This window comes from Cygnus atratus, chromosome 2 (genome assembly GCF_013377495.2).
Source record: "Cygnus atratus isolate AKBS03 ecotype Queensland, Australia chromosome 2, CAtr_DNAZoo_HiC_assembly, whole genome shotgun sequence".
Taxonomy (NCBI): Eukaryota; Metazoa; Chordata; class Aves; order Anseriformes; family Anatidae; genus Cygnus; species Cygnus atratus.
The window spans coordinates 128,095,538-128,167,626 of record NC_066363.1 but is presented as its reverse complement, the minus strand read 5'-3'; the positions used below and the strand labels follow the sequence as shown (position 1 = coordinate 128,167,626).

General features: G+C 37.2%; 1 protein-coding gene across 1 annotated transcript; it reads right to left on the bottom strand.

The window, feature by feature from the left end:
* Positions 1 to 21,647: 21,647 nt before the first annotated feature.
* Positions 21,648 to 44,009, bottom strand: HNF4G (hepatocyte nuclear factor 4 gamma). The gene is made up of 10 exons (XM_035563079.1): positions 43,892 to 44,009; positions 40,708 to 40,876; positions 38,599 to 38,693; positions 34,823 to 34,929; positions 31,334 to 31,489; positions 28,968 to 29,055; positions 26,725 to 26,877; positions 26,364 to 26,600; positions 22,157 to 22,279; positions 21,648 to 21,766 (listed from the first exon to the last, which is right to left on the bottom strand). Exons 1-10 carry the CDS (start codon positions 44,007 to 44,009, stop codon positions 21,648 to 21,650), a joined length of 1,365 nt encoding a protein of 454 aa, XP_035418972.1.
* Between the last annotated feature and the right edge of the window lie 28,080 nt (positions 44,010 to 72,089).

The following is a 72,089-nucleotide window of genomic DNA, read 5'->3' as shown; positions in this document are numbered from 1 at the left end:
TTATGCTACTTTAAGAAGATAATACTTGGTTTTCATCACGGTAGTGAAACCATATAAAAGATTCTGGGAATGATAGACTCTACAGTATCTGTCAAGAGAATTACCATCCTGTAAGGGATGTTAGACCAGCTTTATATCAGCAGTAATTCTTTGACTATGCAAAACTATGCCATGCCTGTTAAAATAAATGCTGGCTTTTCATAAAACTGAGATTCATTTTCTAAGGTGTTAAGTTTATTACATTAATGTTGAAGCATCACCCATATTTCAGCATTTGAATGTGGTGAATGTGATATGGATTATATGGATTTGAAGGGTGGACCATTCAATAGACAAGGAATTGGCTTGAAGGCCACACCCAGAGAGTGGTGGTAAATTGCTCTATGTCCAGGTGGAGGCTGCTGATGAGTAGTGTTCCTCAGGCCTCTGTCTTGGGACCAGTAATGCTTAATATCTTTATCAACAACATAGTGGGATCGAGTGCACCCTCATCAAGTTTGCAGACCACACCAAGATGAGTGGTGCGTTTGACACAACAGAAGGAAGGGATGACATCCAAAGGAACCTGGACAAGCTAGATAAGTGGGCCCATGTGAACCTAATGAGGTTCAACAAGTCTCAGTGCAAGGTGCTGCACCTGGGTTAGGGTAATCTCAAACATGAGTACAGACTGGGAGAATTCATTGACAGCAGCCCTGCAGAGAAGGACTTGGGGGTTCTGGTAGACAAAAAGCTTGACATGAGCCAGCAGTGTGCACTTACAGCCCAGAAGGCCAACTGCATCCTGTGCTGCATCAACAGAGGAGTGGCCAGCAGGCCGAGGGAGGTTGTTGTCCACCTCTACTCTGCCCTTGTGAGGCCCCATTTGGAGTACTGCATCCAGGTCCGGGGCTCCCAGCACATGAAGGATGTGCGGTTGTTGCAATGGGTCCAAAGGATGGCTATGAAGTTGATAAGAGGGCTGGAACACCTATTCTGTGAAGAAAGGCTGAGAGAGCTGGGGATATTTAGCCTGGAGAAGGCTTTAGGGAGACGTAATTGCAGCTTTTCAACACTTAAAGAGCTATCATAAAAAAAAAAAAAAAAGAAAAGAACAACTTTTTGCTCAGGCAGATGATGATCGGAAAAAGGTGAAACTAAAAGAGGGGAGATTTAGATTAGAGGTTAGGAGGAAATTCTTCTCTCAGAGGGTGGTGAGGTACTGGCACGGGTTGCCCAGAGAAGCTGTGGGTGTCTCATCCCTGCAGGTGTTCAAGACCAGGTTGGATGATGCCCTGAGCAACCTGATCTAATGGCCATGGCAGGAGGGTTGGAACTATATGGTCTTTGAGGTCCCTTCAAACTCAAGCCATTCTATCATATAGTTGTATTACAATACTATTTTATTATAAAATCACCCAATTCTTCATATAGCACATTAGCTTACTTCAGTATGTCCTTTTTCCCTCTTGAAATGATATGGCTTTTGTTTTCCAGACCTTTTTAGCACCTGCTGCTTTCTTTGACATGGGCAGGACTGATACAAGAAGTACCAGTACCTCAGTATCTCAGAAGATACAGAGAAAATAAAACCACCCAAACAAAAAACAACACCAAGAACACCTCTGGGAAATCTGTTCTGACAGAAATGTATAGGAACTCATTTTGTATGGGTTTTTACAGTTTTATAATCTATATGTTTATTTAGTGGAACTTTCTATAAAGGCTGTTTATGAATTGTCATGTTTTTGACTGGGATAGAGTTAATCATCTTCATAGAGGCTCATATGATGCTGTGTTTTGGATTTTTTTTTTTTTTTTTTGATAACCCACTAATGTTTTTATTTGTTGCAGAGCAGTGCTTACACAGAGCCAAGGACTTTTCATCTTCTTGTGCTGTCCTGCCAGTGAGGAGGCTGGGGATATGCAGGAAACTGGGAGGGGACACAGCCAGGACAGCTGACCCAAACTGGTCAAAGAGATATTCCCTACCACATGACATCATTCTCAGCAATAAAAGCTGGGGTAAACATGGAAGAAGGGGTGGGGTGGGGGAGAATGGGATGGATGTTCAGAATGATGGCTTTTGTTTTCCCAGGAAACCATTACGCAGCTGATGAGCCCTGCTTTCCTGGAAGTGGCTGCACACCTGCCTGCCAATGGAAGTAGCAAATGAATTCCTGGTTTTGCTTTGCTTCAGTGTGGCTTTTGCTTTACCTAGTGAACTGTCTTTATCTCAAGCCCTGAGTTCTTACTTTTACCTTTCCCATTCTCTCCCCTGTCCCACCTGGGAAGAGAGAGTGAGCAGCTGTGTGGCGCTTACCTGCCTACCAAGCTTAAACCAAAACATAAATCTTGCTATATTTGTACTCTGTTCGGCTTCTTCTTCCTTGAAATGTCAGACCTTCCCCTCTCTCCCTCTTCTTTGATGTTCAGATTTCTCTACAAGCTCTAAGTTTTGGAAACTGTTTATGAACTTCAATGATACAGTAAAGGAATTCTCAGTGACCTATGTGTCTACCTTTTTAATATGCTTTATATCTATTTTTAAATGACGTGCTTGAGTTAAGTGTAATATGGTCACTTAGATGTTTGCAGATACTGTGACAATTCTATTTATAGTGTGGAAGATCCAATAAACAATAGAATATTTTGTTTGTTTGGTTGGTTGGTTGGTTGGTTGGTTGGTTGGTTTGTTGGTTTGGTTTGTTTTTTGCATTTTAGTATACCCTCCTTGTGGTGGTTTTACCTTGCTAGGCAGCTGAACTCCACCACAACCACTCTCTCACTCCCCCTCCTCAGAAGAGGAGGGAAAGAAGAAAAGGAAAGAACTCATGGGTTGAGATAAGGATAATTTAATTAAGGGAAAAATAATTATTAAGGGAAAAATAATTATTAAGGAGAAAATATTATTAATTAAATAATTTAACTAAAGGGAAAAAGGAAGGGGAAAAAGGAAAAAAAAAAAAAAAAAGCAAACCAACCAACCAAAAAAAAAAAAGTCCATGTGGAAATGCAGAAGAGAGAAATTACTCTCTAATTCCTACCAACAAGCGGTGCTTGATCCTGTCCTTGAAGAAGGGCCTCAACATGCATAGCTGTTGTTCAGGAGGGCAGACGTTTTCACAAGAGCCCACCCCTCTCCTCTCCTTCCCTTTTTCCACATTTTTCCACATGCTGAGTGTGACACCATATGGTATGGAATATCCCTTTGGTTGGTTTAGGTCAGCTTCCTGGTGATGTTCCTTCTTCACCTCTTGCCCACCCCCAGCCTGCTTTCTCGGGGGGGAGGGGGGGTGGGGGTTGGAGGGAGTCTTGATGCAGTGCCAGCACTGCTCAGCAGTAGACACAACACTGGTGTGATACCATTGCTGTTCTAGGTACAAGTGAAGAGCACAGCACTGTATGGGCTGCTGCAGGGAAAGTTAACTCCATCCTAGCCAGACCCAGTACGCTCCTGAATACAAGAATGTTGTTTTATATCTGTGTCTACAATGAACACTTAGAGAAATGGAACATGCCTTATTGCAAAATGATTAGGCTGGAAATAGCTTTCTGTGTGTTGGAAATAGCTTTCCATGTCTTAACTCCTGAGTTCTTTTAGGATCGTCTTCATAAGTTTGAGTATAGTTCAGTGTGTGAACTAGGGTGATATTCTATAGCAAGATAAAATTTTATAATTATGATGAAAAAATAAATAAAGTTGTGTCTTCAGTAAGCTGGAGTTTCCACGGAAAAAAAGAAGACATATGTTTTATCCTGGATTTCTAAGGTTGAGTGTACATAAAATAGGAAAGTATACTGGTCCAGGAGGGAAGGATCATTTTCATTAAAGTTGCTGACACAATTAAAATAGTTCAATGTTCATTGTATAATTGATAACAGACCAAGAAGTTGTATCTGGTAAGAGTTCCTAAAATATTGTGACAGTCTTTACATTAATATAACAGTTGATTCATGTAATATAAAAATACAAATATAATTCATGTGTATGTACTGCAATACATATACTTTATTTAAATAAACCGACAAACACACACATTTAAGATAAATAAATGTCTAAAAATGTTGCAACAGAACCTTTTCTATCAAAAAAATAATAATTCTGAAGGGTCTGAACATCAATATACATCAGAGTTCAATTCTTTCAAGTAATATGAACTTGTTTTTATTTCTATTTTAGATTGCTTTTGTCCCACTGAAATGAATTGGAGTTGTGGGTTATTTTGTGTGCTGATGCATATGAGAGTTATGTGTTAGAAATATGGCATATTGGTTCCTTATTCATCTCCTATATAAATCCGTGGCCTGTTGAGTTCTTATGAAACATTTGGGTTGTAACATAAAAAATTAGGTTATTGATATCCATCTAACACCCTGTTATTTATAAATCAAAGATCAAAGCAGCAAATTTTAAAATCTCTGTTTAATCTTGATAATGAGATATAATATCAAAAACAAGGATTGTCCAAGGTGACACAAAACTAATGAACAATGTCAGAGCAAAAATACTCTTTGCCTGGAAGCAGGGGCTTTATGTGTCCTGCAGGTCCTGGACTTTCCTAATTATTGTTATTGCAAGCAGGGAAGACTGTGCCTTGATTTAGGGCTACTCTGGATGCTGGGCTGTAGTGAGGTCTGACACTCCTTGGCCACTGCATTGCCACAGCTTCCCCAGTTGCTGGCCAGCAAGCCTGGTGGCCAAGGAGCATGCTGATTGCTAGAGATGAAAAGTAGCCATCACATGGAGGTGAGATGGAAGATAAAGATGTTTAAAGAAAAAATGTCTTGGGCAGCTTCCCTTTCCACTCAGGGAAAACATTTTTAGTTTTATTACCATAGATTCCAAAGATAATCATTGCAGTTTTCTTCCTCTCCTCTGCTCTTATTTTCAGATCACCAGGAAACATGAGCAGTGTTATATTTCAGAGTATATTTCTTGTCCTTCTAACTGTGCTGAGTCAGTTGTTCATTCCTATTTTTCTCCTTTTTTTTTTTTTTATCTCTTACTGAAAGACTGTTTGTTATCTTCAGCCTTGTAACTTTTGAGTTACTTCATAGACTAAAACTGGATTTTTGAAAGACAAAATATTTTTCTACTTTTTCAGTATTTTGTTAACATGCTCAGAAGAACACCAGTAGGTTAAGCTGTGATTTGTCAGATCACTTAATCCCAGCTTTAAATCTTTTTGAAACACACGATTAGGTGTATGTTCTACTGAGTCAGTTCTTTAAGATGTGATTTCACTTTATGAAAGTTATGTGTCTTGTAATAGTGTCTTGAACCATTCATTGAACTGGTTCACAATTGTGCATTTAATTTCTGGTTTTGTATGTTTGCTCTGGAGAGCTCAGAACTGGACACAGTACTCAGGTACAGCCTCAACAATGCTGAGCAGAGTGGAAGGATTACCTCTCTTAACCTGCGGATGATACTTTGACTAATGTAGACAAGAATACTGACAGAATTCTTAGTATCAAGGGCACATTACTGACTCATGTTCATCTTGGTGTCCGCTGGGACTCCCAGGTCCTTTTCTGCAGAGTTGCTTTCTAGTTGGGTGGACCCCAGCACATACTGGTGCCTGAAATTTTTCCTCTCCAGGTGCAGGACTTTGCACTTTCCCTTCTTTAGCTTCATGAGGTCCTGGTCAGCCCACTTCTCCAGCCTGTCAAGGTCTCCCTGGATGGCAACATGAACCTATGGTGAGTCAGCCACTTCCCTCAGCTTCATGTCACCTATGAATTTACTGAGGGTGCACTCTACCTTATTGCCCAGATTGTTAATTAAGATGTTAAACAGGAATGGACCCAGTATTGACCCCTGGGGGGTCAATGACCCCTGCTCATTACTGGCTTCCAACTAGACTTTTTGCCAAAGACCACTACCTGGGTTGGGCTGTTCCTCTAGTTTTCAATCCACCTCACTGTCTGCTCATCCAGCTCATACTTCAACTTCCATATGAGGATCTTTTGGGAGACAGTGTCAAAGATCTTACTGATGTCCAGGAAGACAATATCCACTGCTTCCCCTCATCCATCAGATTGATGGTTTCATTATAGAAGCTTCTGTTTATGAAGGAGAAATACACGTATCATCTCTGTCAGTTTTATCCTAAAAGAGTTATATAAGACTCATGGAAAGAAAAACAGATTTTCTTGGTTATAGTTAAAGTATCTTGCATGTCAGTACATTAAGCTGATCAACCTCAATATTTCTATCTTGCAGATTACATAATCCTTATTTAGATTGATCACCTCACTGAGCAACATATATAGACTAGGGTTGTGCAGTCTTTTAGGCGTGTATGGGCAGACAATCTTCTAGAGGAAATCTTAGAGACAATCTTTCTAGAGGAAAGGAGGGAAAGAGGCATGAGCTATATGTGACCTATGCTGATTCCCAAAGCACATCCAACTTCTGTGAAACCTGGAGCATCAGACTTTTTCTCCAGGTGAGAGAGGGGCCAAGATCTGGAGCACAGTCTCAAACTGAAGACCACAGGCTCACAGTGAAGCTCACATTGAAGCTGGCAGAATGCATGATGCCAAATAGAATATCATATACATCCAGCTCTATTGTAACAGCCCTTGAATATCTGGCTGGAAATAAAAATATTTTCCAGGCACAGAGAAGTTGACCAAGCCAACATGGGTTCATGAGGGGTAGGTCCTGTTTAACAAATTTGATGTCCTTTTATGTTAAGATTACCCATCTAGTCAATCAAGGGAAACCAGCTAATGTAATCTTTTTGGATTTCAATTAAGCTTTTGATACAGTTCCCTGTAGGATCCTACTGGACAAAATGTCCGGCATACAGCTGGACAAAAACATCATACGATGGGTGAGCAATTGGCTGACGGGTAGGGCTCAAAGGGCTGTGGTAAATGGGGCTGCATCAGGCTGGCAGCCAGTCACCAATGGGGTCCTCCAAGGCTCCATTTTAAGGCCAGTTCTCTTCAGTGTTTTTATAAATGATTTGGATGTAGGACTAGAAGGTGTTTTGAGTAAGTTTGCTGATGATACTAAACTGGGAGGAGTTGTGGACTCTCTTGAGGGTGGAAAGGCTTTGTAGAGAGATCTGGACAGATTGGAGGGCTGGGCAATCACCAACCACATGAAGTTTAACAAGAGCAAGTTCCAGGTCCTGCACCTGGGAAGCCGCAACCCTGGCTATACATACAGACTGGGGGATGAGACGCTGGAGAGCAGTCCCGCAAGAGAGGGATCTGGGGGTTTTGGTTGATAGCAAGCTGAACATGAGCCAGCAGTGTGCCCTGGCAGCCAGGAGGGCCAACCGTATCCTGGGATGCATCAAGCACAGCATTACTAGTCGGTCGAGGGAAGTGACTGTCCCACTCTACTCTGCACTGGTGTGGCCTCACCTCGAGTATTGTGTGTAGTTCTGGGCACCACAGTACAAAAAGGACATTAAACTGTTGGAGAGTGTCCAGAGGAGGGCTACAAAGATGGTGAAGGACCTAGAAGGGAAGACATATGAGGAGCAGCTGAGGTCACTTGGTTTGTTCAGCCTGGAAAAGAGGAGGCTGAGCGGAGACCTCATTGTGGCCTACAGCTTCCTCACGAGGGGTAGTGGAGGGGCAGGTGATGATCTATTCTCTTTAGTGATCAGTGATAGGACCCAAGGGAATGGAGTCAAGCTGCGACAGGGGAGGTTCAGGCTGGATATCAGGAAGAGGTTCTTCACTGAGAGGATTGTTGCGCACTGGAACGGGGTCCCCCAGGACGTAGTCATGGTACCAAGCCTGTCGCAGTTTAAGAAGCGTTTGGACTGTGCTCTTAGTTACATGGTCTGAATTTTTGGGTAGACCTGTGTGCTGCCAGGAGCTGGACTCGATCCTTATGGGTCCCTTCCAACTAGGGATATTCTATGATTCTATGATTCTAAGTTTGCAGGGTTGCAAGTGAGATACGAGTTCTGAGGCAGTACTGCTATGTACCTGCCCTAGAGACAAACTGGCTCCAGATAACTTCCTCTCCTGATGAGTTTCTATTACCATAACTGAGAAAATCACCACAGTACAGGTGATTTGGGGGCTGATTGAGCACTTACTCTTTTGTTTTTTTCATGGACAAATTTTGCTCAAATAAGTTATATCAGCTGCTCTGACTCCTCTTTACATGGTAAACAAAAGTACACAAAGATAATACACAAAATAAAAAAATAAATAAATGAAATACACCAACTCATCCAACTCAAATCTAAGTCCAGAATTGCTCAGTTTTCATGAAATTTCAAGTCAGATTTTGAATAAGTTTTTAGATGCAGAATGAGCCCTTTCATCAAAACTAAAAATTAACTTTTCTCTCTGAAAAAAGATCAGGGGAAGATGCCACGTAATTATGGAAATGCCTCCTGGGTTAGTCTCCTGAGGTCTTTTGTCTAGTTACGTGAACAAGTGTCTCCTTAACTCTTTTGGCCACTCGTTGGGTGCCACTACAGCTGTCTCCCTGAAAACTGAGGTTTTATAGACTAGTTTAATTGTACCACACTTTTTTACTGTTGCAGGCACCAATACAAACCTATCCTCTGGGAAAGATGAATAAGTACTGGAAAGGAAAGGATCTGTGCCAAATATATATATATATATATATATATATTATTTTTTGTGGCACAGATGAATACTTGTAAAGAAGCAGTGTCCAAATAAAAAGAAGTGTTTTAAGATGTATTAGCTACCACAGGAAATTAAAAAAAAAAAAAAAAAAGTAGTGAAAGAAGGGATTCTTTCAGTCAGAATATATATAGGCCAACCAGTCAACTGAATATTTGTCAGAGCAATTTTGGCAGGGAGCCTCTAAATTATCTTACTGTTCCTTTGCTAACTCATCTTTCAAGTACTCTGGGGTTAGCAAATACTTATGAAGATCATATACTATTGTTTGCTATTTTGCTATTGCTAACATGAGCTAGGGCATTTGAACAACTAGCTCACTGGGGAGTATTGTTCTCATTTTGTGCTAGGTTTTGGTTTCTGCCTATTTGCATTGGTGCCCTGAAGCATTTCTTAGTTTTGTTGCTTCTGAAAAATCAGCTGCAGCACTGCATTTACTTGATTACTCTCATACAACAAATTTGAATTTATTCTGCAGTCACTTGTTTATTTTTGGTAGTGGTATTCAATTATGCAATGACAATTATCAGGACACCAGAACAAGACTGTGTTCCCTGACAGGGAGGTCAAATGATATTTCAGCTGGTAAGTAGTAGAAGCTCAATTAGTACATGAATCATTTAAAACCAAATTGAACACAGCAGTCGATAACATTCTTTGGGGAGTAATCTTGCACTTGCAGAAGGATCTGTCTACTTAGCAAGGTAGCCTCAGGGCTGCTCAGTCTGAGGGCTGGCCCTGCAGCAGCAGCCCCAGAATGAAGGAAGGGCTTAGGCAAGAGTTCCTCTTCCTTTGTATTCCCTCCCTTCCTCTTTTCCTCCTTTCCTCTATCTCTCTCTACCCTCCTTCCTTCCCCCCCAAAAAATACACTTAACCATACCTGGACATCTGCTTCATCTATCAGCATTTTGTTCTTCAGCCGCTCCTTCTCCATCCAGCTGTTTAAATTGAATACCATGGGATTGTGGAAATGAAATTGTTCATTTTAATATCATTACAAAGGTTTCCTTCCTTGTTTGTTTGCTTCTTTGTTTTCTTTTTTTTTTTTTTCTCTCCCCACAACACCTGGAATAGCAGAACTACTGCAATTCAAATGTTAACAGCAAGCTGAGACAGACCACAGCCATCAGACTTTGAAATCAGTGTCACAGGCAACTACTTCCCACTTCTAAGAATTTAGGATGAAACCCTCTCCCCACTTAAGTCTCACTCACAGATTTTACCGCATCATTTCCAGATGAAGATATTGCTGTCATCATGTTTTGCATTCTTTATCAGCTTGACTATAAATTAGTATAACAGTTACAATATTCATTTATTGTCAATTTTAAAATTACTTGCTTCCTCTATCATATCTGCTTCTGTAATCATCTGGATCAGTTAAGAAGTCAGACTCAGGGAAGTAGCAAAGAATCCTCTGAAGAAACCACTGAAAAGTAGGCCTATAAAGGGATCCAACAGAAAGCCATGTCTACCCTATGCAATGACATATGTGAAGAATACAAAGTTAGTAGAGAAATGTCTGGAAATGCTATCTTAGGTCTGATGGCAGTTTAGCCTTGCCAGCCTCATTAAATCAGTAAGCTTATTGTTATACTGACAAAGGTATAATTATTGCAATATGACAGCTGTCAGTGAGAGCCCAGAGGTAGTTAGAGGCCGTAGAATCTTGATGAAGGACACAGGACCAAAGAGGGACACAGGTCCCAACTCTAATCATCAAGATTCTGCTCTTCCTAACACCAAAGTCCCCTAGAAAAGCTCCTAAAACCTAACTTCTATACACATGCAGAAGCATCATAGCCTCAATAACTTGGAACATGATCAAGTTTTCCTATGGAGATCCACAGCTTGCTCAGGAAAAGGGCTCAATAAGGACACATCTTTTTCTGCCTTCTATTTATGGTGGTTATCACTCATGCAAATTTCCACATGGGAGGTATCTGGAGTAGGAATGTTTAACTTTCTACCTCACTGCCCACTAGTCAAATCTTCTGACTTGTTTTAGGGGCTCTGTCCCTACCCTGCTTGGGGACATACCCTAAATTATATTGGCTATATGGTGAGATCCTTGTGTTAGCCAGTAAAAAAATGAAGAGGAGAGGTTTCATGCCTGTTCTTCAATGGACCTTTGGTCAGAGGGCCTATCTGCACTCGGGATGCATCCCTCTTCAGCACTGGGTGTTTGATGTAGGTCAGCCCCTTGAGCCACAAAGAGACTGTGTAGACACAAAATTGGGCTAGGACTTTCATGAGGAAAAATATATCACTGTTTCTATAAAGATCTCAGCTCAGTCTTTTCAGTGATTTATGTACTGCCAGTGTATAAACCTTTTTGTCCCTATATGAACTGTAAATGGTAGACATATTTTTTTCAGATATGACAGTCTCGTGCAGTAGGTTACTTTTCCCTATTAAAACACATGCCATTAAATCCATTATCCTTTCTATTTTCACTGTCAGTGCAATCTGTCTCTTTGCTTTGCTACAGTTAATGGCACTATTAATTAATCTTATCCTTAATTCATTCCTCGTATATTTTTTAAAGTAAATGTAGAGCTTGTAATGAGCTGCACTGACAGATTTGGAGATCAAAAGCACAGATCCTCAGAGATACATGGGCACATAATTACTATTTAGGTACCCAACTTCCATTGATTTCAGTAGTAGTTAGGTGCCAAAGAATCTTTGAAGATTAGTGCCAAAGTTCACATTTTCATATTAGCTTTAGTGCAAAGTTCCCATCATTAGATTCATTTTGAGGGGTGCTGTGTCTAAAGGTGTTATAAACTAGAGCAGTCTTTCATAGCTGATTCAGTCACTGACCTTGCTGCAAGGATGTAACTCCATTCGTGACTTTAGCTTTGTGGAGAAAAGTGTCTACCCAGCTGATGGCTGAGCAGTCCATTCCACCAACACTTCATATGAAGCTGAAAAGAACAACTCACTTCCTTCAAAACTCTCAACAATTTCCAGTGATAAAAGTCATAATTTTCCATCTGTAATTTTCTTTTTGTATTCAAAATAATGAGGAGATGGGGCAGTCTTTGCCATTTACACAAGACACTTGGCTCAGTCTGCATCTTGTCTTCCTACATGGGTTTCTGTGGCTAGGAGAGAGCAGCTGTACTGCTGAAAGTTGCTGTGTTTGTTTTTGTTTGTTTGTTTGTTTGTTTTGTTTGTTTGGTTGGTTGGTTGTTTTGTTGTTGTTGTTGTTTTTAATACTGTGGCTGAAATAGCAGTAATTTCTATGATGAGTTGCAGTACTGCAGTATTGCTAGTTCTGCAGGGTGGCATGCAGTGGCATGCAGACTGTCCCTACACAGCACAATGTGCTGGAATGTACTCACGTTTTAGTCCATGAGTAGCACCAGTGAGGTCAACCGTATCACTGAAGCATTGCCTAACTGCTGTATTGGATCGGGTCAGAGTGCTAAGCATTATTCCAGATTATATCTCAAATATCTTAGCAGCCTGATGAGCTCTACCTTACGCCCTGAGGGTGGGTGCTTCCTTGTGTAGACTAGGATACATTAGTGAGTGATACCCGGATACTCTAAATTTCTGTATGAAGGGAGATAATAGGACCCCTGCTATCTCTTTTCAAACTTGATTACTTATATAACAGAATTTGATAAAACTCCAACATACACTTGCTAAGCTCTTTAGCTATTTTTTTCTTCTCATAACACTGTAATATTTTGAATTGTGTCATAATATTTCATTATAATATTTTTCGTATGAAAAAGCAAATAGATAATTTATGAATAAGGACTATTTAAATGGAGCAGGAGTTTTAGTGGAGGCTGAGCTGTTATTCTACGGAAAAAGAAACAGAAAGTAGGTTCATTCCAGTTACAGGGTGATGCAGCCCTACAGAGATGCCGGAGCAGGCAATCTGCTGCTTCCTTCTCACATTAGGGTTCACCTGCACCACTTAGCCTCATTACCACAGAGGACACTAGTCACGTGGGACTGACTGAGCACTCTCAGTTGTATTCCTCATAATCTGAAATGAAAGAATACTAAAGGAGCTTGACACTCTACTTCAAAGGTCAACAAATAATTCTCAGTGTCTCTATATATAAAGCAAATGACAGTGGACAACAGGCACAGCTTTGTTTCACATGGTGGTTATAGTTTAAAGCAAAGTGACAGGAAATAATGAGGTTTAAATTGGTGAATTGGCTTGTGCGTTCTGGGGATTAACCTGTAATGCACATTGCACCCAAATTACAGAACTTCAGAGAAGAACAGCCTTAAAGCATGTGGCACACATACTGATTGTAATGACACTTTATTTACAGAAATATTGGTATTCCTCATTACCGTCACAAAGTCATGTCATAATCTTAGATTGAAATCTTAAACTACCTAGTAATAAAATTGAGTTGTATTAGAAAATGAGCACTACTGAAAACTAATTTTAATAAGGTGAGCAGTAGAGAAAGTGAAAAGTATCAACTAAGGATCTAGTCCAAATCTTACATTTTCAGTTATTTTAGCATTAGTATTCATGAACAAAATAAAGTTCAAAGAGACAAAGGATGACTTATGAATTTTGCTTTTTAAACAAAGGAATAGTATGAAATAACTTCTCTGCTTACATCCTTTCAAACACTCCCTATACCAGTCCAGATGTAGAATGCACAGAGAAGAGTGGCAGGATATAGGCCTTTGTGTCACCATATGTCTCCCTGTGACATGAGGAACTACCATGCAGCTGCTAAAATGTTCAGAGGTCATAAATAGTAGGCAATGAGTTCAGCAGCAGTAAGTAACAGAAATGACAGGATGTGCTGCATCCCTCTAAATCTGCTGTTTTCTCTTGCACTTTCTAGTTATTCTAGTATTTTTTGTTTTGTTTTGTTTTGTTTTTTTCCCAGAGAATCTCAGTCTGAACTCACATGAAACCAGACTAACAGTGTGACAAGTACTACAAGCTTGATGGGTTCAAGGATTCTTAAGCACAAGATTCAATATAAATTAAGCTGTAAATAAATAAGGACTCTTACTCTGGGAAAGATAAGATTCAGGTGAGAGAGAAGACAGAGTAACGCAATTAATAGTTATTACACTAAAGGACCTTTATCACCAGCAAATGATATTATTAGGGCTGAAGACAGTAATTTGAGCAAATTAGTTCCATTAACATGCTTTAGTTGAAGTAGGTCCCATGAGTCTATTTAGTGTGCCGTTGAAGGCATATTCTTTGGGTCTGAGAGTTACTATTGTTTTGTGGTTCTTTTTTTAGCCTTTTAATGTCTTCATTCCTCACACCACCACCACACAGAACATGAAGATTACATTTGACATAGAATGGTCAATTCCAAGTATTTAAAACCTGGAAACAGCATTCAAAATACCAGAAAGATTGACTTGTATATGTATATGTGTATATATAATTTATATATATGCATATATATAAAATAATCAATAAACCAAATTATTTCCAGATCAAAATAATATGCCTTCTGATTTTCCTGTGTGTAAATTTCATTGTTTGAGGAGGTTCTCTGTAACCACGATGCCTCAAAGCTCACTCCAATCGCAAAAATAAAGAAAGATTCCTTGTCATATATTCATATACCTCCAGAAGCTGAGACATTGAAAAAGGCAATAGTTCTTAGTTCCTTGGCTGATTGTCCTTCTGTACTCATCAAACCTTCATGAATTTGTCTTCTCTAACTGTTTTCCCTTGAGACTAACAACACTTCATTTTTGTAAGGCATTTTTCCCCACAATTCCCCTTATCTTCTAAGCGTAAATTTCACTTTAAACAGGTGTTTCCTTCTGTAAGTTAAAAACTGAAAACTCCAGCAGTGCTTTTCTCACAATCAAGGAGATGTATATTCCTCTTCTGCCCTACTAAAGGACACCATTCCTATTTTCATTTTCAAATTATTTGTTGGTTAATAAGCACCACCTCAGGCTGTCAGTCTCTGAACAGGCAGTGTCACAGGGATGGAATATTTGCTTCTATGTATTTACTCACAGGATTAAATTTTAATTAACCTTCAAAAATGAGTTGAAATAGATGACAGATCATTCTACAGTTAAGTCATGAATTTGCTGTTGAGATAAAAATCGATATTAGTTCATGTTGCAAAAGAAAAGTGCACTTCACTGTAAATACATTAAATATTTATAATATATAATATAATATAATTTTGCTGTTCTATAGTACATCAGTCTGCATATTTTAGAGTATTGTTCCCTTACACTGTATTTCTGATCAAGACTAATGCTCATTAAAAAATAAATAAAAAAAAAACACTAATATGACAATGAAAAAAATTATATGGAAAATTCTTGTCCTCTGTCACAATTGTTATCTCCTTCACTTTTTGGAAACCACGGAAAATTAGTCTTGGGCTATGGTAATCTTAATTATATCTTGGAACAGATGATGTTGGAAATATATTGAATAAACTCTATTGGTGAAATTGCCTTTGCCTCTTAATGCAAAATTTCTATGTTCATATGTTTGCATTATTTAAATTACAAAAGGCAGGCATCTGAAAAATGGGATGCTTTGTTAGGCAGTCATATTCATGAAAATTCATTCAGTTGTGACGGGCTCAAAACACAGCAAAAAAAAAAAAAAAAAAAAAGAAACTTGCTGTTCAAAATGTAACAAGCTGCACATTTTCATTTAAGCAGCAAAATGCACATATGATCTCAAAACTAGGTTTCTATAAATTTGGCATACATTTAGCTAGACAGTATTTTTAATCCGAACTATTGGGTTTTATTCCAAACAGGTAGAGAATGAGAACTGTTCTAAGAGGCAACACAAGGGATCTGCAGATCAAGTGGTTTGCCTGTGGCCAATACCACTTATGGATGTAAGAGGTCAGCAGATTGCCAGCTCCAGTGCTTCTCTTTTCTCCACTGTTGTATCAAAGTGTTGACTTTGTATGCAACTAAACTAAAAATTGGCCATGTATTTATTTCACATTTGTTGGTCTGTGAGAAATATAAAATAAAGTATGAGTTATCATGCTGGATCAGCTGCTATCATGATTACTTTGCAAGGTGACTGTGAGTCCTGGCTATCATCAGTGCTGTGCTTTGTGTCTTATGATGTTCCCAGAATGGGGAAACTTGTAGAGCTGCTCCAGGAAAAGTCATCAGGGCATATGGTTCAGGACTATGTAACTGGCAGGTTCACCCGTGCCACAAGCAACAAAGTGTTATGGTAAAAGTGACTGATGACTGCTATGGGCTATATGGAGAGTCTCATTTCATTCCCATGGTGTTAGTACCCATTGATAAGAAATGTGTTTCAATAATGCTTAGAGAAAGGATCTTTGGACATTGATGCAGAATGCACACAGGCCTCCCTGTACAGTCACCCCACAGGGGGCCAACAAGTTGTCTGAGGGTATGCTAAATTGCTGGGATATGCTTCCAGACCTGCTTAAAATAAATTAAATAAACAAATAAATAAATAAGAATCATCTGTTCCAAATTAATCTGATGTTTGCAATGAACAAGTGATACACTGGACCACAAACAAACAAACTGTCTTGAGCAAGATTGTCTAAGCTCTCATCTCCACTATAGAGGTTCTTATGATATCTTAATGGAATCAATGATGTTATCAGATTTGTGCAAGCCTTATTTCATTCCTTGTTTCACTATTTTCCTTGAAAGACTGTAATGCATCTTATTCTAGTAAAATATTTTTTTCTGTAAACAGTCATAATCTCATTTTATTTCATAAGATAATTTCATTGAGAGAGTACTCTCCTGTTACAGTAAGATTTGTTACAAAGAGACCAGACAGTGTTATTCAGATGCAAGTAGAAAGAGTTTTAAAAAACATGGATGTCTAGGCTTTTTTTTCCTCATCTCAGAGCACAGAGCTTGAACTTCAGATGAAACTACCCCTTGATCAGCACTTGCTACTGTTCACCCTGTAGACGTTTAACTCATTGTGTTAAGACACCAGTGACAATCAACTTTGCTAAAGGTAAAAGTGGTGTCAAGCCCAGAATCAACAGTGGTTGCAATGAAGAACTCTGTGCTGTGTAGGCCATACCACGATGGTGTAACCTGGAGCAGCTGTTACATCAGGCACCCTTACTCCTCTTTGTAATCAAGTTTAGATTTTGACTTTCTAAAAGGCTCCTTATTGACAAGTAGACTTTAGAATTCCTTAAAATGTTTGGATACCACAAGACAGTAAGGAACCAGAAGGAAGTAGTGATAAACACCAGCTTTGATGAGAGCTATATTCCCTTTCTTTTTGTATTACAAAACTGACAGAAGAGAAGGAAACCTGTTAACACAATGACTTAAAATTGCTGGAAAAAAAATAATTTATTACTTTCTTTCTTTCTTTTGGAACATAAAGAGAAAGATGAAACCTATTGTCTCTACATCATGAAAAAGTATGAAAAATACAGGCATTTGCAAAACAACACAGAAGATGTATGAAATAATTCATGGAAAATGTGGTGTTAAAAATTTGCCACAAATATGATCAGATGAGCACCTCTCCTATGAAGAAAGGTTGTGAGACTTTTGGTTCTTTAGCCTAGAGAAGAGAATGTTCCAGTGAGACCTTACAGCAGCCTTCGAGTATTTAAAGGGGACCTACAGAAAAGACGGAGAGGGACTCTTTGTCAGGGAATGTTGTGATAGAACAAGGGGGAATGGTTTTAAACTAAGGTGGTCTGTTTCGATTAGATGTTAGGAGGAAGTTCTTTACTTAGAGGGTGGTGAGGCACTGGAACAGGTTGCCCAGAGAAGCTGTGGATGCCCCATCCCTTAAAGTGTTCATGGTCAGGTTGGATGAGGCCCTGGGCAAACTGATCTTGTGGGAGGTGTCCCTGTCCATTGGAAGGGGGATGGAATTAGGTCCCTTCCAACCCAAATAATTCTATGATTCTATGATGCTATTATTTTGTGATTCTAAGTGACACAAATATTGGAGGTGCACAATTAGAAATAGTCTGTTGGAAAGACACATTTTACTCAATCACAGACTGACAGACTTTATTCAGGCGAAAACAGAACTACCAAGTACACAAATATTAAACAAGAGTTATAATGGATTTTCTTCCTTTATTCTGACAATGTTAAATTTTCTGTCACAGAAGGTTCCTGGAACTCAATACCTTTACCCACATTCAGAATTCCTTAGATGGGACGAATTTTATGCAGTGATTAGACCTGAAAGCTAATACATCCATCTCTCTCTGTAAAATACACACTCCTGATTCACCTATTGAATCTGTCTGTAAAGCTGATTTATGGAAATCCTTTAAGAAGAGTCTGTCTGTCAACATTTCATGGCATTGAAGATTTAGGAGGTTTTCCATGTTTTCTCCACTGTAAGCTGGAAAAAAAAAAAAAAAAAAAAAAAAAAAAAAACTCTTCTACTCCTTAAAATCATTAACTTATTTTATCTAAGTCAGCATTTACAAGTAAACAGCAGAGAAATCTTTAATCTAGACTAATCAGCCACAGACAAGTTTCTCAAAGAGACCTGAAGATCTCCAGCATTCAGAGAGAAGCCTCTTCTGCCTCCCATGACAGCCTTTTCCTGAAGCTCTGCACTCCAAATTAGAGACCATTTGAGCAAAAACAAATAACCCAATTCATCGTGTTATTCCCCCCCACCAAAAAAAAAAATCCTCAAACCCACTTCTATTCAAAATCTACTCACTAAAAAGTATACTAAAAGTATTTACCTACAAAGTAAATAACTTCTTTGTTGTAACTAAATTGGTCTAAATAACAATGCACTAGAGCAAGGAAAGAGTGATCTGTGAAGTTATCCCTGTCCAGAAAAAAAAAAAAAAAAAAAGACTTGAACATATGCTTCATTTTAAACACATATGGAATTAAGAACAGGCTTTAATACTTTTCTGAGGCAGAACTAAAAATTGAAAACCATAACTATGTAATACTTTGTCATGTTACAGTAGAATCAACTAAAATGTTGCCATCATATTCCTTCATATGATTTCAATATCCTTGTTGAGCAGGGGGGTTGGACTAGATGACCTCCATAAGATCTCTTCCAACCTCAACCATTTTGTGATTCTGTAAATACTGTAGAGATGAAAGCATGTACGGTTTTATACTTATTCATAAGATAAGCAATATAAAGCATCATAATTGTTTATGTAAATAGTAAAAAAAAAAATACCGAAAGGCAAATGTGTCATTTGGATCATTCATTTTTCTTTATTGAGTTTTGATGAAAAACAGTCCATTTGAAATATTTCCAGCAACCATTTCAATTTCAAATGCGCAACACAAAAACTTAGTATCAGAGTTCAACCATATAAAGTTACATCTTGTTATAATTTAATATTTAACAAAGCTAATCATTTTTGATTTTGCATAATTAAGTTTACAAAAATAATGTTACATTTATAAAATAAATCAGCTTTTCCCAATAAATTACAGTGGTGTTCTTCTTATTCAAAAATGTAATATACAAAATAGATAACACCTTTTAGTAAGATAAAATACTAAAGTATATTTTTCATCTTTTTGGCAGTGTGAGAAAGCATCTTATTGTACATTTGATACCTAAACTACAGTGTGAAAACTAAGCACATTCAACTATTATGTGCATTGCTTATATAAGGCAGGGGTAGCCAGCTTGTGGACTACTTTTTATTTCCACTTAAATGTTTTTAGTCAGACCAGTGCTGCCATGTTCATGCAACGGGCTTAACTAATCTGATCCAGTGAAGTCATGCAGATCCATCTAGAGACAAATACTCACTGTCTTTCTATGACAGGTATATAAAAGTGACCCCAGACAGTCGACTTCTGGGTGTCTCTCATGCATGCTTTATCTGTTTCTGCACAAAGTGTTAGTGAACTGCTTGGAGAAATAGTACAGTCCTGATCCCTCTAAAGTTGATGGGAAAACTTTGGTACTTTTTTCTGTCATAAAAACTCATACTAAAAGGGTCTTGCAAAAAAAGCAATGAATTGAGAAAAAATAAAGAGCAACCAGCAAAAAGAAAAGCACACTCTATAAAGGAAGGTAAACTTTAAGAGCTACTGTGTGCAGACTTAAGTACAAATGCAACTACTTCAAAATAACATAAGGAAAACCAGCATCTACCTGGTGGTAAATGTATTCTCATTAAAAACCTTTTGAATAGTTAGCTCAGCTCAGCATTTACTGTGTATTTATTTCCTGCTTGCAAAATAGTGCCTGAAGAATAATATCCGTTTGTTTAAGTAACTTTAAAAGCCGGAGATTTAATGCCTTTATGTCATCTTTGGATGTTGTGATTAAGACAGGTGTCTGGTTCAGGATGATCAACATCACACCTTGAAGAATTTCTGACTTGACTGTGTTTTCTTTTTGTAATAATTCAGCAAACTGCAAAATTTTATTCTCTCTTTTCTGTTTCTCTCCTATATAGCTTCTGGGAATAAAAAGTCTGAAGTACTAAAGGAAAAGCATTGCTGTCTGGAATAAATAAAATGTGCGAAGTGGCAATTTTCTTATGACATCAGTACTGTATGAACAGCATAATCACTTTGTATATCATAACGGATCGTTTTCACAAATTGTTACTGAGAGATGTGGCACAAGGTGTCCTTTGTGCAAATCAACAGCGCATCCATATCCAGATGGGTTAATATAGACTCCAGACATAAAACTTTAGTCAATGCTAGATCCTTCCGAATTGTAAAGGGAGAAGGAGATGGCAAAGGGGGCTCTTCACAGTAAGTCAATTCGTCCCAAGCTTTTGAAGACTCTAAGAGTTTGAAATCCACAGAGCAAGTATTTTGTGTGCTGGCTATTTTCATGGCTTGAAATACCATGGCTCAAACCAGGAATACTTGAAGGTGAACTCAGGCATGTCTGTTGCTTGGGTTAGTAAGCCATCTCTCTCTAGACAGAGAGCTACTACATAACTACAACTATTCTGTAGGTAAAGTTTAGAGTGATTGCTGAAATACACATTCACCAGCCAGTTAGGTAAATAAACACAATGGCTACATTTACACTATTAAATTAAACAGTACAAAGTCTATATACTCCAGCCCTGAGGTCAAGTGGCGTGGTCTGGCCACGTTCCTACAGTTATACTCTGTAAAGAAAGCTGGCCATATTCAAAGTGCCTAGTGAAAAGTGTTCCTAGACTGGCCTAATTCCCAAAGTGTGCCCAGAAACTGTTTGGGAGAGCAATAGTTAGTCCTGACAACAAAACATTCCGGGCCCCCTTCTAACATTTTAGCAATATAAATGCTAGCATTCTGGCATCTGCACCCATGCCTAGGCACTGTCTAGTTGAGTAATATAGACATTACTGTGTTTGCAGATTTTTAAAAGTCCCCAAACATCTTTGTATGTGGCAGATTCTCTGATTCATACAAATAGGTAAGCAGGGAAAATTCAACTCTTTTGTGGAAATTTTACTTGAAAGAGATGCTTCTTTCAAATCAGGATATTTAAAAAAACAGGGGGAGGGGGGTTGGATATTTCTATCCATTCAGTATTTTCTCCTTTATATTTAATACATGTGCTTTGTTGGATAGCCTACTGCTTTATTATTTATGGAATCTTGGCTTTGGTTTGATTAACCCGTTTTTTTCATGTCTACAATTCACAGCTAAACGAGCGCTAACCAGTTCAGTCACAATGAAAAAAAATAATTATATACACATCTAAAACAATAATATTAAGACAACAACTACAACAGGAAAAAAAAAGAATCTGTGCAGTTAAAAGATCAGAAAATAGTATCAACCTTTATACATATTTTTCAGACTGCAGTAGCCACAGTTACAGCTGCACATGTCAGTTAGAAGAGGAAGTATTACTTTCCAAATCATGAAGGGTTTTAAGAAACACCCACAGTAGTGGCTGCTGAGGAAATAATCTCCTTTATCATCCTGAGATTTTTAATGTGCAAGTGTCCTACCAATTTATTTAGTGCATAAAAAGGAAGAAAGAAGGAAAGGAGGGAGGGAGGAAGAAGGGAAAGACTGGGATAAAGAAGGAAGGTATGAAGAGCAAGACAAAGAGAGAAACATTATCACAATGTTTTTTGTTTCAAAATAGACTGCTGTGCAATTACTGAAGCCTGGTTTGTAGACATTTTGTATTCTTGTCCAGAGCCTTGAGGAGGGGAAGGTAATGGAGTTTCTGGAGTTGCTGGAAAAGAATTCAGAAAGAATTGTGTATTTTTAAATTCTGGCCTATTCCGCATACGTATATATATACTACTGCCCCAAATGGATGTTCTTCTACATTTGGCATGCTCTGTAAATAGGACATTATCACAATTTCTCAGCTTATTAAAGATTGTTCATGTGAAACCGATGATATATCAGAATGGTGCTGAATTGTTAAAATTAGATTAAATTCAAGTCAAAGTATCTTATTTAACATTGTTTATAAATACCTGTTTTTAATGTACAATTACTTTAATATAAGAATGATAATGAAATAACCCTATGAGCACTGACAGGTCACCATTTTAATTAATATTTTAAACTGTAACTTTGAGATGTTATGTTAGAAGGCTAACTTGCAATTACTTACAAATCTGTTCTGCATGTACAGGAGCAGACATTGAACTTATGAGGATAGTTTGGCCAGTTAATGGATCTTGGGCTAAGTGAGGATGTACTGGATGATGCAGATGACTGGCATCATTAGAAGTACCTGCAAAAATAACATGAGCACATAGCAATTCAAAAGAGCATGTTGTTGCCAGCAATTTATACTGCAATAATTACATTTCTGTAGAGCAAATATTTTGATTGGCAATTTGAATAATTTCTTCTGGGTATTCATTAAACAATTTAACCAGACTTGAACCACATTAAGCACTACGTTTATTTGCACTGTTTTGACTGCAGTAACAGTGGATTTATTGAAATATTTGTAAGGGTTCTGCAATCTACATAAGGAATCTGCTCCCAGTATAACAACCAGCGCAACTAAGTAAAGGCAACAGGTGATAGTGGTAGGCACCTCTCTTCTGAGAGGTGCAAAAGCACCTATTAGCTGACCTGAAGCACTCTTTAGAGAGGTGTGATGCTTACTGGGCATTTGTATCAGGGAAATTAAGTCATCAGGAGACTACCAAGCCTAGTTCAGTCCACTGACTATTATCCACTGTTTTTTTTTTCATGTGGGCACCAGTGATAGCAGTGATAGAAGCAGTTGAAGGAGTATCAAGAAAGATTACAGAGCCCTGGGAGTCACAGTAAGGGACTCAAAAGCAGGTAGTTTTTAATCAATCTTTGCAGTCAAAGGAAAGAGGTTTGAAAGGGCCAGTCAAATCTGGCAAATCAACAAATGGTAACAGGGCTGGTGTCACAGACAGGGACTTGGCTACTTAGACCATGAGATTCACCTTGACAAACCTGGTCTGCTAAGAGATAATGAGATTCATCTGCCAGAGGAGAGGAGAGCATCTTTGTTTGCAGGCTAGACAGAAGTGAAGAGGGGTTTATACTAGGAAGGGGGAGGAGAGGGGAGAGTTACAGAGGCAACCCAGACAACAAAATAAGGCTCAAGTCGACATACCTCCAGCAAATGCATGTAGTCAAGGTGTCTACAAGATATAACTATGGGGGGTTCTCCTGCACCTCTCACGGGTTATTGGCATGTTTGGATACCTCTTTAAAGTGCCTGTGCACCAATGCACATAGCATAGGGAATAAACAGGAAGAATTAGAGATCTGTGTGTGGTTGCAGGGCTTTGATCTCATTGCAATTACAGAAATATGTTGGGATAGCTCACATGACTGGAATATTGTCATGGATGGCTACATGTTTTTTAAGAAAGACAGGCCAGGAAGGTTAAGTGGTGGAAGTTGGTAGATTTGCTCTTTATGTAAGACAGCAACTGGAATGTATGGTGCATCTACCTCAGGGTGGATGATGAACGAGTCAAGAGCTTATGGGTAAGGATAAAAGGGCAGTCTAATGTGAGTGAAACTGTTGCGGGTGTTTACTACAGGCCACCTAAACAGGAAGTTGATGAGGCCTTCCACAGACAGCTGGAAGTAGCCTCATAATTGCAGGCCCTGGTTCTCATGGGGGACTTCAACCACCCTGACATCTGCTGGAAAGACAACACAGTTAGGCACAAACAGTCCAGGAGGTTCCTGCAAAGCACTGACAACAACTTTTTTATACAATTGGAGGGTAGATGAGACAGCGAGGAGAGGTGTGCTGCTGGACCTTGTACTAACAAACAAAGGACTGGTTGGAGAAGTAAAAGTTGGCAGCAGACTTGGCTGCAGTGACCGTGAGATAGTCGAGTTCAGGATCCTGCATGGAGGAAGCAGGGAATTAAGTAGGATTTCAACGCTGGACTTCAGAAGAGCAAACTTTGGCCTCTTCAGGGGCCTACTTGGAGGAATCCCATGGATTAGGGCCCCAGAAATGAAGGGGCGGGGGTGGGGAGGGGGTGTCCAAGAGAGATGTTTTTTATTCAAGCATCACTTCCTCCAGCCTTAAGATTGGTGCATCTCTATAAGTAAGAAGTCAAACAAAGGGGGTAAGAGACCTGCATGGATAAGCAAGGAGCCCCTGGAAGAACTCAAACAGAAGAATGAAGTACATGGAATGTGGAAAAAGCAGTAAGCCACATGGGAGAAACACCGGAATGTTGTCAGAATATGCAGGGATGCAACAAAGAAGGCTAGGATCCATGTGGAATTAAATCTGGCAAGGGATGTCAAGGACAACATGAAGGGCTTCTTCAAATACATCAGAGAGGAAGACTAGGGAAAATGTGGGTCTGCTGCTGAATGGGGTGGATGTCCTTGTGACAAAGGATACAGAGAAGGAAGAATTACTGAATGCTTTCTTTGCTTCAGACTTTACTGCTAAAGCCAGCCCTCAGGAATCCCAGGCCCTGGAGACAAAGAAAAAGTCTAGAGAAAGAATGACTTTCCATTGGTTGAAGAGGATCAGGTTAAAGATCATTTAAATTAACCTTATACCCACAAATCCATGGGCCCGGTTGGGATGCATCCACAAGTGCTGAGGGTGCTGGTGGATGTTATTGCTAAGCCACTCTCCATCATCTTTGAAAAGTCATGGAGAACAGGGGAGGTGCTTGAGGACTGAAAGAAAGCCCATGTCACCCCAGTCTTCAAAAAGGGCAAGAAGGAGGACCCACAAAACTACAGGCCAGTCAGCCTCAGCTCCATCCCTGCAAAGGTGATGGAACAGTTCATCCTGGATGTCATCTCTAAGTAGGTGGAGGAAAAGAAGGTGATCAGGAGTAGTCAGCATGGATTCACCAAGGGGAAATCATGCATAACTTACCTGATAGACTTCTATGACAGAATGACTGGTTGGGTAGATGAGGCGAGAGCAGTGGATGTTGTCTACCTTGACTTCAGCAAGGCTTTCGGTACTATCTCCCACAACATCCTCATAGGCAAGCTCAGGAAACATGGGACAGATGAGGAGACATTGTGGAGGACTGAGAACATGGATGGATGGCAGAGCTCAGAGGGTTGTGATCAGTGGCGCTGAGTCTAGTTGGAGACCTGTAGCTAATGGTGTCTCACAGGAGTCAGTACTGCATCCACTCTTGTTCAACTTATTTATCAATGATGCGGATGAATGGATAGAGTGAGTGTATCCTCAGCATGTTTGCTGGTGATACAAAACTGGGAGGAGTGGCTGACTCACCAGAGGGCTGTGCTGCCATTCAGAGAGACCTGGACACACTGGAGAGGTGGACTGACAAGAACCTCATGAAGTTCAGCAAGGGAAAGTGCAAAGTCTGGCACCTGGGGAAGGACAACTCCAGACACCAGTACAAGCTGGGGTCTGATCTGCTGGAAAGCAGCTCTGCAGAGAAGAGCCCAGGAGTCCTGGCAGACAAGCTAACCATGAGCCAGCGGTGTGCTCTTTTGGACGAGAAGGCCAATGGTATCCTGGGGTGCATTAGGAAGAGTTGCCAGCAGGTTGAGAGAAGTAATCTTCTCATTCTACTCAGCCCTGGTGAAGCCACATCTGGAGTACTGTATCCAGTTCTGAGCTCCCCAGTACAAGAGGGTTATGGAGCTCCTGGAGAGAGTCCAGCAGAGAGCTACAAATATGATTAGGGGACTGGAGCATCGTTCTTATGAGGAAAGGCTGAGGAAGCTGGGCCTATTTAGCTTGGAGAATAGAAGGCAGAGAGGGGATTTTATCAATCTATATAAATATCTTAAGAGAGGGTGTCAAGATGATGGGGCCAGTCTCTTTTTGGTGGTGCCCAATGATAGAATGAGAAGCAACGGGCACAAACTGAATCACAGGATGTTCCATCTGAATATGAGGAAACATGTCTTCACAGTGAGGATGAGTGAGCAGTAGAACACGCTGCCCAGAGAGGTTGAGGGGGATAGGTGATACCTTTCCAGGAGATATTCAAAACCCTCCTGGACATGATTCTGTGTAACGTGCTCTAGGGCACCCTGCTTGAGACTGGGATGTTGGACTAGATGATCTCCAGAAGTCCCTTCCAACCTCAAATATTCTGTGATTCTGTGATTCTGTGAATTCTATGTTTAGATATCGAGCAATGACTGAGAAAAACACAGTAAAATCAGGTTGTAGGACTGAGGGAACAACATGAGCGGCCAAGTCTTTAGCCAACAATTATATGACCCAAAGCTCAGTCATTGTGGCAGTAGTCACAGTGCTCGCTTACATCATGATTCCCTCAACATCCCTGTATGCTGAGTTCAACGGAACAAAACATGGTAAATTTGAGATGTTGTTATCTTACCTCCCAGTAACATTTCCTGAAGCAAACTGTCAATTTTAACCATTCCAAATAGTTTAACCAACTGTATTTGCTCAATCATTTGCCAAGTGATGCTCTGGAGTGTAGGCAGTAGGAGCAGAAGTTCTCCAAATCTTCCTCGGGAGTCATATTGACGGTCATTGATATAATCCTCTAAACTTATTTGGACTTGGAACCGCATGTTCTTAATCTTTACTGGATTACTCAAGCCCTTTGCATCTGAAAAAACAAAACAAAACAAAACAAAACATGAGCACTTGCTACATGAACAAAGATTGGTTTCAATATAATCTGAACAAAATTAATAATTGGCAATAATTCTGAAATATTTTCAAAGATGTACCTGGGTCAAAAAACACAATTGCTTTCAAGCAAGCATACTCATTGTCATCTATTTGAATTTCCTGGAAGGGTCGAACTAGTTCATCTAGAATCCGATTTGCCACTCGACTGATCTCTACTTCTGTACTGTTGCGATGGATTATGTAATTGTTACCTTGGAGAGAAAGAATACCAACATGTTGATTGATACAAAGATTTAGATGTAACATAATAAATGAAGAACATTTTCAAAAGTATACTTCATTTTGCTTAATCAAATTGTTTTTTGTTTGTTTTTTGTTTGTTTTTTTATTCAATAGCTCTCCATTATATCATACAAAACTGTTAAATTACAGCTCTCACCTAGTAAATAAACTGTGTGGATGAATATGCCAACATGTGTAGTTACGGTTTAGTCTACAGGACTAAGGTGGAAATTTGAATACATGAACATGGAGGAAGTAGGCCTTTATACAAAAGATAAATATAATGTAAATCAATCTAAAAATTCTTCCTCCTCCATTACAATAACATATCCCAAGCTGAATGATCAGGATTTGTCCATGGACAAAGAAAACTTCTTTCAGAGAAGGCACCAGGAATGCTTCTTTATCCAACAGGTGCTCCTGTTATTCCTAATAAAATGTAGAAGCATCAGAAAATTTTCAGTAAAGAACCAATTTTCTCTGCTCTTATCATTTTAAATTTTGATATTGGGTAAGTGACCATTTTGATATCTTCTTTCAACTTCTGTACAGAAATCATCTAACATAAGTAATGAGAACAGTGGGAAAACCACAGAACTTCCAGCAGCCACAAAGCAGTTTTTGAAAGAAAAGCTGATGATTATATCACAAGAGATCCATGCCAAAATGACTCATAAACTATATAGGCATCTACTTCTAGGCATCGGAAATAAGCCTTAGAGCCTCAAATTGTTTCTTCTTTTTGTATATATGCTGATTCTGGTGATGCTGACTATAATTTTCTGCTTATTTTCTCATTATTTGTCCTTATTACTTATTAATCCTAATAAAACTGTAAATATCTCATTTTTATTTCATTAATTTTGTCAGTAAAACTGCAGCTAGAGAAAGAAGCTACATCAAGGAAGTCATTTGTATAGTTTCTAATTTGAAAATATCACTGGTGCCAATAATATCTCCAGAGCAATCTCCACTAATATCTTTCTGTTGCTTTAATGTTATGGTATGTGTGAAAGTAAATGCAAGCTGATTTAGAGCAATGAAAAGGCAGTCTCAAAGAGAGCAAGTAGCAGAAAACTTTCTTGTACCACAACACTGATGAGTCCTTATTCTTCATAGTCTTGACACACATCAACATTCCAATAAGACGTACACACCTTCTCACAAAACAGCCAAAGCACTGCATGTATTCAGTGAGACCATTTTGGCAGGGTGCACTTGAGACTGGCAGAGTACTGTGTCAGACAATGCTAACATGTCATAATCCAGGTCATTATGCACACAGGCACACATCTCATCATATGACTGTGCTTCTCTGTTGTGTGAATGAATGGAAGACATGCTTCCACCATGTGACAATGTCCCTTTAGCCATGGTCTCTTTATATAACTCAGAAAAGGTGTCATTTACAGTGACCAACAATAAGTTTGTCTCATGATTTGTTACACATGCGACACTCCTCAGCATGTCATGGATGTACCTGTCTCTCACATGACAGGGGACAAAAGGATTGCTCTTTACATGATGAAAATGTGACGACTGTCAAGGCAGCAGTGAAAGACCTCTTGGGAAAGATAGTTGCAGGGAACAGGCCATTCACTTTTCTAGCCTGTAAGATCTCTGTCTAAAGAGCTCTCAGGGAAGTACCAGATAAACAGTTTTCATGAAAACTGAAATGACTCCTCTCTTTAAGAGGCTCCTCTCTTAAATGGTTTCTTATGTGTTTTTGTTGTTGTGTTGTTTTGTTTTGTTTGTTTGTTTGTTTTGCTTATTTTTAATGGAACAAAGATGCCAGGAAGATTGCTAATATAAGGAAACAATTTGCTAGGAACTCTCTGAATTGTTTCTCATATCTGATTTTTATTGATGTTAATTCACACAAAAAATGTCCTGCTTTTGCTGAAACAGGGCATGTGACATTATGTCTTTAATAGCTGTTTAGCATTCACAGAATGTATAGCTTTAATTGTGCCAGAACAGTTGTCCCACTCATGTGATTATATGGTTGCTAGTGTACTATAACATCATCATTATTAATTGAAATAAAATCAATATTTACCTAAAAGTAAAATGTCCTTATACCCCATAGACCGTTTTGCTGCTCCAAGCAACAGGTGTTCCCCAGCATGTGCTCTTAACAGGGCAACCTTAAAAAAAAAAAAGAAAAAAGAAAAAAGAAAACCACAGCAGATTCATTAGAAAATAAAGCAAAACTTCTAAACAGGGGAAAAGAAATGAGGATGCATATTACCACAGGTACATTCAGCTATAGGTACTGTTAAGATTCCAAGGTACAATGTAAACTAATTGAAAAAAACTTCCATTTTGTAGCACTGAATTAATAATGCACTATAATTAAATTGTTATACTTTGTCACTTCTAATGGTTGGTCTAGATTTTAAACTTACAGCTCTGCAGAATACTTCTCAATAAATACTGTACGTGCATTTATTTCTGAGTGTTTATTTCATTATCAAATTTTACTCTGGAATTGTAAGTTGGTACTAAAGACTCCAGTGGGTTGAAATGAACGATGGTGGTAAATTCTGCGGTATTGCTCTTTCATTTTTGTCACGTTGAACCAAAAATTTATGTTGTACTTAAAAGAGCTTTTTTCCCCAACACAGCCAGATATGCTAAAATATCTGCTACAGTCATCAACAAAGAAACCTGATTCATACCAGGAAGGCAATTCAAAATGTGATCATTAGTTTACTCTTTGTCACCTATTTACTCTCCTTTTTAATGTCTGCTTGAAGCACTGACCTCCATTTCCTCACAGAATTTCTGTCTTTGCAAGCAATTGTTTTCTTATGAACCCAACTTAATACTTTATGGGTGACATAAAGGAACACAGCACCTAGGAATACTCAATGTGTTAAGACTCGTCAGATTCTCAGTAGAGTTAACTTATCCACATTGACATGCTCCATGGTTTGACTCCAAGATCAGGAATCATTTGTCCCAAACTAGATGGTTTACTTGATAAATAAATGCACAATGCCTGATAGAAAGAGGTTATCACAAATGAAAATGTGACATTCGTTTTAACTCCCAATACCTTTGTCATTGTTTTTCTAACGTACTTAAAGTTCAGGAATATTTCCCAGACGTACTCTTTGAGTAGCGCAAGGGTGTTTTCAGCCTTAAGTTATCTCTTATCTTTCCAAGCAATATATTTTTTTCTTTTTAAGAAAGCCAGTAACTTTTTAATGATCCCTGATCCTTTCATACCATATTCTTTCATGCCATCTAAACAAGTTAAAAGCAGCAATATTTATTGCTTGATTTTGTTGCCCTTATGGAACCATTGTATTTAAAGATCTAACATTATTTTTCTCCCTCTTTTACATGAACAGATTTTTAACTTATTTCAGTACTTTGAGTATGTGCACACATATTATGTGTGTTTACTAAAGCATCAAGATCCTACTTTGGAGGGAATCTTCTGTCGCCTGAAACAACTCCATATACCTGAGAAAGAGTATACCAGCAAATGAGCTCAGTTTGAGTTTCAAACCCAAGGATGATCTAACCCTCTTCATGGGACTTTATTAAAAACTGAAAAACTGAAGAGGCAAAAAGAAGACCTTCTCAATGCCACTTCCCAGAGGCATTTTCAAGGTGAATTAAATGTCAGTGGACTGGAATCAGGAGATCCTGAGCCATGAATTAACCTTCTACCCTGGCGGCCAGTGACAGGACCACCTACTGCAACATGAAGACGCTTGTTCTAAGTGTGCCAGCATGGTTAACTCTGAAAACCACTAAACATTACATTACAGATTGTGTATTACAGATGTGATGATAGGTCAGACGTCTGTCACATAAAAACCCTGAAGAACCCATCAAGGTTTAATGATTTTTTCCCCACACCCTTGTTATATACAATATAATTTGAGTACATTATATCATACGAAAGATTACTTGCTATAGAATGACATCAATACGTGTTTGGCAATTACTCAAGATTCTGATGACTTATTTTTTTTGTAAGGAAAACCTGCTTCATTAAATAGCAGGATGACTTAAACCATATTATAATGAAAGATGGACACAAAACACTTTGCAAGATCAGAAAAAAAAGTTCTTTTTTTACAAGATTATTTTTTTTCATTTTTACATTCAGCTTGGTATCTCCTTGCAAAACAATGCAGAAAGCACAAAATACTGAAGGATGTATTGGTTTGCTGAAGACTTGATTTCTTCTTTTAAAAGGCTGAAGTCATATAAATTTCCTCTATTTTTGTGGTGGTAATGTTATAAAACTTAAAAAATAAAAGGGGGGGGGGTGGGTGGGAGAGGTGGATCTAATACCCAACTCTATTTGATCAGAAAAAAAAATTACTGTTTACTCATAAAATCTAAATATCACAGAAATGACACAACAGTAATTAAAGTTCTCTCTTTGGTCTCCTCTTGTACCTGGTCATCCAATGGTAATTCACAGAAGCCTGGAATATATTTAGCCCATTCCACCAGGACCAAAAGTTGTTGCTTCATAGATTCACAGACATCACTAATACCAGCAATTTTCTTAGCATTTATGTCAGTGCTTGCACCAGGACTGGAGACTGAGATCTGGACATATTGAAAGAAAAAAATAATAATGTTGAATTTCATATAATTGCATTTATATGACAGGTTAACAGCATATTTTAAAAAAAAGACAGCAGTTATCACATACTCTTGAGACATTCCTTGACTATGTAGACCAATAACTGCCAACAATAAATTATAATTTTTCTCATTATTAGCAGTGTATATTAAAGTATATTTAAAATTACACTATTCATATCATGATACAATATCGTCTTATTCCAAAGCATCATTTTTAAAGATACTAAAGCTTTCTTTTCTTTGTCTATAGATGGGAGAGTTTTGTTTTGCTTTTTTTTGTTGTTGTTGCTTTGTTTTGTTTTGTTGTTGTTGCTTCTTTTTTTCCTCTAAAATGGTTATCACTTACCTCATTTTAGAAAAATGAAAGAGCTCATAGAGACAATAACATTAAGGGCAAAGAAAAAGAGAGATAAAGAGGGAGGAGAGGAGAGGAGAGGAGAGGAGAGGAGAGGAGAGGAGAGGAGAGGAGAGGAGAGGAGAGGAGAGGAGAGGAGAGGAGAGGAGAGGAGAGGAGAGGAGAGGAGAGGAGAGGAGAGGAGAGGAGAGGAGAGGAGAGGAGAGGAGAGGGGAGGGGAGGGGAGGGGAGGGGAGGGGAAGGGAATACTGTATGAGACCTATGAATCTGAGTTTCACCTTCCATTTTACTTAAGAAAGCATCCTCAGGAAATCCGGTGATTTGGTTATAGCTGCTGCTCCCACCCCAGTCCCAAGATGAGAAAAGATTGCTTGATTTTTTATACAGCTACAAATTTCAGGATGCTGGATGCTATTTAGGTTGACTCCTACCATATTCCCCTCATTTGCAGATCCATGTTAAATCCCCCATTGGGATCCATGGTAAAATCCCATTTTACTTGGGTGGTCAAAGGGAGTTGCACTTCTGAACTAAAGCCCAGCACTTCCTACATAATTCAGTAGCCCAAAACCTTGAAAACAGCTTAGACAGTAATGGCAGTTAACCGTCTGAACATTACTTCTCAGGGGAATACAGCAGCCAGGCAGGTGAAAAAATCCTCAGACATAATTCAAAGGCTATCATGTAGGAAAAACATTAGAGACATTGTCTCTTTGTAGGCAGACCATTTGTGAAATCCCTGCTGTAATCATGAGTCCATTTCTGGCATCTGTTCTACAAAAACAAAGTTGAAAACACTGAATATCATTCAGGTAAGAACTACCAGTGTCATTCAATCTAGAAAACCCACAGTACAGTAAGAGAATAAAGAAATTCAACATATTTCATTTTTTTTTCCAGAAAAGTAAGAGGAGTCTTGATCATGATTCAAAAATACCTACACAGAAAAAAAAAGTTTTGATAGCAGGATACTCTCTGATCTACAAGAAAAAGACATTACTATCCACCAACCAGTTGGTGGGAAGGACCAACAAAGAGGGACAAGAACAGGCAGTTTAAATCATTAGACTTATCGACCCATGAACCTGATACAATCTCCATCCTTTGATATCTTTTAATCAAAGTGATGCAACTTTATAAATTATACCTTCTAGGAAAAAATATGGGCTGTGTGCTGAAATTACTTCGTGAACTTCTGTTGGGGATTCATAATGAACTCCTAGGTTTGCATCTCTTTACAAGGACATGAAGCTGTGAACTTTCCTTTTTCTATTTCTTCATTGCTTTGACCTGCCCTTCATTTCTGGGGTTCAACATGGGAGTCATCAACTTGATGAACATGACAATATAACACTATATCCCTATCATCCTGAGAAGCATCAGTGACTCATATCTTTACTGATATGAGAATCTACCATGTCCCTTTCGCAATTACATGAGCCAGAAAGCTTCTCCTGTACCTGTGAGAAAAAAATTTTACTTGGACAATTTGCCCTCGTGAGGGGTATTAGGGGACAAGGCAATTTATTTTCTCCATTTTAATATGAAAATTAAAAAATGGAAGAATGCTATCTTCTTCCTCATTTTCAAAGCTGAAGGACTTAGCCAATTATTTGTGACACTACCACAATTTCCAAGTCTCTTCTCAGGACTGAACTCATCTTACAGACCCGTTTGATTGAGGAGAAAAAAGAAAAAAAAAAAAAGAAAAAAAAAAGAAAAAAAAAAAAGGACTTGAAGGATTTCACTTTTCCATCATGTTAATGTCACCTCTTGGTCTTTGAGGTGACTTTCATATATATCTTCATATGTGCTTGGCTTATTGGGAGAAATTCTCTTCTACTACAACATACCAAATAAGTATAATACATTCATATGTATGCACAAGGTGATGTTTTGGGACAAGAATCTAACAGCTGAAAAGAAGTTTGTGGCAGAAAAGACTGAGGACATGATTCTGTTTAAGACAGCTCTTATTGCTGAACTGCAGGCGTTGGCTGGAAATGATTAAGGGAGTAACACACACACAAAGCACCATAAGCAAGTTCAAAGAATTACTAAGGAGGTAAAAATAGATATATTTTTCATACTGTATACTATGAAATGTACGAAGGTACATTACGTTCATCTAGTCTGCCAAGACATGCAATATGTGCCAAAGCCTATCACCCAGTAATTCCTGCATCAATTCTTTAAAGACAGTTTCACCCTAAGAGAGACGCTGATAAAGGATGAGATTACAAAACATTTCGGGATGTATAAATCATTCAGCATGAAATCATAAAGGTGGCAGTTAAATTCTAAGTTAGTAAGAGGTGCAAGAATGCAGAATCAATGACCATGATTTATCTGAGTTGCAGAAAAGGACTGGAGACTGTTCCAGTCAGTAATTGATTGAACATGAAAAAAAAAAAAAAAAAAAAAGGAAAATTAAGTTCAGATGAGACAAAGAAAATTTAAAAGCGAGATGTGAATAGACTACAGTTGGAACACTTCTGTTTGCCGTATTTATAATGTCTAAGGATATTAAAAATGGGATTTTCAAAAGAACCTAAGGAAATGAGTGTCCACACTCCTTTGAAATGTAATGGCTTTGGACAAATTTTCCCTAATGTTTCATGAGAAAGCCAGTCTCAAGGATAGATAGATGCCACAAGCTGCCTGAGACAGAAACTGATTTAAAAGCAGTGAGAACCATAAAGCTTTATTAAGAAAGGCGCCTAGGACATATTGTCCTGGACAAAGTAGAATTTTTTTATTGACTTTGCTTTAAGAAGGTATTCTATTGCTGATTCTTTCATTGGTAAGTTGAAGCTGGGTGCATTTTGCAAGTAGGAGAAAAAATAATCTTCATTTAACACAATGAGAAACTGAAAGCATGTAACTATTGCATAAACGTTCTTAAAGTCAGGAAATAATTTTATGGTAGATCTCAATACCTGACGGGAGAGTGTCTCAGCTTGTGACAGTGTGCTAATAGATGGAATGTTGCAGCCATCAAAATTGTTTCTTCTTGTACTTATTCTGTCCCGTTCATTTTGTACAGCTGGAAGAAAATAATTGTCTCATTTATTAACTTGTAGACATTACCACACAATATCATTTCAGAGGTTTACTAGATAAGCATAAGAATCAAAAGATATGACATTCAAAAAATACTTTCTGCTTTTAGTTCTGTGTAGTGAGGAAAGATGACAACACCTGTTCATGGTCCTTATCCATATAATGATGTTTGTCTGTAAAACTAAATATAACTAATTGCACCTAGATACTGAATTATTAGCATTTTTGTGACTGTCATTATTAAAGTTAAATATATATATATATTTCTTCCTTTGAACTTGAACATATTCTGTCATTTTGTTATTTTACCCACTTCAGTAAATGAGGCTTTATGACAATGGTAGAAATTGACATCTCTGGACTGCTGAATAGGTCAATAGGCACCACCACTGACAAAATGTCTGAGTGAGAGGAAGTCTGAAAGCCCTACTCTTGGTTTTCTGTGAAAAACCCTGAAACAGAATGAATGGCTAACTAAATCCTCTAGTACTGTAATTTGAGGGCTTAAATCTCATGTCCCTCAGTGAAAACGAATTCCTAGCCAGTTTACAGAGCATCAACTAAGTACAAATATATATATAATACATTAAAAAAGCAAGAAAAAAGTTCCAGGAAAGTAAGTTCTGTCTCATGGGGTGCCTAAAAAAGCCAGTTAAAAGGACTTTGGATAAGAAATCCTTAATTAGTACATGGAAGGCTCATGAAGCAATAAGGCTTACTTTTGAATTCAAGGAAGAAGAGAAAATAAAACTATCAATCAGATTTTTCTAAAACCCAGACCATGTCCAAGATTAGGCCAAGAAGGAAAAAAAAAAAAGAAGAAAAACAACAACAACAAAAAAGAATTATGCTGAACACATCTTTTCATTGAACAGAATCTTTTCATTGCACAAGGGATCTCATCATCTTTTAAGAGCAGTAGCTTTATTTCCAAAGATATGTTTGCTGTTTTGTGGGAAACAATCTGCATTACAGAATTTAGGAGTAGTACCAAAGGCTTCAATAAAAAAGAAAATACATAAATAAAAATTCCATACACTGAATAGTTTTCGGGGTTTATCTGAACAATGCACACAGTTTATTCCTGAGGTGTAGTAACTTTTTGCCAAGGACATTCAATGATGGGCCTTTTATTAAGGTCACAATAAGAAATGTTGTGCAGTGATAAACACAAAGTGCTAAATGTTTGTGCAGACGTGAAACAAACAAACAAAAATAACATTTTTTACAAGAATGGAGAATAAACATTCACTTTGGATCTCAGCAGCTTAAGTGCTACATAGTTAAAATAAGGTCAGCAATGATTGGTATTAGAAAAATAGTACGTTATTCTGACAATCACTAGTGAAAGTCACTAGCAGAGCACTTTGACAATCATAGGCAAATGATTCTATTTGCTCTTGTGTACGTATAATTTCTGACAGACTGGATTGTCTGTCTTCCTAAAACCTTTGTTCAGACTCCATCTGCATAAGTGGGAATATTTGCTCAAAGAGGGCTTGTATAGCCTCTACCCGCTGAAGCCCTTTTTCACTTTCACACTGAAAGAGAGATTTGCTGAAAACAAGCTGAGAATACATCATATAAACTATATTACAGTTACAATATAAGATTTAACCTGAAGGTGTACAGAGGTCTAAAACAGAATATGAGTAGTGAAATTTACAGTTTAGTCTTTTCAATTACTTTAGTACCAGGAGGCCATGAATAAATGTGGCTTGGACACAAGGAAAAATTAAAGTTCTATAGGTAGTGGGATCAGAGGAGGCAGAACAGTGTAAATGAGATTAAAAGTTTTGAATAGGATATATCTTTTCAGTTGATAAACATAAGTCAGCAGCATGCCTTGTGGTGGCATCCGCAAACCATGCACTGGGCTCACCAGTATATGGGAGACATTGGAAAACTGGGAGGTGCCCAGTGGAGGGCTATGGTAATGTAACCCACAGGCCATCCAAGGTGAAGCAGGGAGAGGTGTCTTTGTTTATATGGCAGAGGACCAAGGTGGAGGTGGAGGTGGAGGTGGGGGTCTAATTTCTGTAGAGAGATTCTTCTCAGATGCACAGTGAAAAGACAAGAGGTGATGGGCACTACACTAATTGCAATATAATACATTCCAGTTAGATATTAGGAAGAAAATCTTCATAATGTGGGTGGTCAAGCACTGGAAGAAGTTGCTGAGAGAGCCTGAGAAATCTCCACTACCGGGGACTGTCTAAACCTAGCCAGACAGGGTCCTTAGTAACCTGATGCAAGCTAGAAGTTAGCCCTGCTTTAAATGGGGGCCTGGACTTACAGATGTCCCTTCTGAGGTAAACTGTTCTTTAATTCCAGTTTTTGAATGTCTGTAAAGTTCTGCTTTTTGCAGAAGTTTTACAGCTGCTATGGACTTGAAAGTCTCCCATTTTCTTTTTTTTAGATTGATAATATATACCCAACATGTTACTGATTTTATTAATTAAAATTTCAGAAGATTAAACCATGCTCCACAGAAATTAGCAAACCCATTTCATACATTCTCAGCGCTACTCTATTTAGAATACTCCCATGCAGTTGCAAGGAAAAAATGCTTTTTATCTCCTGCCACAACTTGATCACTAGCAAAGAAATACTATGGTAGAAATACACACACACACAAAAAATATATATATATAATAATAATAAAAAAAATAATTCCCTCATATTAGGAAAGCTATGTCTAGACTAAAGCTAATATAGACTACTTACAGTACAAGAGAGCCATGTGCTCACCTTGCGGACTGGCCTTCAGGTAGACATACCATGTTACAAATAAAACAGGTTGCAAAGAGTATCACAGCAAACATAAATTTTGTGATGAAAGAACCATTTTAACTGCTTATTTGAACCAGATTAGGATGCCTTTTGCCTCTACATTATAACCGGTAGTGAAGCAACAGGCCCAACAACCTGGTACAAGAATTCTCTGATATTCTTACTGCCTTTCTTTCGCTATTGGTTCGTAGTGATCAAATCCTTCCACTTCCACAAGAAGATCACTGGGATACCCATGTTTCTTCTGCCATGGAGATGCCTAAATAACAATCTGCCCATATACACAAATGAGAACCCCAGTGAGGTTAGAAGTCTTTCTGATTATGGACACTCCACTGACAGTTACTGCTATTAATCTCATCAGTACTTTTTCTCCCATCCTAACAAAGCTTCCTCTCATTTAAATGTTTCAAACATCTAAAATTAAGTGAAAAACAAGTAAATTGGCACTGTAACTTCAGTAAGGTAGAAAACCTAGATGCGGATTTTATTATTCAAATTTGGTAAAAAAATAAAAATTTGAACTAAAATCTCATGCTTTGAACTTTCCCAGGCATACGTCTCAATGCTTAGAAATTAATAAATTTTGGTGCCAAGATTCATGGATTAAACAGTTTCAGATTCACTTTAAACCTATGATGTTTTCTAATGCCCAAAGTGTTAAAACTTCTTACCCACCTGAAAATTAGATGATGCATATGTCACCTCAGTATAAAAGCAATTCTCCGTCATTCAGGCACTAGAGCAGACTTTTCTATTGAATTATTCTGCTGTTATTATTTTTTTTAATTTTGATTAAATTTTAAAACACATTCAGATTATTTCTCTTGGTATATCAAATAATAAATGACTATATTACCTTCTTTTTTCATTCCTGCTCGAAAACACTTTTTTAAACGGCAATATCTGCATTGATTCCTTTTGTCCTTGTCAACAACGCATTGTCGATTGAATCTATCAGAGACAAAAAAAAAGGGTAAATATACAAAGCATTAACAAAGCACCACCTTGATTATGAAAACTAAATAATCTGTCCTGACAGAATAATGTCTATAACCACTTTTTTATATGTATTTTTTTCCCATTAGCCAGTCTTGAGAGGCCTTTCATACCTCCTTATTTTGTATGTGTGTGTGTGTGTGTATAAAGTGTGTATTGGAATGGACAAGTGTAAAAAAATTTGGAGTTATGTGCATCAATTACACCTCAGTTTACTTGTAAAATATGCCAGCAACTGCCTATATGGGGGCGGGGGGGGGGGGGAAGGATAGAAAACCTACTAATAGGAAAAAGATGGGACAATTGATGAAAATGTCAGCTGTTACAAGCATGGAGGAGCCCATACCTGCAAAACCAGTACCTTTGGCTGGCAAAGTTTACTTTTTCCAGGAGATACCAATGAACAAGGTACTTGCTGTGTCATTACAGATGACAACTTAAACAGGAAGTGTGAGGAAAAAAAACTGAATACCACAATAAAATAAAGACATGAGGTAACGCAGAGCATGACACTACAAGAAAGCTTACCTAGCTTTCTCATTCACCGTTACAGATAGATGTACTTACAGAGAATGGATATGAGGCATCCCCTCCTCTCCATTTGTTTTTGCCTTTTTGCTGTGCATGTGTTAGATAAATATATATATATGTTTTCCAGAGCTCCACTTGGAGTCAGTTATATCAGCTCTTGTCACACCACTTTGGAAGCATTTCTATGACATATCAGCATGATCTACCTATAAGGCAGATACTTCCTTATAAGAATGCTCAGTGTTCAAAGAAGAGCGGAGCAAACATTTCCAGCAACGAGGCTATAAATAAGTTTTCTTTTACTGATCTGTCTAAACTCACAGAGGACTCCACATATTCTGTGCATGACTTAAAACTGGCATATTACAGACTTGTGCATGCACAGAGAAATTCCTCAGATATGGTACATATACCTGCAATATGACAATTTGGGCAGCTAAGCATCCAAAAATTAGGAGATCGCGATTCATACTGACAGGGGAGAGGGGAGTAGAGAGGGGAATGGTCACTAAAAAGAGCGGTGTGTCACCAAAGTCGAAAGATATGTAGATGTGCTTGAACTGTCTTCAGAAGACTCATAAATCTTAGACTTTCTGTTCAGAAACTGCCTTCATAAGGAACAATTTTAAAAGGAAAAATTAAAAAACAGTTAAGAATCACACTTTCCATATTGCTAGTGAAAAGACAATAAAATAATTTTTATTTTTATTTTTTCTTTATTTTCAGGAGATCCCTTTCTGGACATGGTTCTGGTCAACCTGCTCTAGGTGGCCCTGGGGGGTTGGACCAGATGACCTCCAGAGGTCATCCAGAGGTCAACCTTGCAACCTTAACCATTCTGTGATTCTGTGATGCCTTTTATAACCATAAAAAGTAAGACAGCTCTTTAGTAATACAATGACATTTTTTTTCTAGTAGTGACAAGAATATAATTCATAGCAAAAAAAAAAAAAAAAAAAAAAAGCTAATATCAGAAAAATCTGCCTGGCTTTGATAATTAAGGTAGGACTTTCAAAAAGTGCTACCTTGATGGTCATTAAATTCCCTAGTAACCTTTCTTTTTATCATTTTGTTTACAAGTCCTACAGGTAAAAAAATAATAATAATAAAATGTATATATATCAATGAATCTGACTCCCTTATGAGAAATTAAACATTCATTTAACATGTTGTTTTTACAAGCATGTATGGTGTTACAGAAATTTCACCTCAGAGAAGCCATTTATAGATAGTCCAATTCAGTAGTCTTGAGTGGAAGGGTTTTTTTTTCCAAATTTTGAGAACATATCATCACTTACATACTCCATTAAAATGTTGTTTAGAATTCCTTCAGATAAAGCTGAAATACTCCTAAATAGTTCTGAAAATTCTGAAAAAGTCTGAAGTAATTTTTGGTACATTCATTAATTTGGTGCATTTAGAGGAACTTTTTAAATACCTGCATGTATAAACATGATTTTTCCGTATACTTCGTCTGAAGAATCCCTTGCATCCATCACAACTGGAAGCACCATAATGTTTTCCGGTTGCTCGGTCTCCACATATTGCACAGAGACTGCTGACTCCACTGTCAACAGCATTCATGTTGAGAGCTTCACCTGAACTATCTGAGGAGAGGCAAGAACAACATATGTAGTTATGGACAAGACTTTCAACAACGACCCCATGACAAATTTATACCTAAATTGTGGGGTTTTCGGGTCTTTTCTCTTTTAATTGACACTTACTATTTATTTACCACAGTATATATATCTGGTTGTCATTCTGATGAACACTTCCAAATTGATAGAGTCAGGTTAGCAGAATTTATGAAGCTCACAACAGAAATAATTTTATTCCAAACTCTATCCAATTGAAAGGGGTTAACAATTAAAGTGTAACTTTGTATGTATAATTACATATATATTCTAACATGATGAGTAACTTTGACACTGATCAGCGTTGCCTACTTAGCTGACGAAGATATCATATACCACTTCTCATAGTCACAAGTTATTGCCAGCTCCTATAATATAAAGAAACAATTGCATAAATTACATTTAAAAAAAAAAAAGTTTGTGCATAATAAATGATAAAATGCATGCTAAGATGACTTGGTTTTACTTCCTTGAACAAATTACCCAAAGGAAGACTTGTGTAGACTTTATAGTTGCATGAGAGATTATCTACGTATGATTAACATTTAGTCACTGAATGTGGTAAACAATAATGAAGAAATTTACCTTAAATCAGAATAGGCATATTTATTCTCTTTTGAGTCACAAGGATTAACAGACATGTTTTCTGAGTATGTTTCTAGTCTTATGAAAGGAAAACTGTTTGCAGTATGTCTTAAACATTTTTAGTTATTCAGTCAGAGAGGAAAGAGTTTCACAATACTTAGATATTCAAGCCTGCATTAAAAACTCAAGTACATCAGATCATGAAGAATGGACAGGTTGAAAAGTAAAACTATTGATATTGATAAATATCATTAGTCATGTCGTAGTGGATCCATCTGAAATGTATTATGCAAACGTATAATATAATTTTGCTTGTGTCCCAAGGATCTTAAAATTTAAATAGAATTCTTTAGACAAAGAGAGAAGCAGCACCAACTTTTCCTGCTTTACAGATATATGGTTGATAAGAATCAGATTATAAAATGCTCATAAAAAAAATAAAAAAGTAAATAATTCAGTTATGTGAAGAACTTATTTTAAAATTGGGTTTGTTATGACTGGAAAATTATTTTTAAAATGGTTTACAGAATAATTTAGCTGGAGAAATATAAAAGCTTTTTTTGCGAGTTATAATATATATATATAGTATATATAGTACATATACTATATGTATATGTTTATACAGAATAAAAATACAATATTTAACTTTAAATATTTCAAAACAATATAAGTTGTATCTCTTTGTGTGTGCATGTATATGTGCATATATATACACATATAGACATATACACATATATATAAAGAGAGAGATGGAGATACTTGTTTTCCTTGTTATTATTCTGAAACAAAATATCTGTGAAATTGACCTGATTTTGTAAAGTTCGCTGATTTCAATAGAACTGCATAATCTGTCTGAATGTGGACAGTTAACTTTCTCTGAATAGTTCTAATTAATTAAATTTCAAAAATACACGTATGAAAGTTCAGAAGAGACATTCTGTTCCAGACTAGCACTGTAGCTCAAAGTCAACCTTTTTGATAAATTCTATCATAAAGCACATAAGCTAAGTTCAAAGCAAATGCTAAACAGAAAAGGACTACATTTAATAACTAATAACTGTCAAACTTATCATTTACAGTGAATAATTTAACTAACTGTATCACCAACACATAATGCAACACAGCATAACCTCCCTAATCTGCTTTCCCATTCTATGTAACATTAACAGATCTGAAGGGTGCAATTCAGCAAAACACAAATGACCAATGAAATTACCCATATTGAAAGAAAAATCAGATAAATCATCTAAAAGTTACATAATCATTGTTGATAGCTTCAAAATCATTTTGGCAGTGAAGGTCTGTTTTTCTTCCTAAATCAATAACCAAATCTACTTTTCTGTTTACTAAGCTGGCTGTAAAGTAATACCAGAAATTCAAATAAAACTTCAAGCTCAACAACAAAAATTAACTTGGGCTCTCTATGGCAGAAATTTATATATGTAGGAAATGCAGGTGCTGAATATTTCCTGTAAATCACTAAATATTTGTTCTGCCCTTTAATACATATTATATTTCATGTATATTATATACACTATAATATATATACTATATCTATGAATTATGCTTTATTATACAGCTAAAACAAATTTTGAAATACATTAGAAGATTTGGAAAGTCATTTTAGTTTAGTTGAGTTTAATTCACCTGACACTTTTCTTCACTTTAATAGTCTGAAATTTCCTATTTTCCTGGTCAGTGCTAAAAGATGGCAGAATTAAATGGTGTGCTTCCTATTTCAAGCATAACTGACTGGTTCAATTTCTAAAAAAAATATTGCATTAAAAAATTCCACCTGAAGTAAAATGCTACATTAACCAAATGCCAATAGGTTTTCTCAGCTAAACTGTACCCTGTAGAAAGCCAACATAATTTAAAATAATCATTATCATTCACATATACACCTATCTAGATTAACATTTAAATAAGTAAAATATTAGTCCAATAATTAGAAATTAGGCATCAAGAAGCAGTAGGGTGTTTTTTTTTTGTTTGTTTGTTTGTTTTTCACAAGCCTCTGGATAATTTTGTCCTGTCCTTATGAATGTTATATACAAAATATACTTTCATGTCCAAATCGTCAATACTAGTTATTCATTTGTCCTACAATAAATAAAACAACTGCTGAATACACCATTTTCTTCCTTTGATTAACTGACTGATGACAGTACAGTTCAGTTAGTTTATTACATATAACCTCCCTTTTATTTTCCTTAATGTTAAAGAATTATAATATTATTAACTTAGAGTTAGCGATGAAGTGTAAAACAGCAGATCTGTAGTTTGAAAACAACTCCCAAAAGCTCCATTAATACAACATTTAGCTAACACCCTATAACATTACTAAACTTAACTTTTTCTGCTAACTGGCTTGATTTTGCATCATGAAACAGAACTCACCATTGCCATTATACAGAATCTGCATAGTTTCGAACTCCAGTGCAGTATACGTTGGATCTAAAACTTCACTGTAGTTTGCCATTTCCATGTCTAATATTGGGTCCGAGAGCCTCATCATTGAGTGCAAAAACAGTGAAAAAGCTGCTCAAATGTACAACCTTTCCATTCTGTTTCACAGTGATTGATAATCCAAAGTTAACTATAACCGTGTCTCTTGCGTGCTGCAATGGGAGGAGCTGGAAAACTGCTTCTGCATGCTATATTCTGTCTGCATTTTTTTTTTCTTTTATGATACAGTGCAACCCTTCTGATAATCTTGGAATGCTTTATGGAATAACCTTATCAGGAGTTGCACTAACTCCAGTTCTTCCGTGAACCCAAGTACATCCAGGAAGCTTCCTATCTCCTATGACCTTCTACACATTTTGTTGTTGATTTGCGCTGTAAAAGGTCCTAAACAAACCACACTTGCTCTGTGTAAAGAGACCAAAAGATTATATGCCATTTTGCTCTCTCTCTTCTCAACAGTAAAGAAGTGTGATATGATTATGGACTATCCTCAAGCCCCATATATTTATCATTATTTAAAAGACAGATATCTATTTCTACACTTGTTATTTATTTTTTATATATTAACAATATTTATTTATCATTAACAGTGACAACAAGCAGCTGTGTAGGTACACTTAACCAAGACCTCAAGCAACACAAATGCTACAGCAAGAAAGGAAACCTTAGAGATTCCCTCCATAACATCCTGTGCTGTTGTAATGGCAGCAGTGGATCTTGCACAATCTCAGGATATAATGACAGCATGTTGTTTTCAAGTAACATTCAGAGACACAAGAAAAAATATAATTCACCTTCTCTAAAAAGAAGGCAGAGATTTTAGGTAGGTCCACTGCTCATCAGCTGGTGCACATGGCATGTACAAAAAAAAAAAAAAGTTTCAAAATTCATCCTTCTAAATTCCCAGTCCTCATTATTACATGAGGCACAAATTGTCCTGTTTCCTTGTGGACACCCAGTGGATCCCAGCAGACACCACTGGCATAATTATGACAATAGGATTCTTAAAGAAGTGGCTATCCCAAAGCCATCCCCTTATCCATATCCAAATGAAGAGCATTTGGGATCATGTTCCTGATTGCACAAATTCTCTGCAAATTTTGGAGGGTGTCCATGGGGGCTATCCTTTTCAACCTACTGCTGTACTTCCTATATACTGCAGAAAATAAACAATAGTTGGCAAATCTATAAGATATTTAGCATTATGTTAAACAATTTCATGCCTACAAACATGAAATTCTATTCAGAAAGTGCCATTTCACACTTCTAGTGTACAGTTTCACTATCTTTGATTCTAAGTACTATTTTTTCCTTATTTTTAAAGCATATTAAGTTTCTTTGCAAATTTAGATCGATGAAAAGCAATTTTTTTATTGAAATCCCTTATTTGTTTAGGAAGTCACGATAGTTTCATCATGAGATAGACTCCTATTACACTCCAATGGTTCAGCTTGAAGTTTCTTCAATAGCAGAATTCATTGCAATGCACTATTTGCTACAAAACTATTTACTAGTTATATGACTGATTCATTGCATTAAATATGATACCTAAAATAATATACTAGTTTTTCATGTTAACCAGAATTATCTTTTGTTCCTCAGATTTCCTTAATTCCTTGATAAAATTTTCAATTAACAATCTCTGGCTTTTTCATACCAAGACTGTATGTTGCTCAAACAAAAATATTTTTATATAATTTTATATAAAATATCTTTTTATACAATTTTATATACTTTAATATATCATAAACGAGCTGTGTTTTATTTCAAAACTCCAAATCCAAAACCAGTTTGGCATACAAATAACTTTAAAATAAGAAAATGAATGTAAAATGGATGATATCACAAATGACATGATCAAATCCTGCTATTCCCTCCACTGTTAATAGAACTTCTTCAATGCTGCCAAAACAGGCCCCTCAGTGACTACTAAAGAGAGGGAATTAATTGACCCTTAGTGCTTCTGTAATATAAAAACTAATTTCAACTGATTTTTTTGATATGGAAAAATGTACATGATAGGAAAGCTGTTCTTTATACCATTTTCGTGTTCTTTATACTTCTTCATGTTTTGCTAAGGAAATTACTTACAGTCAAATCTTAAATTCATAAAAAATCTGCATTCATGGGGATTTTTGGCATCATGAACAATTAATGTAGACTAAATGACTAGTCTAAAATATTAACGTTTTCTTTCTGACTTAAGTAGATCACAATGCTGTCCCAGAACTAGAGCAGTTGAGGGAAGTCAATGAACAGCTTTTGGTCCTGTCAGTCCAGACTTTATAAAGTTCATTAGCATTCAAATCCACATACAGCAGTATTCTTTTCATATTAGACACTTCCATTGTTTTTCAAACTCTTTGTGACCTTGCAGCTTGTAGTATATGTTCTTTCAAATTCTAAGTCATCTACTGCTGACAGCCAAGAAATATTAGCCTTAGATAAGCAGATATTTTAAAATTGTATAATTAGACTGCAAAACAGTCCTTTCAGATAAGTGATACTGCAAACATGAGTAAGAAATTATATTTCAAAATTAATTTTGCAGTAATTCTAAAGAAGTAGAAAGCTGCATAATATTTTCTTCATGTGGTTTTGTTAGTTTTTTTTTTTTTCTTTACATCTGACCTCACAGTCACATACAGAAAGCATTCCTATCTTATCTTTAGGACTATTAACCCTGTTAATTTTTCAGCTCTCCATATTAAATGCAATCATTCTTTCTGATTGTGGTATAAAATAGAACACAAGCTAATAAAATCAAGGTTATTTCCATAAAAGTCTTCATGAAAATAAAAACAAATCTCAGGTCACTATCACTATTGAATTTTTTTTTTATAAGTAGCAATACATCCTTTTATTATTCTAGCTTAGTAAGAAATGTAGGTGACTATAATAAGGTCTTTATTTAAATGTATGTTTTTCTATTTCCCATGTGTTCTGAAAAAGGAACACATCTTCACAGTATCTCTTTGTTTTGCAAGTACAGTGAGTTCTAGTAGACATCCTACTTATGTCAATAAGTTGGCATGCTTATTCAGTATGTTAATAACACGTTCTGAAATGTCTTTTCTCCCATTTGCTGGCACGCAGGGAGCCTGTGTAACAAAGCCTAATGAAATCATATGAACTTATGCCATAATATCACCTTGCAACAGTCAACTTAGCCAAAGATCTCCAAGTCAGAGAGTTTATTTGCTAAAAGCTTGATATGCAGGAAGCTGATCACAAATTTCCTCACACCAGCGGAGAATTTCACCTTTGGTTCATAAACATACACCTCCATATCCTAGCAGAGACTGAGTGTCCCTCTCCTGTAACACACCCTCAACACCAGGTATCTTCACAGGGAGGCTGCATCAGCTCTGCCGCCACCCACCCCAAAGTATTTCATAAGTGATCCATGAGCAATGGCTGGGAAATGTTTGCTTGCATTCTATTACATATAAAATGATTAGAGTGTTTGATATGAAAATATCTGTAATGCTGCAGTATCACTATGTGTGATAGAGATGAGGTTGTTTTTATTTTATGAAAACAAAAATGTCAAAGGTGAATCACATCCAAAAAAGACTGATAAATCTAAAAGTGTTATTACCCAGTTTCTTGGACTTCTTGGAACATAAATTATCTCTTGTGCTTAAAACCTAAATATCATGATGGAAACATGGCTACAGTCCTCTACAGTTCTAAAACAGTACAACAAGTCTCTAACATAGTGGTGTCTTCCCCCCCCCCCCCCCCCCCCGCCCCCCCCCAATAAACAACAACATAGTTCCAAACCACAAAAAGGACAACACTGTTATCTCAAAGAGATAGTTAAGGTTAATGGAATTTTCAGAACAATTTGTGAATCATGAGAGTAAATGCACAGCACAACTGCTTCCAGTAAGCTGATCAAAGGCACCATTGCACTTCTGAAACACAGCATCAACTACCTGCTTTACCGAGTAAATTTCTAGCACTTAAAGGCTGTGTCTTTTTCATTTTGCATCTCCATTTTCACTGTGTCCTGAAAGAACAGTTGTTAAATAAAATACTAGAAAAGTGAAATGAGAACCAGAACTGAATAGCAGGTTTTCATGACACCTGTATTAAGCAAGGTAGTAAGATTATCTGCAACAAATATTGCCAGGTGAAACATCAGTACAAATCTTTCTGGGAAATCTAGGCTAAGCCTGTTTCTATTACACACATTTTTAGACACTTAGACCACCCCAGGCATTCTATAAAAATGAGATACTTACACATACTGAATCTGCCTCTTTTTTTCACTTGAATTGGTTGTTCATTACACTGAGCTCCATCATACAGCTAAAATACACAGCCTTCATTAATAAGTTACAATGAGGGTTGTGGGGTTTTGTTTTTGTTTGTGTGTTTTTTGTTTGTTTTGTTTGTTTTCATTCTGGAGTAACAGGAAATAGACAATTACTGTGAAGTGTGAACTGTCTTTATGTTTTTAGCTTCATAAAGTATCCATCTAAAGCAACAATCACCTACTTCAACAGCCATGAATATGAATACACAGAGAAAATAAAGAACATGCCTGGCTTCTGACTTGTCAAATACTATGGACCCACACTATTTAGTATGTTTTGCAAGCTGGAAATATTGCCCAAACAGTTATGAGGATGTCAGTGACTAGTCTACATCAGAGTTTCAAAGGTCAGTTGCTGATTTAATATTCCAAATTCTATGAAGTGCAATTTACAATTTTAATCTTGCATCCACTGGGGGCTTGTCTGCACTTAAGGGGAAATATCAAAGGAATATGAAAGCTGTAAAATATTTTAAGCCTGATAAATTGGTACTGAAGCATTTGAAGATAATTTACACTAGGTGAGGATATAGTCCACTTTCAGATCCTCTCACCATATTCCAAATATCGTCCTCTGCAGCTTATTCTAAAAGATAAATGATTTATTCATTCTGGGCCCTGTAGCACAAGAAGGACATGGAAGTATTAGAATGAGTCCAGAGGAGGGCCACAGAGATGATCAAGGGGCTGGAGCACCTCTCCTATGAAGGGAGGCTGAGAGAGTTAGGGTTGTTCAACCTGGAGAGGAGAAGGCTCTAGGGAGACCTTACAACAATCTTCCAGTACCTATAGGGGGGTCTACAGAAAATCTGGGGAGGGACTCTTTGTCAGGGAGTGTTGTGATAGGACAAGGAGTAATGGCTTTAAACTAAAAGAGGGGAGATTTAGATGAGAGGTTAGGAAGAAATTCCTTACTCTGAAGGTGGTGAGGCACTGGAATAGGTTGCCCAGAGAAGCTGTGGATGCCCCATCCCTGGAAGTGTTCAAGGCCAAGCTGGATGGGGCTTTGAACAACCTGGTCTAGTGGAAAGTGTCCCTGCCCATGGCAGGGAGGTTGGAATTAGATGATCTTTAAGGTCGCTTCCAACCCAAACCATTCAGGGATTCTATTCCTCTTATATTCCACATTGTCATTGAGGAGACAGGCTACTAGCATAGCAACAGTAATATAATGCAGCCATATGCAAAGCGAAGACATTATACCCACTGTGTAAGGTCAAGGTAAACAAAACTATTTGGTTTATCTGATTTTATTTATCACATACACATGCTCACATACATCAGGTTGCAGAATATTAGAGTGTCTCGAATAGAATCTCTCAAGTAGAAGACATTTCAGATCAGAAACCCTTAGTAGCTCTCTCTCTCTTTAAGAGAAAGGCATGTTTTGAGGATGATTCTCATGTTGGAAGTACCTGCTTTCTGCACAGACCAAAATTATTGAGATAATATCTTATGGGTTTTCCCAATGTGCTCTGCTATTTTGTGTCAACAATCTAGCAAAAAGAGTGGTGTTCCTGTGGGTGGTGGTCCTGCAGCTGCACCTGCCAGCCCTTGAATGAATACCAGATTCAGGAGGATTTTTGCTATTATTATTTCACTTCTTCATTATCCTCATGTTGCAATGAATTTCTTCAACCAACAAGAGCTGGATTGAACCTAAAATAATTGTATGTCAGACACTAAAACTTACAAACTTTCTTCTGAGATTACTCGGCTTCCATCTTAGCATAGTTTTGGACAGCCTTCCACCAAATAATAACACTGTTGAAGAGCTAAAATTGCCCAGGAAAAGTCATCTCATAGCCTAGAAGTCACATACGGACCACTGAATATAAGCCACCACAAAATGTCAGCTAGCAGCTGTGCAACCACACTGGTGGAGAGCAGTGTGTCTGTGTGAAGGAGAATCTGAGGTCCTGATAGTGCCTCTTGAAGAAGCACCTTCTAAAGGAAGATTTAGAGGGACAGCTAATGGTGAAGTGGAAGCCTGATGACAGCCATGACATAGTGTTCCTGGTTAGGAGATTAGGGGTTAGGAAGTGAAGAAGACCGAGGACACAAAGTAGTTATATTTCCTTATCTAGCAGTTCCAGGAGACATTTGGACACAGTAGACCTTGAGACACATGTAGATTCCAAATGTTATGCAGATTTAAAATCTCAGTTTATGTAATATACACATGTATATGCGTATGTATACATACACATATGAATTTCTTTTCAGTGTTTTTCTAACAGTTGGATTTGGCTCCTGAATTATTATTGAGCATAGCTATAAAAATGTATTTGGCAGGGGAAAGCTTTCTATTTTGTCCTAGAAAGTCTCATTTGAGACTTTTAACCTAAATGTTGGATCCTAGTAATTCTTGATGTTATATTGTCTGCATGCAGATTTTCTTCATAAGGTAGTAGTAAATCTGAATTTTGCCACTTCAATCCATTCCTGTGTTTGCTTTGTGTCCAGATTAACAGCAAATCTGCTAACGCTATCTGGTGTTAGCAGGCAGTATTAAGTAATTGTACTTTTTCATGGGGAGGAAGGATAAAAAATAGGATACTTTTGCTTTTTACATAGCAACAGATAAGGCTTACTGTTAGGTATGTGGATTACTATTAGGTAGACTTTAGTATTTAATATTTCTATTTTAACTGAATATTCTTCAGTTCATTTTATTCTTGAATACTCAGAATAGCCATGAAGTTTTGCCAGTTTAGAGGGCTTAAAGAATTTTTGTAGCATACATTTTTGTGGTGAGATTTGCTGAGTTACTGTTAAATGACTGAAGACTCCTGTTAATTATTTGCTTAGATCAGGTAACTTATTATTTTCTGATACACATAGGAAAATTAATCAGAGACTTGTCTTGAAGAGCAGAATGAACTGAGAAGAAAAGAGGAAAGAATTCAGGCATAAGATAAAAGCAAAACATCATGATATTGATAAGCAAGATTAAACATTCTTGTTCAGTCACCCTCAGGTGATTAGTAATTTCTTAACAAGCCTCCTTGGCAGGTTTTTATTCAAATTACTCATAAAAAAAAATGTTTTACATAGCCATTTATAGAGCTTATAATTTATCCATGTTTACGTTGATAAATACCATATAATGATACATATTTTTATTTTTTTTCTCCATAAACACCTTTGTCTTTGTCATACACAATACGAGTTCAAAAAAAAAAAAAAGGTTAACCAGTATCCAGGCAAGGTTTATTTTGTTTTGCTTTTAAGCTCGCCTAGAATCTTTCTTTTCTGACAAATTAATCACAGCAAGTCTTCTATATTCTATCCCTTGCTGAATAGGTAATATATTCTACATAATGTTTCAGGACAAACTCAGTAAACTTCTGCCCATGTTAGTGACTATGTAACTCTCATTCCTATGTAAAAAGACTACTTAAATAACTGGATAGTCAGACAAGTCCCATTATTTTCAGTTACTCTATCTAAAATTAAAATTTTTAACTAGAGTCTGAACTGACTCATCACATTCCTGCAGAGAGAACCTCATGTCAACACACTTGGCGTAACTCTTTCAAGCCACTGGCATAGTTATGCTTAGCTTGACAACTTCTCTCATTTTTATTGTTACAAAAATCAGTTAATGAAAAGTTCAGAGTGTGTTAAAGACTACGAGGTTAAACTGAAAGTACTGCAAAGGGACAGAAAATTCAAAATACTATATGAAGGTACAACAGGAAAGAAGAAAGGCATATATTTTGTTTCAATGATATTTTGGATCCGCTTTTTAAAGTATCAAAATAACTCAGTTTTCTGCACCAAATAAATATTAAGATTTTTAAAACAACTAATCTCCTGTGGAGGCCTGCATGTAAATACCCTGACTTTCAAAAGGATACTTTTCCTTGTGAGAACAATAATATATGATAGTACTGAATACTGGTGAAAATCTAGCTTGCAAAATGTGTCAAAACCAACAATCCACATCTTCTAAAAATCCTAAACTGGGCCAATAAAACCATTATGCTAGCTTATAAACCAAGAAATTTCACAATGAAATGGTTACATTATTTTCCTTAAGAGAACAAAGCCACTCTTGGTTTCAGCAAATACATAATGACAACAGTGTCTCCTTGAAAACACAAACCTGGCTTTCCTAAGAGTTGGGAAGGCCCTGGACACTTCATATGTTTATGGGCAGAGGCATCTGCATTGTGCATTCAGTAAACTCACATCCCAGTGTGCATAAAATAGAATTACCTGGGGAAGGAAATTAAGTGTATTCTTTGCTGTACACATACAGATATCAGCTCTGCAATTGGCCAATGTTTAACTCTTGATTTCTAAGTCATGCTCAGTGTGTTCCCAGGTAGGAATAAAACATTAACTCTCATTACTTCTAAGAGATACAAATAAAAGTATTCCCAACAGAATTTTGACAGCAATTTTAATAAGATCAAAATGAGCAAAATTCTCTTTTAGAGAGCTGATGATTAGTATTCAAGAGCTAAAATGGATTTATCTGTCTGATGAACAAGCCAGAACACTGATCAAGATGAGCAGGAAAAATTCATTGGTATCGGTAGGGAAGCAGTGCTGCAAAGCACTTCAGCTTACCCTTATGTCCAGGTAAGAGGAAACTAAGAAATACTCATAGGTGCAGTTATGACCAAAACCACAATGCAAGTCATCAAGATCAATCTATATGTAACTACAATAATGTAGGTTACATGATCAATTCTGTGTTAAATTTTATAGATAACCCTTGTGTCTGGGTGTTTTTTTAGACATCAGCTATATTCATATGGTCATATTCCTTGTTCTTAATGTATTCATGTAGGCTTCATCATTATATCTGAGAATCAGTAAATGAGTCAGTAAAATTATTTCTGTATCTGTGAGAGAGGGTCAAACTATATTCCTCTTTTTACAGAGAACCAAAACAAAGGACAAATAAAGGTAGTGTTTACTACGAGTCCATGTGCCTACAACACAGTAATCTGTATGCAAGCTAGAAGTCTAACTGCTTTTAGATACAATGAACAGAAACAGGCACTTCTAAACAGATTCATCAAACCTGTCTTTGATTGCGGGTTGAACTGAAACGTCATCAGAGATCTCTTAGAAAAATTTGACACCCACAAACCCATGGGCCCAGAGGAGATGAATCCATGAGTGCTGAGGGAGCTGGCAGATGTTATTGCTAGCCCACTATCCGTCATCTTTGAAAGGTATTGGAGAACAGGAGAGGTGCCTGAGGTTTGGAAGAAAGCCCATGTTACCCCCATCTTCAAAAAGGCTAAGGAGGACCCAGGAACTACAGGCCAGTCAGCCTCATCTCCATCCCTGGGAAGGTGATGGAGTCACTCATACTGGAAGTCATCTCCAAGCACATGGAGAAGAAAGTGATCAGGAGTAGTCAGCATGGGTTTACCAAGGGGAAATCATACTTGACCAACCTGATAACCTTCTGTGATGGAATGACTAGCTGGGTGGATGAGGGGAGAGCAGTGGATGTTGTCTACTTTGATTTCAGTAAAGCTTTTGACGCTGTTTCCCATAACATCCTCAGAGGCAAGCTCAGGAAGTGTGGGATGGATGAGTGGACAGTGAGGTGGATTAAGAACTGACTGGATGGCAGAGCTCAGAGGGCTGTGACTAGTAGCATGGAGTCTAGTTGGAGGCCTGGAGCTAGCAGTGTACCCCAGGGGTCCATACAGGGTCCAGTCCTGTTCAACCTACTCGTCAATGACGCGGATGACGGAATAGAGTGTAACCTCAGCAAGTTTGTGGATGACACGAAACTGGGAGGAGTGGCTGATACCCCAGAGGGCTGTGCTGACATTCAGAGGGACCTGGACAGGCTGGAGCAGTGAGGAGCCTCAAAGTTCAACAAGGGCAAATGCAGACTCCTGCACCTAGGGAGGAATAAACACATGCTCCAGTGCAGGTTAGGAGCTGACCTGGAAAACAGTCCTGAGGAGAAGGACCTGGGAGTCTTGGTGGACAGCAGGTTAACCATGAGCCAGCATTGTACTCCTGTGGTCAAGAAGGTCAATGGTATCCCGGGGTGCATTCAGAAAAGTGTTGCCAGCAGGTCAAGGGAGGTGATCCTGCCCCTCTACGCTGCCCTGGTGAAGCCTCACATGGAGTATCGTGTCCAGTTCTGGGCTCCTCAGTACAAGTGCTCAAGCGAGTCCAGAGAAGGGCAAGGTGAGGGGTCTGGAGAACAAGTCTTACAAGGAGTGGCTGAGAGAGCTGGGATTGTTCAGCCTGGAGAAGAGGAGGCTCAGGGGTGACCTTATCGCACTCTACAGGTACCTTAAAGGAGGCTGTAGCAAGGTGGGGGTTGGTCTATTCTCCCATGTGCCCGGTGACAGGACGAGGGGGAATGGGCTAAAGTTGCGCCAGGGGCGGTTTAGGTTGGATATTAGGAAGAACTTCTTTACCGAAAGGGTTGTAAGGCATTGGAATGGGCTGCCCAGGGAAGTGGTTGAGCCACCATCCCTGGAGGTCTTTAAAAGATGTTTAGATGTAGAGCTTAGTGATATGGTTTAGTGGAGGACTTGTTAGTGTTATGTCAGAAGTTGGACTCGGTGATCTTGGAGGTCTCTTCCAACCTAGATGATTCTGTGATTCTGTGATTCTGTGAAGAGGGACACAGAGCTCCTGGAGCAAGTCCAGCAGAGGGCTACGAAGATGATTAGGGGTCTGGAGCATTTCATACGAGGAGAGGCTGAGAGAGCTGGGCCTGTTTAGCTTGAAGAAGAGAAGACTGAGAGGGGATCTGATCAATGTGTAGAAATATCTGAAGTAAGGGTGTCAAGAGGATGGGGTCTGATTCTTATCAGTGGTGCCCAGAGACAAGACAAGAGGCAACGTGCACAAACAGGAAGTTCCGGATGAATATGACAAAACATTTCCTTACTGTGAGGGTGACAGAGCACTGGAAAAGGTTGTCCAGAGAGGTTGTGGAGTCTCCTTCTTTGGAGATATTCAAAACCCACCTGGATGCGATCCTGGATGCAACATGCACTACATGACCTTGCTTGGCAGGTGGATTGGACCAGATGATCTCCGGAGGTCCCTTCCAACCTCAACCATTCTGTGATTCCGTGATCCCTCAAAACACCCATTTCTTCCCACTAGCTTTTTAAGCAAAGATCTCACATATATGCAAAAACACAACAGTCAGTTGGAGTGAATCTACGCATATCATTCTCCTTAAAGTCAGAGAAGGTGGAAGCCCTGGATGGAGACCTACTTCCTGCTCTATCTACCTGAGTACTTTCTCAAAACTGCAGTTATATCATATGCCCCACCTGCTACAAGTTATGAATGCCAGGACAAATATATCCTTTATCAAATTTTACAACAAATTCAAAGTATTGTTAGGATCCTACTTCACATAATGGATGTTTTCAGCTTATGACATGTTTCAGAATGCCTGAATTTTAGGAGGACAGTCAGCCAACCTAACAAGAAGGGCCATGTGTGCAATCATAAAATGATAAACATGATATCCAGGTATCTCTGTTTGATAATAATTGGGACACATGTAATAAGTTCCAAAAATAATCTAGGTGAAGAACATTCCTCATAACAGAAAGTGACAAAGAAATTTTGAGTTCCTCCCATACTTAAATATGGGACAGCTGTACTTTATGGTCTTGCCTGCAGTCCCAGTTATGGAAGCTTACCCTGAATGCCTGTAACTGGATAATATGCCTCCATAGAATCATAAAATCATTTAGGTTGTAAAAGACTGTTAAGATCATCAAGTCTAACCATCAGCCTAACACTACCAGGTCTGCCACTAAACCATGTCCCTAAGTGCCACATCCACATAAACTGCTGCATCCTCTTAAATACTTCCAGGGGTGGCAACACTATAAATACCTTCAGGGATGGTGACCGTATTTTCTATAGTTTCCTTTGGAAGGAACACCAAGCATGCAGACAGGATAAGAGTCTAGCCAATACCTTCTTGGGTCTGGGAACAAGGCATGCCTGAAATACAAGGCATGCAGCAAACACAGGTCAGTTCCCCACTCTGCTGGTACACTGTTCAGGTGCAATTCCTGAGGAAAGGACTGTTATGCTTTCAACCCAAGGTACAAATACAGCCACAGGAACCTCCATTAGAGGTTAAGCTGCCTTATCAAAGCTACACGCTATATTGAACAAAAGGAGAAATCACAACTGATTTATTAAATATATTTCAAGAGAGACACAAAAAATTGTTGCACCCCAAAGTTTTAGTTATTTTACAGAATAATGCTGTCAAGACATACAATTTTTCATCTGATTTAGGAGGAAAAAGCAGCTGTAAACTGTATTCTTTACTGATTAAATGTCTTGGCAACCCTCTCTATCTAAAGCTGATTAATTATCCAGGTAATAATATTGCTTTAATTACACGTGTGAGAAAATATTCAAGGTAACAGTCCACTTGATCAGTAAGTTTTATAAATACATCAGCACTTAAAACACATTTGTATTTAAATATCCCTAACTGATTTGGGAGCATGGTAAGAGTAACTTCCTGTGAAAAGGTAGTCTTTCAGTATCCAAAAATAAGTAAAAGCACACTAGAAGAGTATCTCCTGATAAGAAAGAACCACAGAACAAATATATCTGTTTAGGAATCAGGAAGGCTGAGTCAGAAGAGGTGGTATGTAAGGAAACTTAGATGATAAACTAGGCATGTGACAAAACGGTCATTAATGGGCGTATCTAACCATTTATGTTAATGTTTTATCACAAATAAAACTAATTATTAAAAAAAAGTTCAGAATCTGCAGGTGAATGGAAGTATTAGGGGTGACAGGATATTCTTTTTCAGGTGATGTAAGGTGTAGAGTTGCAGGCACTGTTTAGTAGACTGACCATTATACCTAGCAGCAACAATTTCTGCCCCAGAGAAGATACTAACATTTGCTGTTTGAAGTGGATATCCAGCTTGGTCTAACAGGAAATGCGATCTCTTCCTAAAACTTTGCTAACTACCAAGTTTGAAGAGAATTAAACTGACTAAAGTAGTATTGCAGCAGATTGCTGTGATGAAACAGAGAAGGAAAAATAAATAAAAAATACATAAAATGTCTGGCTTTTTCTTGTTTCCTGAAGGGGATCAGAATATAAAATGCAGCCAAGAAAGAAAAGATATAGAAGTGAACTAAAAGGCTGTGCATTTGTATAGAACACAGTAATAAGTTTTATAAGTCCAACAGGACTCATGTGAAGACTAAACTTTCATGAACTTTCATGTAATCCACAGGACTATATGAAATAAAACTATAGATATGAGGAATCCTGAACGCATTCTTAATCATTAATTTCAAGGACCTCAGGAGATCATCAACTTCCTGCTCAATGAAGGTCAAACCAGGTTGCTCTGGGCTTTATTCAGTCCTATCTCGAAGTACTATGAAGGATGGAGATGGCCCAAACTGTCTGGGCACTCTGTTCTTCTGTCAGATCTGGTTCCACTGGGGTATCTTTTTCTCCTCACACACACACTGAAACTCTCCTGCTTCAACTCATGTCCATAGCCTGTTGTCCCCCCTCCTTCACCACAGTGAAATGCCTAGCTACATCTTTTTTTACTTATTTCTTTGCCTTTTTGAGGTACTGGGAGCTGTTGTAAAGCTCCCTCCACTAAAGCCATCTTGTGTCCAGGCTGAGACATCCCTGGTGCCTCACCCGGTGCTCTTCTCACCAGGCAGGTGCTCCAGCCCCTGACCATCCTGGTGGCCCTCCACTGAACTTGCTCCAGCTTATCCATGTTTTTTCTTGCATGGGGGAAGAGGAGAGAGCAAACTGGATACACAATTTTAGATACCATCTAATAAGTGCTGAATGAAGGGGGAAAATCACTTCCCTTGATCCTATTAATACAGCCCCAGCACACACTACTGGCTCACACTCTGCTTCCTGTCTGCCAAGACCCCTTGGATTTTTTTCAGCAGAGTTGCTCCCCAGCCAGTCCCCTAATTCTCCCCCTAGTATAAGATTATTTCCCAGTTCTCTAAGGACCATAATACCTTTCCAGTCTTCCCTAGCTAAATTGCTACCGCATTCTTTATGCTTAAGATATATACATACATTAAGTTACCATGATGGATTTGGTTTGAAAAGATTGACTTAGCTGTCTCAATTTTAACTAAAATACTGTAGCGTCCATTCATCTAGCCATAATAAGAAATCAGACAGTTGCTTCTACCTGTACTCCTGGGCACATTTCATAGAGCCAGAACTTATCTGCACCTCCTGCTGTCACTCATCTGAGAGTGTACAGTACTTCTGATTCTATCTACACGGGGGGAGGGCTTAAAAGCTGCCATTACAGCTGGAGTTAAGGAGCACTAATGGCTTGCCAGCCATGTTCAGGGCATGAGAACGTACATATTACAGAAAGAGACTAAAAGGAGTTGGTTTGCCCATCTCAGGGAAGTGAAAAGTGAGAGGGAATGTTTTCTAGAAATAAATCATGCATGGTGAATGCTGTAGGGGGAAAAAATATTTAGATAATAAAATAGTGCCATCAGAAGAACAAAGGAATAATTTTTAGGCTGGCAAGTGGAAAGTCTCTAAATGTGGAAGGATTAGAGCACTGTAACAAACTTCCACTTCAGTGGCAGAGGCAAGGAACCTAACTAGTTTTAAGAAACAGAGATAGATTTATGAAAGGTATTATTTGGGTTGATTACTTCAGCCAAACTGATGATTTAGGAAATATCTTTTTGTCTTATGGTGTGCAACATTTGTATCATGACTTTTTAAAAAAAAGCTGTCACTGAACAATATCAAGTGTGGTATTCCAATTATGAGTTAAATAAATACAAATAACAGAAAGTTAACCTTAGTGTGATAAGCAATTAACAGAATTATGCTGTGACTGCAGCTGATACATAATTAACAAGTGCTGTAAGTGATATTATCCATCTAATTTGCCCAGATTGGAGTAGCATTATTCTTAGGCATGCTTAGCAAGTTCTGTGGTAATGTGCACTTGAGTGAAGTGCTCTTTACTAACGTGTTCAAATTCACAAAGCTGTTATTAGAATTGCAAATAAGATATACCCCAGCATTATTTTCTCTGCCCATCATTTTCTCTTCTTCATAACTATCCTTGAGAGAAAATCAAATTGTAACAAGTCCAAAGGATGTTTACACAAACTGAGCAAAAGAAGCATTATATAATTAAACAGGAAAAATGTGCAAAAAATCATCCTGATGAACCAACTGTGATTGAATTAAAACATGTGAGTTTCTGCTGGGTAGGAACAAATGGGAACTATGGAGTTCACTGGGGACAGAAGATCATGGTAGAATTCACTTAAGAAAGTGGAAACAGGAAAAATATTTTTTGAAACGTTATATATCTAAGGCCCCAAACTGGAGAATATCTGATCATTCAAAGTCTAATGAAAACAGTATAAAAAATAAAAATAAAAAATTTGCCTTTCAGTGCTGGGTCTTCAAGGGCAATATTTGTTGGATTTGCAAAGTATTTAATTAGCTGATTAAAGCAAGACAACTAAAAAGAAGAAGAAACTAGTGATTCATAGGTCTTCTGGTCACCTTTCCCAGAAGGATATTGAAGAATCTGGACAGGTGGAATAGTAATACATGATGAAGGAGCAGTTGTCTCAAATGGAACACACAACAGCCTTGGTTGAACAACATATCAATTATGTATAACTGATGCATAGACATACAATATATACAATAAAACATATTGGTAAAATTTTTTGTGTTAGGCATACCTTCCACCAACCTACCACCAATTTCTTCAATTTCATAGATGTTTATGTTGCTTTCAGGAGCACATGATCATTCATACAGCTGTGTCTTCAAATAGTCACTATTTTCTGAGAGAGTGGCATGTCAAAACAGAACAGCTAACTATATAATCTCTAGCAGGCAAGAAGGTTATTGAAGCATGCAGCAAAACTTTACTTACATTCAAGCACAAAACAACAGAGTACAGAACCTTCAGTTCTCCATATACAGATGAGGAAAGGCTAATTTCCTGGGTTGTGTTTCCATCCTCACTTGTAGGTAACACCTGCAGTAAACAAGAGTAAAATAAATGCTAAGCTACCTGTAACATAAACCAACCATGCTTCTAAAACATATGTATTTTGATTATAAAGGCAGAGAATACAGTGCTTTCATTCAAGGTACAATGGCATTTCTGAAGATTAAAGAAACTTCAAGAAAATGCTTAAGTCATCAGACAATGTTGCTAGATTTTCTTCCACTTATAGAATGAAAAAGCATAGAATTTATTCAATTTCTTGAAATGCTATGTGGAAGGATTATATATAGGGAAAAAGAGACAAAATGTTTTTAAGACTCTGGAACTGTTGACAAAGAAGCATATGAATAAAAGATTCCCTGGATTTTGGATAACTCTAACGCTTAGGTATTGGATAAACTACATAGTAAAACAGGCTTTGTAGTAGAAAAGTCTTAAAGAAAAATAAATTTAGTTTGACTATGTGCAGAGGATTTCAAAATGGATAAAGGTATGAAGGAAAGCAAGGGACAACTTGTAGTAACTTTGAGAACTACCTTACACACCTTGCAGCCATGCTAACTTTTCTGAAGTGACTTGCATTTTTAAATTCTAAGCTTTAGCTGAGCAGTACTACCTTCCCCCCCACCTTTTTTTTTTTTTTTTTTGCTTTATACACATTTTTGCCAATGCTACCTATAAATTAAATACGCTATTTGTAGTAAATACACAGTAAATACACATTTGTAGTCTGTACATTTATAAGAAATCCTTAAATACAAACAAAATATACGCCTTTAAAGTTCTTAAAGACACTTTTTTTCTGCTTCTCAAATCTAACTCTTTGCTACTAAATTCCAAGTAAGAACATGTCATTTTCAGCTTCTCCTATTAAAAAATATAAATAAATAAATAAATAAATAAATAGCTTTACCTAAGGAAGTGTTCTTTGCTTTGCTTTTTATTTTACTAGAAATGTTATGGATTGTGTATTTTCTTTCCCTTGGAATAAACTGACAACGTAGAAAAATCCCTTCTAGACACCAGGGATGAAAATAGCTTCCCTTATTAAGATGTAACAGGACTTTAGTCAAGAACAGATATTCTTACAGTCTAGATTCTAAGTCTGCTGAGGCACTATATTCCTTATTGATCGTATAAACCGTAGTTCATGCAAAATAAAAAACAGTAAAATTATTAGCCTATAAGTACTTTTTGTCCTCAGAAGTGACACTGCTGCATCAGTCTATGAGGTTAGTTTTGACAATATTAGAAATTAGAGTGTTTTATTTAGTAGTTGGCAATATCAGAAATTATTTAGTAGTTATGTATACATAAAACTAATTCTCATCTGCATATTTTCACACTTCGACCATGGAACTGAAATGTACCATTTGGCTAACTGTGCAGGAAAAGCGCAGTACATGTAATGACATTTCCTCTCCCACTGGGGCCACTATAAAGGCGCATAATATTATCAGCTATACTAAAGTAAGGATAAAACCTAGAAACGGATCTGTTCTTTAAGCCCTTCTGCACCTCTCTCCCTACCCTCAATTATCTATGCAAATTAAATCAGTCTCTCCATCATCCATGATTAGGAAAATTTAGAATCTCTATAGGAAGCACACACTTCTTAATATACTTCTTTCAGTGCTACATTTTCAGAACTCCCTTACACACCTAATCCTATAGCCATTGCTAAGGCAATAAAATGACATAAAATGAGCAAAGTTCAATAAAGCAATCATATCCCAGCTTGTTTATTTAGTCATGGTCCTTAATGACAGAGACCTTCGTACCCGGTGATACCTGGAGCTGCTACTAATTCTCCTCTGTCTCAAATCCCTGGTTAGCCTTATTCTCAGACATGCCCAATACTTTACAGCCTGCATCACAAAACCCATGAAAAACAAACAGTCAAACAAACAAACAATCAAACAAACAAACAAACAAAAAGCTCACAGAAAAAATGGTTAGTTGTATGTTTTTTTTTTTTTTTTTTTTTTGCAAATTCAGCCCAAACTCATTTTCTTTTAAAGAACTACCTGTAGAGTAGTTAGGTGAGGCAGAATGGTTACGAGTAGACATCAGGTCTGCCTCACCAGGTGTGCTCAGGCCACATTTCTACTGTCCACACTTTGAACAGGCTGGATGCAATGAAAAATGTGCACATCTGCACTGAGATTGTAATAAAATGTGTAAATGTTGGCCTCAGCCTTTAATTGTATTATCCAAATTAGGTACATAAAATGGCTGAAATATAGAGTTTGGTGGGTATTGTTATTAGACTGTACAGACATCCTTACTGGTAAGAAAGGTTTTTACAAAACCTATGTATTTGTGAATCTGATGGCCATTCGGGCTTTCCTCTTCTCAGAATACTTGACAAGCAGTCAAATTGAAGATGTACTAACTACAGCATGTTGTGATTACTTTTATAGTCACTGCTGTGTCAATCTAAAATCCATTCCTAATAAAATACCACTAATCTACCCTGACTTCTGATTAACACAGAAAAGTGCAGTTTGACCCAGTTATTCATAACCAGGAGTCAGAGCATGTTCTTCTCCTTTGAGAATCCATTTTGATTTTAAAATGATCAACAGCCTACCAAAAAAACTAGGGACCAATCGTAGTGATTAGTAACAGTCACAAATACAGTCACAGTCAAAAAACAGTGACTTATTTCCAGCTTGGATATTTCTAGTTTCACCCTTCAACCATTCCTCTTTCTTTCTTTCTTTCTTTTCTTTTTCTTTCTTTCTTTCTTTCTTTCTGTCTTTCTGAAAATTAATCTATTTTATCTTTTTAGGGTTGCCAATTTGTCATATAAAATGTCTGCAAAATCATTTTAGTTTCACCTCTCTCATATGCTGTGTATATTCCAGTATTTCCTGCCCAACATTTCTCTTTCTTCTTTCCCTGTCCTACTTGCTCAATTTCAGTCAATCTCTTCCCTCTTTAATTTTGTTTAATTCATTCCCTACAGAAAAAGAACACTTCAAAATAAATTAAAAACATTATATTTCATGAAGCTAAAATGTCTTTAGACTGGTATTGAAATTAGAGAAATTCTTTCATGGAACCATTTTTCAGGATCAGAAAGTCATAATATTCCTGAACCTGGAAGAGACCTCTGTTGGATTACTACATCATACTGAAATGTGAGCAGATGTCACTTTCTTCTTTAAAACCTTCATAACAAATGCCTGCGAGTGCAATTATACATTTTCTGTGGCAATTTGGACAGGACTGGTCTTTGAATCACTTTTTAGATCTGGAATTCTCTTTTCAGTAAATTCTGGGGTTTTAAACTGCATTTCACCTGCTGTAATACACATCTTCTTCAATACTCCTACTCTTCCCATCTGCTCTAGACTTTTCCAGAGATATTTTATCAGAAATTGTTTTACTGTAGATTTTAGCAGTGTTTTGTCTGGCTCCAATGAGCTCGGGGAACCTGTCTTCCTTCAAACTAGGATGAGCTACACAAATGTGGAAGCCCAGCCATACACTAGCAACTGCTCAGAACAAATAAATTACCTGACCAGGACAATATGTGATACAGTGCATTAATATTGTAAGCAAAAACAGGTTGTGTTTGCACAAGCAAGTGCACATGATATACAGAAAAAGCTTGGCAACATTCTTCAAAAAGCTTATTCTAAAGTTGGTCAACAACTACTCTGAAGAAAAAAAAAAAGTCCTTTTACATTTGAATTTTTAAGTGTCCGAAAAGTATTTTACAGTGAAAAAAAAAAGGCAAAAAAAAAAAGCTTGCTGAAATAAAAATACAATAAAAAAGAGCTATGCGTTGAATTGTTTTATTGAGCCAGGACCAAAGTAAAGCACTGTGTATAAATCACCTAATTTTGCTTAAAAGCAGAGGAGAACAAAACATGGAAAGATACAAGGAAAAGGAAAAAAAAAAGAAGAAAATAAGAAAATAATGGCAGAAAAATAAAACAAAAAAATACCCCTTTCAGGATGATTGAATTTTGTTTAATCTATATTTTACTCTCCCTCCATAATTTTATATTCTTGACAAAGTCTCAGGCAATTGGGAAAAGGCTAGGAAAACATATGCAGCTTTTTGTCAACATTATGCCTCCTTAAATTTGAAGACTTTTCTGAATAAAGAAACTAAAAATAAATCAGGGAAGAATGTCAATAATGAAGACTGAATTATCCAGCAATATAAAAATAATAATAATAATAAAAGCATTTTTAGTATATTTAAAAAAGAACTTTCATAACTTAAATAGTGGCAATGAAACTAGACTGGAAACAAGGGGGAAAAAAAGTAATTTGTAGCTGACTTCTACAGATGACCTTTTGTTTTCTTTTTTTCTTTTAAATGACACTGCTTATATGCACTGTGCCTTGTTTACTTACACGTTTAAACTATTCTAAGTACTCACAGTTAAAATGTGGCCAACGTGTACTTTAACTAATCTTAATAGCAAAAGCTGGCACTGAAGTTGGATAAGCAAATATATTCACACTAATAGTTACAATTTTCATTTCCAGAATGAAAACCAGTGCCAATTTACCTGGATACTGTAAATAAATTAACAGAATATACAGTAAAATTAATGTCTATAGATTTATATTACAATTTGGTTTTCATCACAGGTATAGTGTGTTTTTGCATATATACAGAGATAGAGAAGGCTATGAAGATTGAGTTAGCGACAATTTTATGGAATAGCCATGTTTAAACACAATATAATTATATTTAATGAAATGTGCTGATAAGTTATGAAGTTGAAAAATATGCATTTATGAAAATATAACAGATTTATTCCTGGATTTTCTAACAGACACTTTTCCAGGACACTGTAAGCATTCATTATACCAATTCTTCAGCTATTAGATTAACATCAGAGGTATCTGACAAGAATGATATTTACTAGGCAACTACTATCAGTTTCATTGATATATCCAACAATTTTCCTGAAAAAGCATCTAGCATCTATAAAATAATGACAGTGAAAAATGAAAAGAAAAAAAAAAAGAAAAAAAAAGAAAAAAAAAGGAGCAAGTTGATTATCAAAATTAACAAGATGTTAGTTAATCCAAATATGAAAAAATATTAATCAGTTTTTTTAAAAAAAATCCTTTAGAACTTTAGCAAATAAAATTGTGTTTCTAACTAGCTCTAATGAAATACAACACTGAACCCAGGCTGAGATTTATACCCATTTCTGCCAATTCTTCATCTCTTCTATGAATTTACACAATTTTTCTGACCTACAGAATGTCCCAAGACAGAAGGTCCCCTACAGTACAGTAGGTTACAGTACAGTATAGCCCAGATACCCAGCTAGTCAATAAGATATTATATTTTTCCTCCTGGGGAACTTGTAACCAGAGAAAAGCAGAATGATCAACCAGCTTTTTTTACAACCTCTGGATGAAATTAATCATGTCTTACCTTACAAGTCACTCAAGCCCCTGAATTTTTTCACTGTTACTCTTCCGTGCCTACCCGCCTGTCCTGTATCCTTTTCAATATTACTAGGATTTTATTTTCCTATGTTAATGCACATAGATTTTTACCACTCACTTTGGTAAGTTCATCAGTGAAACCATTGCTGGTCAGAGGCATGTAAAAGTGAATGGTACTACTTGTAGCACGGGTGTTATTAGATTAGTGCTTTCTCAAGCCACTCTCCTTGATTTTCCAACATACCTGTATTAAGCTAAACAAATATTTTCACTCAATAAACTTCCAATAACTAACTGAACACAGTCATAAAATATACCAATCAGTAACCAAATCCACACACAAAATGAGCAAATTATTACAAAGCAGCACTACATCTGCAACAATAGCAACATGCAGTATCTTCTAGAAGGTACTGAAGGACAAAGGACGCAAACCTTATCAGTCTCTCAAAAAATACACCATTCAGGATACTACTTTCAAAAAAAGCCTGTGAGGAAAGCTAGCTAAAACTGTTAGCTATAAGTACATTTAGAAAACACATTTGAGTTTAGAAATAGAAGTAGATCTAGAACTAGGATGATCTTCAGATAATGGCTTGATGGCAAGTCTGATAAAAGATGGTCTAAATAAAATTTGATCAAGAAAATAAATTTTGCAATTTTTAATGCCACAAAAAGAAAACTCTGCCATTGTTTTGTGCTATAAGAATACTTATTAATATGTTAATAGGCTGACATTGATTTTAGTTGAAACACTCCATTAAGTATTGGAAGACATGGTATAGAAAACATTGTGCAAAGCAGTATCTAGTCTACAGGAAATTAAATGAAATGAAGTGAGATGAGATGAAATGAAATGAAAATATATAAAAAAGTGTGATATACTAAAGTGGTTCTAAATGCTAAAGAAGCAGCCGAGAACAGAGATCTCAGACCTGCTGAGAACTCATCTTCTCAGCAAAGCATCAGTGAGCAAACTGAAATGAGAAGTATACACAATCCACAGACCAGCAGAAGATCATGTACCCCCATACAAAAAGATCCAGAGATTTTTCAAAAATATTCAGGCACCTTAAGATGCATATATGCACTGCAAAAGAACCTATGGCTCTTCAAATAATGGTTAGCCTCATCCTGTTGGAAACCAGCAAGGTGAAATGCACAACTTTTAACTGAAAGACTGAAAGACAGAAGGACAGGATCACTAACATTAAGAAGAAGGTGAAAAGGAGCAAGTATCTTGTGCAGTGACTTCACACATGCACACAGCTGCAGTACTCGCTGTAACATGAAAGAGAACTACGACCCGTAATTATTTATGATGGTTTTGATCATCCTGTTCCTTTTTGCTGGCAGACTAGAAGCTGAGTTTACAGACACTGCTTAGGATATGGAAGCTGTATTTCACTAGATATCTATTTATACAAATCAAAAGATTCATATATATTCTAATGCATGAGCCCCTGTGAAAATCTGATCCCAGTACTAAGTATATTCCCTTGAGAAGTGTGCTGGTAAGGGTTTGTCTTTGCTAGACCATTTTTGTCTTGAGCTCATCAGTTGTCAGTTAACTGTAAATGATTAAGGCAACCATAAATGTTTGTAGGCAAGTCTTAGAGCTCAGTTCCAAGTGAAAATGAGACGTTTTCAGAAACATGTTCTTGTAAAGTATAAACACCAACTGATTAACTTGAAAATGTAGTTTTTTGTGGTAAATATATCCTGAAAAAAAAGAGCTCAAGGTTTTTTTCCTTGTTTTTCTTCTGCATGGATATGGATTTCATAAGTAATGTATACTACTAAATCTAAAATAAATACATGACAAATTTTAATGTAAATGCCTCTTCATTAATTAAAATAACTGAAAAAAAATAAATACCTGCAATTATTAACTAAGCCCCTTTAAAAAAAATGGTTTCCATCAGTCCAACTGCATGCCACTGATATACACTGATATACACATTCTGCTATACTAAGACAACACAGCCAGTAGCAATTGAGAAAACACATTATACATAGCACTTAGTTCGCCATGAAGTTCTAGATGAGTTAATGATAGATAATGGCCTACAATTCATGTGTAACTTATTTTAGAGAAAATCTCACTGATACAGCAATTCAAGCACACTGAATCAAGGCTGTGCTGAGTATAATCAACTGGGCTTGCAGAAAAATCAGCAAAAATCACAAAACACTTAACAGAAAAGAAAGTGACACGCTTAGAAGTCCCATGATCTCTATGTTGTCTGACTGCCTTAACACATCTGTTTTATTAGGATTTCCAGTGCAGAGTTTGTGGAGAACAGATCTCTGGTGTCATGCTCCTGAGTATGCTGCTCTTTACCCAAAGCTTTTCAAGTAGTTACAAAAACCTGCCCAGTATCACTGTGATGGCTGCCATACTGACTGACACCAAAACGACATGTAAAGGGTATCTTTGCAAATCCTCTTACAACTTTTTAAGTGGGTTACCAGATCCACATCCAATATTCAAGATTTTGGTGCACTTTGGATGAGTCCAGTGGCAACAGATTTGCAGCACGAGCAAACTCTGCTACATCATGAATCAACCCCTTTCAAGAAGCCCTGATGAATATATTGAATAGCAGAAATCCCAGAAATATCTTTTTATCTAGAAAGGTCTATGCATAACTTTGTTAGCAATCTCCTTTCATTACAAAAGCCAACCATAGGCCTAATCTTAGCCCTTCCCTTTGTTTTCTATCTATTAAACAATCATTAATCCAGGAAAAATCCTTTCGGTTTAACCCATGATAGCTTCTTTTCTTTCAGTGCTTTCTGGAGGAAATTTGCCGAAGACCTTTTGGAAGACTGACTATGCTGTGATAATGTCTGAAGTCCCAACCAGAAAGCACTTCAAAGTTCCCGAGTCTTTGCCATGAATTATATTGGGATAAGGCCTGGAAGGACAACAGACTTGTTGCTTCCCTCTCAGCATTCTTGACAATGGGATAGGAGTTATGGCATTTGCTTGCTCTCTCAGGACAGGACAGTCAGGGATCAGGAGGCAGGGAACACATAGCACCAGGAGGTCCATCAAGGCACACCAAGATCAGTAACATCTTTCCCCTGTATTTACTAACTTCTTGAAAGACCTAAAAGCTTATGAAGTGGGTGATCCTGCTGGAAATATGCTTTCTATTACAGACTTAAACACTTTTTTTTCTACACAGAGCTCACGCTATATTTCCTTGGATTTCATCTGCAGACCTTTACATAGAAAAAAAAAAAAAAGGAAAAAAAAAAAGAAAAAAGAAAGAAAGAAAAAACTGTGTGGCATTTACCGTTTTCCCTGACATTCTGGTACTTTGATACAAGGGTATATAGTGACATAGACATGGGCTAGCGATAGATTAATAATTATGGATCACGCTGTAGCGAGATAGATGAAATAATAATGCCTTCAAATACCTTCTTACTTGCAAACAGCATGCTAGAATGACCGTTCTTTTTACCAGGATGATGTGTAACAACTTCCTGTGGAAAGGACAAGAAGAATGGTGGTTCTCATGCTCCTACCCTTGTCCTGCATGGACAAAGGAGCCATTCACCTCACTGCTGGTAGCATAAAAGGCAGTGCTGTCAGCTTGGACTCTAGATGGCAGCTCTCTCTCTGCAACCACTGCCAACCAGATCAATGATAATGAACTCATTTAAAAATGAGAAGTCCACTCTGCAATCAAAAAGTCATTGATGTTCACCCACAACAGGTGTCAAAGCATGGTCAGTAAAAACTAGAAACATGTCTGATCCTTAATAAATGGCTGTGTTAATTTGTGGGGAAGGTCCATTTTTATATAGCATGTGTTATTTCATTTTGGTGTTGTGAAAAACACTAAAAAAAGTGAAAAATGCACATATGGAACATATTTTGTTATAAGAAAATCCAAACAAAAAATCAGGAAGTACATGATCAGGCTGAAGAGACATTGGAGTAAAATTTGTCTCAATAAAATTGGCAAAACTAGCCTATTTCCACAATAAAATATAGCCTGAAGCATTTACTTTGTCATTATTTATTTTTCTCATCTATCTTTATTTACCTAATATCAATACCAATCTGTGTAACTGTGTAGATATAAAGATCTCCTCTGTAATCATATTGTTGCCTCAATGCCCAAGTATATATTTTTAATTAATCAACTGCAGACATAATAATTATCTAAAGCCAAATTACTATTTTTACTTGATATTACCTGTCCATTCTCTTCAACAAAAAATAAGAAGAACAGAAATAACATTGCTCTTCTGCTACTGATTCAGTGGAAATCTACAGGTTCAGAACTTTTTAGATTCACTTCTTATAATTTATATGGGGCTTGACATAATTTAGTTAATTCACACATAAAGATAAGCCCTCTTCAGAAATGTCAGCTTTGGTAGCAGTGTTCACTTATGAGTAGGAAGAATGTACTTTGTCCGTACAAAGAGACTAAAACACAGTTCAAACTCCCTTTTTAGCAACAGCTCCCCTAAGAAATTCAATACCAATGCGCCATTTCTTCCAAGACCAGAAATTACTCACCCGCTACCCACAATAAATAAATAAATAAATAAATAGTAATTAAAAATATAATCTCTAAGAATATGTGTAACAGTGCCCTCTGGTGAGTATGTGCCCAAGAAATATGTTTTCACTGTAAAGGCAAAGACAGTGATTTTGTCGAATGGTTGATAAGTAATTTGAGCAATTTTGTGAACTGATTTATGGTATCATATCTCAAAACCAGCAGTGAAGAAATTAGGTATTTTGAGATTACAACTATTTCATGAAATTGGTTTATGCCCATGTTTTTAAATGCAAACTTGCATGAAGAAAGAGACAGTAGCCTTGACTAAATGAAGATTTATTAGTGCTATATACAGCATAGCTACTTTTATGGCTGAGAATGTAATAGATCCTAAGCAAACACTGATAAGTCCTCTTTATTCTTCTAAGAAGTAACCACCCACCAAGTGTCCTGACATTGGAAAGCCCCACAGTTTTGATAAGAATAAAGACAAGCTAACTGTAGAAAACAACTTCATTTCTTAAGTCTAAGATATTCATCAAATGTTTTGTGAGCAAGAGCTGTGTCTTCCTCCATTACTGGACAGTGATCACTGCATTTTCAATCCTACTGCAAGGTGTGCACATGTAAAATACATACACACATAAAATGTACATTATATATATGTGTGTGTGTGTGTATCATAGAATCATTAAGGTTGGAAAAGACCCCTAAGATCATCTTGTCCAACCACCTCCCTACCCACTAAACCCTAAGCACTTATTACCCACTAAACCATCTCCCTAAGCACTCCAACAAGCCTCTTCTTAAACACCCCCAGAGACGGCGACTCCACAACCTCCCTGGACATCCCGTTGGAATGCCTAACCACTCTGAGAAGAAATGTCTCCTAATTTCCAGCCTGAACCTCCCCTGGCACAACCTGAGGCCATTCCCTCTTGTCTTATCACTAGTTATCTGTGAGAAGAGGCCAACCCCCAGCTCCCCACCGCTTCCTTTTAGGCAGTTGTAGAGCAATAAGGTCTCCCCTGAGCCTCCTCTTCCCCAGACTAAACAACCCCAGTTCCCTCAGCTGCTCCTCATAGGACTTGTGTTCCAGGCCCTTCACCATCTTCGTAGCCTTTCTCTGGACATGCTCCAGGGCCTCAATGTCCTTCTTGTAGTGAGGGGCCCAAAACGGAATACAGTACTCAAGGTGCAGCCTCACCAGAGCAGAGTACAGGGGGACAGTCACTTCCCTATGTATATATACACATTAAAAAACAAAACAAAACAAAAAAAAAGTAAGATATTGGAGAGATTTTTTTTTTACTGAACCAAGGAGTAAAATTCTGCTTTCAAAAATTTTAATCGTAAAACACAACAAAAGGTACTTCATAAAATATATATATATATATATATATATATATATATATGAAATTGCAGTGTTTGAAGCCTGAAAATAACACTGTGGTCTAGTTTATTACCTCCTACTAGGGGTGAAAACAAGGGTAGATTCACTGAGTGTCATACTACTTCATTAGTACCTCCTTGTAATCACATATGCTCCATCTCTCAAGGTACCACAGCAGTAACTTCTAAGCTCTATAACATAAACTAAACTGTTGCAGTGCTCCTGTAAGGGCAGGAAAAAATTAGGGAAGTTATCAGAACTGTTTGTTTCTATGATGTTTGTACAGCAAAAGAATGAAAAAGGGAACTTAATGAAAATATTACGCTAATAAAGTTATCTCTCTCCTTTGACGATCACTTTTCTCACTCATATTAAATATGCCTAATCAGTCTCTTGCTCTCATCATGGTGACTAATTAACTTCATGTTTTTTAAGAA

Excerpts from the sequence above, each read along its gene's own strand:
- HNF4G (XM_035563079.1), bottom strand. The coding sequence starts at position 44,009 with ATGATGAGGCTCTCGGACCCAATATTAGACATGGAAATGGCAAACTAC. Across the intron at positions 26,878-28,967 it reads TAAGGACATTTTACTTTTAG|GTAACAATTACATAATCCAT; the intron begins GTAAATATTGAT and ends TTTCTCTCCAAG. Across the intron at positions 21,767-22,156 it reads TGTACATGCAGAACAGATTT|CAACTCCAGAAACTCCATTA; the intron begins GTAAGTAATTGC and ends ATTCTTTTCCAG.